This window comes from Rhododendron vialii, chromosome 3a (assembly GCF_030253575.1).
Source record: "Rhododendron vialii isolate Sample 1 chromosome 3a, ASM3025357v1".
NCBI lineage: Eukaryota > Viridiplantae > Streptophyta > Magnoliopsida > Ericales > Ericaceae > Rhododendron > Rhododendron vialii.
Window position 1 is genome coordinate 24361413 of NC_080559.1, and position 71593 is coordinate 24433005.

At 38.4% G+C, this 71593-nt stretch overlaps 6 protein-coding genes across 8 annotated transcripts; 4 read left to right on the plus strand and 2 right to left on the minus strand.

Moving 5' to 3' along the window:
* Nucleotides 1–7405: 7405 nt before the first annotated feature.
* LOC131318919 (amino acid transporter AVT6C-like) lies at nucleotides 7406–12724 on the plus strand. Its single transcript, XM_058348965.1, has 5 exons — nucleotides 7406–7899; nucleotides 10563–10721; nucleotides 10860–11063; nucleotides 11389–11854; nucleotides 12434–12724. The coding sequence occupies exons 1-5, from the start codon at nucleotides 7512–7514 to the stop codon at nucleotides 12558–12560; spliced, it is 1344 nt and encodes a 447-aa protein (XP_058204948.1). The 5' UTR covers nucleotides 7406–7511; the 3' UTR covers nucleotides 12561–12724.
* A 367-nt stretch (nucleotides 12725–13091) lies between these two features.
* On the minus strand, nucleotides 13092–14576 carry LOC131319414 (putative CCR4-associated factor 1 homolog 8). The gene has a single exon (XM_058349644.1). It carries the CDS (start codon nucleotides 14344–14346, stop codon nucleotides 13378–13380), a length of 969 nt encoding a protein of 322 aa, XP_058205627.1. The 5' UTR covers nucleotides 14347–14576; the 3' UTR covers nucleotides 13092–13377.
* A 1544-nt stretch (nucleotides 14577–16120) lies between these two features.
* Nucleotides 16121–24935, minus strand: LOC131320375 (uncharacterized). 2 transcript variants are annotated; one of them, XR_009198207.1, is made up of 3 exons: nucleotides 24595–24935; nucleotides 16837–18270; nucleotides 16121–16461 (listed from the first exon to the last, which is right to left on the minus strand). XR_009198207.1 is itself a non-coding variant. In XM_058351071.1 (2 exons), exons 1-2 carry the CDS (start codon nucleotides 24822–24824, stop codon nucleotides 17340–17342), a joined length of 1161 nt encoding a protein of 386 aa, XP_058207054.1. In that variant the 5' UTR covers nucleotides 24825–24935; the 3' UTR covers nucleotides 16741–17339. The 2 variants fall into 2 exon arrangements, 1 of the variants encoding a protein (XP_058207054.1); XM_058351071.1 differs by lacking the exon at nucleotides 16121–16461 and having other exon boundaries at nucleotides 16741–18270.
* LOC131320376 (uncharacterized) lies at nucleotides 18450–21340 on the plus strand. The gene is made up of 2 exons (XM_058351072.1): nucleotides 18450–20202; nucleotides 20312–21340. Exon 1 carries the CDS (start codon nucleotides 19223–19225, stop codon nucleotides 20024–20026), a length of 804 nt encoding a protein of 267 aa, XP_058207055.1. The 5' UTR covers nucleotides 18450–19222; the 3' UTR covers nucleotides 20027–20202; nucleotides 20312–21340.
* Nucleotides 24936–44125: 19190 nt separating the features above from the next.
* LOC131319049 (transcription factor SCREAM2-like) lies at nucleotides 44126–46581 on the plus strand. Of its 2 annotated transcripts, none has more exons than XM_058349151.1 (4): nucleotides 44126–44429; nucleotides 45460–45519; nucleotides 45900–46070; nucleotides 46369–46581. In XM_058349151.1, exons 1-4 carry the CDS (start codon nucleotides 44349–44351, stop codon nucleotides 46456–46458), a joined length of 402 nt encoding a protein of 133 aa, XP_058205134.1. In that variant the 5' UTR covers nucleotides 44126–44348; the 3' UTR covers nucleotides 46459–46581. The 2 variants fall into 2 exon arrangements, with proteins under 2 accessions (XP_058205134.1, XP_058205133.1); XM_058349150.1 differs by having other exon boundaries at nucleotides 44139–44429; nucleotides 45460–45585.
* Nucleotides 46582–63204: 16623 nt separating this feature from the next.
* Nucleotides 63205–65160, plus strand: LOC131319048 (uncharacterized). The gene has a single exon (XM_058349149.1). It carries the CDS (start codon nucleotides 63266–63268, stop codon nucleotides 64622–64624), a length of 1359 nt encoding a protein of 452 aa, XP_058205132.1. The 5' UTR covers nucleotides 63205–63265; the 3' UTR covers nucleotides 64625–65160.
* Nucleotides 65161–71593: the final 6433 nt, after the last annotated feature.

Consider the following 71593-nt stretch of genomic DNA (forward strand, 5'->3'; position numbering starts at 1 on the left):
GACGGTCACGGCGAGAGCCCAGTACCAAAAGGTGTTGAGACGGTTGTTCTCGGCGAACCACCGTGGCATGTCTATTGTGAGTACCGCACAAAACAAGACGAGGCCGAAGAGTTGCAACCATAGGGTTTGGATTGATATGGCTATTTCGGCTCGCTCGATTTCTCGGAATATGGCGTCTTCCGGAAATCCTCGTCGTCGGGTTGCCATGGCTCGGCTCGGCTCGGCTCGGTAGGATAGGATGGAGGAGTTAAAATGGTGAGAGGGATGAAAAATGGAAGTGGAGGTGGGGTATATATAGGGGCCGAAAAAGGTGGGTGGAGGAGGGAAAATGTTTGAAGTTTGAAATTTGAACTTTTGGAGGTTAAAATTTAAAATTTGAAGTTTAGGGGGGAGTGTGGTTTGCCGGCCTAATGGGGCTATGCCCGGCACCAACTTGGTGCAAGGCTCCCACTCTCGTCCCTTAAAATATTTATTCAAGAACGGCTCCTCCACGAACTATTAAATAAAATTTGCTCAATTAGCAACGTTTTTAGGCAAAGGTTTAATTACCAAAATATATATATATATATATATATATATATATATATTTTTTTTTTTTTTTTGAATTTCTAAATTCCACATTCGATCCTTGATTTAAGTCATCATCCAATTGTTCGGGAATTCCCAGCTCAGCGGTACTGCCAATTTCCGCGCCTTGCTTCAATCCGAAGATTGTTTTTGACAGAATTCCACCCAATTTGGGACGGTAAACTTAAACTCAATTCACGTTTGTGCAACGGTCAAACTATCTCATGGTTCTACCCATTCTACCCATGGCCGAGGTTTTGAACCTAAAGCTTTGATACCAAGTTGTAACGCCCCGAATTTTGGGTACGTTAAAAAGACATTTTATTCATAAAAATCAAATGAAGTCTGGCGTTAAATAAGTAATTTTATTGAAAATAAACTGAGTCAAGCTCTTTATTACAACAGAAACTTAAAAGGAGTACTTTTATTACAAACGGAAGGGAACTAAGGTTCCTAACTACAGCTCCGCCTGCTCCTCCATCTGAGCCAGCTCTTCAGCTCCAAATGCCTCCAAGGTGTAACGTTCACCCTGTTCATCTACAAAGTCTGACACATTATACCAGCGTCGCCACCGATATAATATGTCAGGGTCACCGAAAAGGCAACACCGTGAGCTACGAAAGCTCAATAGAAAAATCCTATACCCGCTAACCCATAACTAACAAACAACAGGTTATAACGTCACATCGATTTCCACATGATATGTGTATACACAGCTACAAAAGATAACATTAATAACACATCTGCAATTGCTATATCACTATCGTTGGTGTCCAAGATTCTCTGAGTTTCTCCTACGCAACTCATCGTAGACCGTGTCAACATTTTCACATACCAATTCATCTTTTCAAAAACCATTTGTTTAACTCACACAATTTGCATTGGCTCCGTACCGCGGATAACCAAGCTACACACCCAACCTCGGTTCCGCCGCGCCGGTCTCCCGAGTATCCTCACAATGGTTCCGCCGCGCCGGGTTCCCATTGGCACACAAAACTTGCATTGGCTCCTCTCCGCGGATAACCAAGCCATATTACCAATGAGGCTACCACGTCCGGCCGCATTGGCAATCTTCACAATGGGCTACCAAGTCCGGCCACATTGTGGTTTTCACAATCCACGCAATGGGCTACCAAGTCCGGCCATATTACGAGTTTTCATACACACAACGGGCTACCAAGTCCGGCCACGTTGCGGTTTTCACAATCCACACGATGGGCTACCACGTCCGGCCGCATCGTGGGTTTCCATACACACAATGGGCTACCAAGTCCGGCCACATTGCGGTTTCAAAACACAACTCATCATTATCCACACCCTAGGTGTCATGTTTCTACTTTCTTGATTTTCGTGTCTCGTTTCTCATGCATAGACTCCGCGGTGAGACTTTTCACAAACGATATCATTCATTATACTATTCAATCTAACAAGATCATCCATTTTAAAACTACTTGACATGCTTGAATCACTTAATAACAAACATCATGCATTTCATATACTTTCAACAAAAGATGACATTATCTACTTTAAATGGCATGATTAAAGTTTCTTCCTAACGAACTTATAATTGGGTACAAGACTATATTTGGGAAAATAGGTAAAGATAACTACTTGGGATGGAAGATAAGGATATCCTACCTTGCTTCTTGGCGGTAGTAGTTGGTTATAAAGATTCGGTCTACGGTTTTGGATTTCGACGGCGTAACGGCGTCGGTTTTGCTTCGAAAGGAAAAGAGTTGTACTTTCTTTTCCTCGAAACAACTTCCTAACTTAACTAAGCTACTTTAAAAGATCTAAAGGTGGTTTTGAAAGTGGTTTGGTGGTTTCTCTCAAGAACACTCAAGAACATAAGAAAACTAGAACTTTGAAAGCAAGAACTCTTGAAATTTCTAGAGAGAAGTGAGAGCAATGGTTGAAGATGTGAGTTTAAGCTTGGAGTGAGCTTCTATTTATAGGCCAAGGCTCCTCCTCTCCCTCTCTCAACCGAATCTCTCTCTCTCTCTCTACATCTTTGATTTCCTTCACATGTCAAGCTTGATTGAAAGCTTGATGGGTGAAGTTAAGGCTTGGTTGGAAGATCAATGGCTAAATGGTAGGCTTGCATGGCTACTTTGGTCATTGGATGGGATTCTTGGAAGATATGTTGCAATGGAAGAGACATGGGTACAAGATTCTTGGTTTAAGCAAATGAAATTGGTACAAAGGAGGACAATGGAGGAAGATATGGAAGATATACATCTTCAATCTTTGAAAAGATGAAGAATCACCAAGTACAAGTCCCATCTTCTTCTTCTTCCTTCTTCTTTCCTTCTCTCTCTCTCGGCCTCTCTCTCCTCTCTCCTCTCTCTCTCTCTCCCATGTACTAGCTATATATGTATATATATGTATGTACTAACATGTAAGAATATAATTAAACAATAGGTACTTTTGTACAAAAGGGCAATTTAGTCTTTAAGGGTCAAGATTTCCCCAATAAACAATTATAAAGTACGAGTACTTTAAATAATAAAATAATGTACTTTTGTACTCCCGGGAATCTTAACAAAATATTAGTTTAATGGGTTAAGTACTTTGGTTGAAAGATGAGCCTATTACCCAATGGTTAATAGAATCCCTAATGGTTATTATCCAAGGGATAATAAGGTACGGGTACTTTAAATACTAAAATAAGTTTTTGGAAAAGACTACATGTCCTTTTTGGAAATACACATGTGATATATATATGTGTACTTACCAATTAAAATAAGGAAAAGGCTTTTGTCCAATGGGTAAAGATTACCCTAATGGTTATTGTCCAATGGTCCATAGTTACTTGGGTACTTTTATTAGTAAAGTAATTGAAAAGTACTTTTCAAAAATAATTATAAATGTCAATCATAGTACTTTGTTTAAATCTTTCAAAAATCCTTTTAATATAAAGAAATGGGTTTATTTTATCCAATGGGTAATAATTCTCCTAACATTTATTGTCCAATGGATAAAGAATAAAACTAAAACAATAAAAGAAAACAATTAAACCATTTCTAGTCTAGGGTTCAAAAGGTTCAAAAGGTTCAAGATGGGCAAAATGGTCCATCTTCGGTTAGGGAAACGTAACTAGGTGACTTCCTAGTTTGGTTACTCCATCGAGCCGGTTAGAAGCTAACTAGGCTTGCTAAGTAGGGCATATAAGTCAAAAAACGATCCTTGAGGGGCTAAAGTGCAATTAGAGTTTCTAGTCGAGGAATACGGTGATACGGTGTTCAATTGCTTGAATACGAACTACTAGGAATCAAATAAGAAAATCATCGAGAAATTAAGAAATTTCGAATAACGACGAGATTTTTATTGAATGAAAAATTGGAGTTGTTACACTAAAAAGTCTAACTATGACGAAAGCAAGAAATCAAATAGCCACTCAAGAGAAAATGAGTAATTTAAATAAAATTCAAATATTTAACGAAAATTTTTATTGACCAAAATTGAGGGGCGTTACAGTTTAAACCCTCCATCATGAGGTAGCCAAGGGTCCTCTGCTGCTCGAATTCGGTTCCCACTGCCCACTCTCCATCGAATTCCCCCTTCAAGCACCCTCCTTCCCTCAAGAATGCTCTTCCATGTCCACGAAGCATTAGACTGAGCTGTAGCTTTCATAAAAGAGCAACGTGGAAAATACTTGACCTTCAGAATTCTCCGAAGCAAACTGTCCCCTCCATTCAAAAGCCTCCACCCCTATTTTGCCAACAACGCAAGATTGAAGCATCGTAAATCTTTGAACCCCAAGCCTCCATTGTTTTTCTTCTCTGAAAGTTTGTCCTAGGAAAGCCAATGAATCCTTCTATTGTCACCTTTAGAACCCCACCAGAACTTTGCCATCATGGAATTCAGCTCATTACAAAGTTTAATAGGTAGTTTCAAACAAGACATAGCATAATTAGGGAGAGTTAGAGCAACAGATTGTAACATCACCTCCTTTCCTGCTTGGTTTAGGAAAAACTTCACCCATCTCTCAGTCTTTCCGCGAAGCCTATCTTTGATATATGAGAAGGTTTTGTGTCTAGTTTGTCTGAGATCAGTCGGCAAACCCAAATAATTCCCCAGACTTGCATCTCGACGAATACCTAAAACCTGACTTAATCTGTCCCGCTCCTCCATCGATGTGTTACTGCTAAAAAAACAGCATGATTTCCCATAATTAATCAGTTGTCCAGATGCCCTTCCATACACCTCAAGAATTCTCTTGATATTCGCCAATGCTCGGTTAGAAGCTTCTCCAAAAAGAAGAGTATCGTCAGCAAAGAAAAGATGACTCACTGCAGGACTATTTTTGCAAATGCGTACACCTTTTATGCTACGATCCTCCTCCCCCTTTCGCAATAAAGCCGAGAGACCCTCACTACAAAGGAGAAACAAAAATGGCGAGAGAGGATCGCCTTGTCTCAACCCACGTGAAGGTTTAATGTATCCTATTACCTATCCATCCAATAAAAAAGAATACGAAACTGTTTCCAAGCATTCCATCATCCACCTCACCCAAGTCAGGTGAAAACCCATTCGAAGCATAATACGCTCAAGAAAAATCCATTCAACCCTATCATACGCCTTACTCATGTCAAGTTTGATTGCTGCACTTTGAACTCTACCAGACCTCCTATTCTTAAGAAAATGAAAAATCTCCTGCCCAATAAGGATGTTGTCCGTAATAACTCGCCCAGGCACAAACGCACACTGATTAGGAGATACCGCCACCAGGAGCACCCGAGTAAGACGATTAGCCAACACTTTGGCCAAGATTTTGTACGCCACATTACACGAACTTATAGGTCGCAACTGGGTCATATTAACAGGGCATTTCACTTTCGAAATTAGAACTAAATGCGTGTGATTCATACCTTTAAGTAATTTGCCCGAATGCATAAAACTGCGGATAGCCTCTGTAATATCCCTCCCCACTAACTCCCAGTATTTCTGGAAAAAACCCACGGTCATTCCATCCGGCCCGGGAGCCGTAGAAGGATCCATTTGAAACAGAGCCGACCTCACTTCCCCACTGCTCGCTAATCGAATAAGTCTTGAATTCATTGCCGAATCGATTTTAGGTTGCACCTCCTGAATAACTTCGTCAATTGAAGAAGGGTTGGAAGAAGAAAACATGTGTTGAAAGTAATTGCAAATGAGACTTGTTTTCCCATTACGTGGGCATAGTGGAATATAAATTAGGGTTTTAAACGAAACTGTTGAAACAGCTTTTTGGTTTTTTTAGCGGTACTCATTTTTGGTAGAATTGTGGATTTTAAATGGCCCGTTTTCTTTTCTGAATTGGTCTTTAAATGAAACATCTCATTGGTTTTTTTAGTAGAATTGGGGTTTTAAACAAAACAACTCAAGTTTATGTTGGCCTGTTTTAACAAGAATTGATTAAGCAGCTCATAGTTTCGTTTCAATGAACATTTAAAAAAAATGAAATTTCCTTTTAAAATTCCTTACCCCAAGACGAATTATTAATCCAAACAAGTTCACGGTGAATTTTAAAAGTTTGAAAAATTAAATAAACACTTGGCTTGAGTTAAAGCCAAGCCTACCGTAATGCCTAAACCAGCAAATCTTAGCTCCGTTTGTTTTGATGTAAAATGTTTTTCATTTAAAATATTTTTTCAGAAAATAAATTTTAAACTTTTATTTTTCGGTGTTTAGTTGGCACTTGAAAATATTTTTAGAAATCAACAAAATAGTGTAGAGAGAGAGATATTGGACTTAAATGGTGGAGAGATATAAAAATATTAAATTGAACGTGGATCAGGATTAACGGTCTAGGAAATTGAGCAATGAGAATTGCAGTAAAAGATAGCGGATTTATTTCGAAAAATAACTTACGGAAAATTTAAGAATAAATTATTTTCATTCAATTAATGAAAAATATTTTACATATAAAATATTTTTTTAATTTTTTACAAAACCAAACATCAAAAAATAGGTTACGCCCAAACACGGAGCCCTGCGGATTTTCAACATTTATATCATTCGCAGAGACAAAATTGAAGAGCCGCTGCCCCATAAAAGAATAACAGCCGTGAATATGATTCCATCCATGAATGCCGCATTAGCGTCTACATTCATTTTCTATTTCTTTCAGTATCACACTGCTGACAATGCACAATGTCCAACCTGTTCCTGTCCTGTCCAATAAAAAACTGAAGAATCTTTTCACCCCAATACCAAAATTACCCTCCCCCCGTTCCACCACCTAATCCAACTTATCCACAATTCATAAAGACTACGGAGTACTATTTTGGTAATTCAAACCAAGCCCAAATATTAAAGGGGAATTTGACGGGACTTCCACGTAATCCGTGTTGTCACATGGAATCCTGTATCTATCTAGTACGAAAATTAACAAGTGCTCTTAGCACACCGTGACAGGAATTCCGCCATTACCCATTCATGCGGATTTTGTAACTAAGTATACAAAAATGCTAGATTTATAACAAAATTTTAAAATATACCTACAACGTCTTTGCATGTCAAATTTGTCAGAGTGAAATGGTGGGCCCTAGTGTTGACGTGTAAGAATTTTGTATGTATATTGTAAAATTTTGTTGTAAGCCTAACATCTTTCCTAAGTATATGAACTCCATGTGATAATGACCCTTTGAAGCACTATGACCTCGTTCGTTTTGAAATTTTGAATTTAGATTTGTAAGTAATTAGTGTAGAGAAAAATAAAGTAATGATTAAAAATAAAGGTAATGACTGAAAAAAGATAAAGAGAAAAATAAAAGTAATAATTAGAGAAAAATAGAATAATAATTAGAATCTAAAATCCAAAACTCTTAAACGAATGGGGTGTCCGTCACGGTCTTTGAATAATCATCCATCTATATATACGGAGCCAATAATGCATGATTATGAACAAGGAGACAGAGTAGTAAAATCCTAATCGACCAAGAAAGCCAGCGCCCACCGGAATGAAGACTTCGGCGACCAATAAAACCGGTGTCGGTGCAGCGGCTCCGCTTCTCCCGAAGCTGAAACCGCTGCCTACAGAGGGGCGGGCGCCCTCGGTCACCGGCGCGGTGTTCAACGTGTCCACGTCGATTATGGGCGGCGGAATCATGTCGATCCCGGCCACTCTCAAGGTCCTCGGCGTGATTCCAGCTTTTGTGTCGATCGTAATGGTGGCGGTTTTGGCTGATGTTTCCTTTGAATTCATAATGAGGTTCACGAATTTCGGCGAGTCGAAGACGTACGCCGGCGTGATGTACGAGTCGTTTGGACGGGTAGGATCTGTTGCTGTTCAGATTTGTGTCATGGTCAGCAACTTTGGTTGCCTCATCATTTACCTGATTATCATCGGTAAGCATACAATTTTCAATGATACTTTATGAAAAAAGGCAATTTGATCGGATTTTGATTTTCGTGCTCCTCTTTTTACTGATGGTGCTCCACTGTATTCATGGAATTACTAGTAACTTCATATTAAAAGTGGAGCGCCATCAGTAAAAAGTGAAGCGCGAAAATCTGTTTTCTTTTGATTTTCAGAATTTCTACTTCGTGGAAGCTACGGTGTACCGTATCGATGTTATGTATATAGTAGTATTTTTTAGCTTGTGGTATTTTGGTATACTTGCAAATTACCGGTTCTAGTTTACCTTTTTTTTTCTAAAAGTTTTTTTTCCAATTTCCAAATTCAAATATAATGAAAATGAAAAATAATTTTTTTAATTTTTTGCACCGTATAAAAGATCTTAATAAGATCTATCAAATAAGATCCATATTGGTAGAAAAATTATGTAACTTCATGTTAAAAAGGGAGTGCCATCAGTAAAAAATGGAGTACGAATATCAATTTCCAAAATTATTTGCGTAAATATATGATTTTTAAACTTGAAATTACCTTCTTTTTCAAAAAATACTTTTTTGAGAATTTGGAACACCCCCTAAGAGTGCAAACGAGGCAAGACGAGTTTTAGGGTGTTTGAGCTTAACTTATTTAAAATTTAGCGAGCTCGATCTTGAATCGAGTTCGACTGTTCGAGTTTGATTTCAAAAGTAGTATTTGAGAACTCAAGCTCGGTTCGATATAAGTGAAGTGCAGTTGATGTCTCTCATATACTCCAATACATATGGGCATGATTCGATTTTCGTAAGCACCCATCTCTTTTCCAAAGTCTCCTAAGATAAAGTAAATTAGGTTTAATGAAAGGCAAAAGAAGAAAAAAGACTCGGTTCGATACTAAATGGGACTCTTTGGACAGTTGAGCCCACATATAGGAGCAAAACTTATTTACATGATAGCTCGAAACTCAACTTGTTTATGAATCAAGCCCAAAATTCAATTTGGGCTCGGTTCATTGACTAGAGGAATCGAGCTCGTTGACTAAAGGAATCAAGCCAAGCATTTAACATCGAGTCTCGAGCTGCTTGCGTACAACTCTATTCCTTTACAGCTATACTTAGGGGGTATTTCCACTAACAAAAAAAATACTAAAAACTTAACGCGTTTTACCATATCTTTTCCACTAAAAAAGTTTCCGTATTTTACTATCTCGTTTCCAATAACAAAAAAGTTATTAACAAAAACTTTTTTGCTATAGTAACTCTACTTACAAATCTATCAACAACTTATTCACTATCGGAAACACCTAACAAATTCTTAACCACAAATAAAAATTTACAAATTTTTCACTACCGGATGTACACCCCCTTCTAACATGTGTATATGGTAGAACAATAAAATGGTGCATATTTAACTTTAGGTTTCTGGTCTTATATATGTATGTGTTTTTATACTCCAGTTTCATCTGTTACTCGATCTTTTTGGTTTATTCATCACGAAATTTTGTGGTACTGTTTGTAACGTATTATTCTACTTTAGGTTTCAAGTCTTATATATGTATGTGCTTTTAGTTGCAAATTCACTACCCAGAGGGTTACAAAAATATGGACGAAAACAGTACCATAGGCTTCTTCTTCTTGTTCTTCTTCTTCTTTTTTTTTTTTTTTTTTCATTTTTTTCCCGGACCACGTAATCTTCTATGCGAAGCATAGGATGATATTTTCAGGAAAAAGTATCAAAACTTATTTTTATAAGCATTACATTAAATGAGCATGGAGAATTAATTAGGAGCATGGGTTAATTTTGCATTATATAATAAAACCATGATATTCATGTCAGTGGAGCATGGGTTGCATTATCCATGGGTTCTTTGCTTTGAAACGAGTAGTGAAATAAGAATATTAAAGTAGTATTGTTTATGGATGAATTTAAAATGAAAGCTTTTGTGTCCGTGTAGCATAACATTTGAAGTTATAACAGGACAAAAATAGTTTAAAAAATTCATAATTTATCGGAAAAACAAGAACTCGAAAAGAAGTTTTCAAATCAGAATTTTCATTCTACGAAACTGTGGAAAATTTTATCTTTGTTCTACTAATGGAGTGTTTGCTAGAAATGAAACAAACGGATAAGGTCACATCAGTTAACTTCTTATGCTTAATTCCAAGAGGTTGCAAATTCGAATGCTACAAAGATCAAACATTCTAAACCTTGGAGCCACAAGAGATTTGCTTGCTCACTAACTACAGGGCCCTAGAATTAATCGAAGTAAGTGTGAGGTGGTCTAGACATCCGTTATAAAAAAAAAAAAAAAAATCAACTTTTCATGTCATTTCCGTTATGTAAAAGCTTGTTTGATTGTCCAGATTGGACATGAGGTTGGATTACAAATCTCGAAAGCCACAATTCCGGTACATGAATCCATGCAACACATACTTGAAATGGTGCGGTGATCGTAGCACTTCTGGCAACACATAGTCAAGCGAATAACATTTTCCTTAAACAAGTAATGGCATATGGCATGTTTGGATGTGGTATTGTATTTCCCTTCTCAATAGTCCGGTGCATCACCCATGTTCATGCAATAATATGTACCCTTATTTGTACTACTAATTAAGCAGGCCTAAAATTATGCGAGCATAGGCTCCTAACTAACAATATGCTCCGTTATTTTTCATAGGAGACGTCTTGTCCGGAAGTCAGCTTGATGGCGATGGGGCGGCACACTTGGGCGTTTTGGAAGAATGGTTTGGGATTTACTGGTGGAACTCGCGCGCCTTTGCTCTACTCGTCGTCCTCGTTTTTGTTTTGCTTCCACTGGTGCTGTTTCGGAGAGTAGGTTGGTGTGATTTCCCCTGATTTTAATAATAATAAAAAAAACCTTTTCCTTTTCTTGTCTCTTCACTCTCTTGATATTCTGCCAATTGAAATGTTGATGTGGCCTCTGTCGTTTGTGTTGTGTTTTGGGTGGTTTCAGAATCGTTGAGATTCAGTTCAGCGGTTTCGGTTCTGCTTGCTGTGGTTTTTGTTGGCATATGCTTCGCGATGGCGATCTCTGCATTACTGGAAGGGAAAACAAGAAGGCCCAGATTGGTACCCCAATTGGATAATGGAGCCTCCTTCTTCAACCTCTTCACTGCCATCCCTGTTATAGTGACCGCTTTCACGTTTCATTTTAATGGTAAGAACTGTTTTTTCACAGATGTTTTCTAGCAGTACTACTTTCCTGAGAAAACAAGTACGTATGTATTAGGAGGATTTTTAAACAATAGTGGTACGCTGATGCATATCAGAATAATCAGATGTGATGTATTGCTTGTTTTAATGTTTTGCACATTTGTTTCCGGAATTTCCATCGTTTCCGTTTCCAAAATCCAGAAAATGAAACTACAAAACGAGAATACATGAAACCAAATGGATTCCAAACAACAGAACACTTGATAAATAAAGTGTCTGTATCAGAATATTCATTGTCTAAGAAAATGCCTATGATTGGATATGTACAGTTCATCCGATTGCAATGGAACTGGGAAAACCAGCTGACATGGCCGTAGCTGTCAAAATCTCCCTCCTACTTTGTGCAGCAATCTACTTTGCAGTGGGTATATTTGGTTACATTCTATTTGGAGATTCACTCATGGCCGACATGCTCGTGAATTTTGATCAAAATTCTTATTCAGCTATCGGTTCACTACTCAATGATGTTGTTCGGTTGAGCTATGCACTCCACCTTATGCTGGTGTTCCCTCTTTTAAACTTCTCTTTAAGGGCAAACATTGATGAATTCCTATTCCCCAAGAAGCCTCCTTTGGCAACAGATAAGAGGAGATTTGTGGCCCTCACTTTGATTCTACTAGTCTGCTCTTATCTTGCAGCAATAGCCATTCCAAATATTTGGTACTTCTTCCAGTTTATTGGATCAACTTCTATTGTTTGCCTTGCCTTCATCTTCCCATCTGCTATTGCTCTCAGGTAATCTCTCTCTCTCTCTCTCTCTCTCTCTCTCTCTCTCTCACACACACACACACACACACACACACAAATGATTTGGAGACAGTGAATCAGGATACATGAGACCCAACAAGGTCTGGTTTCATAAGGTTTTTCTTTTGTAGGTTTCCATGTGAGCATCATTCCTACCAAAAACACTTGTCAACTAGATAATCGCAAGAGTTAGTTCGAATAACATTTGTTTTGGTTTGAGACGAATGAGTCAGACTTCTACCGTTCATTTCCCTCATCACATCGGTTGAACGTGATTTTTAGCAAAAGATAATATACACAGCAAGACCTACATTCAGAACGACTTAAGTCATCAAGAAGGATCTTGACGGGTCCATTCTTGTAGTACACAAGGATTACACAAGGGGTGAATACATGAGAAAATCTATCAAGGGTAATGTCGGACTTAAATCTTTAAAACTACGAACATTTCCATAGCACATTACTCATATAGGAATCGGATTCTATTGCTTCCATATGGTGTGAATTTTGGAGTTGTACTTCTTCATAACCAAAATTGCTCCTCTTTTTTTTCCCCCTGTTTGACAGAGATGTTCATGTTATATGTACAAGAAAGGACAAGATCATGGCAGCTCTAATGGTAGTCCTTGCTGTAATAACAAGCGCAATTGCAATTTCTACCAATCTCTACAACTTTATCGGAGCCAAGTTGTAATTCTTCCATCTATCTATATTATCTTTATGATGATTTTGTGGTTGAGTTTGTTTTTGTGTCCAGTTACTGTATGCTACCTCACTTTATGTTGTTTGTATCTTAAGCTTATATGGATTCTAGTAGTCCAAAAGAAACTAGAAATGAAACATCTCATTATTTGAACCCTTTTTTTTTGTTTTCTTTTTTTGCCATTGTCAAAGGTGGGCTGGATGGAACAAGCATAGCAACGCTCCGATCAATTGGGGAACCCACCCGACCTAGAATATTTGGACTTAAGCCATAGCTGACCTGGTCGGGAGAAAATATTGCTCCGTCACCATGTCGCAGACTCTATCACCGCCTAGAGTTGAACCTAATCTGATACCAAAATGTCTAATTCTTGCCTAAGATTCTAAGGAGTAACCTACCAAACAGGATAGACACCCTCAATTAGGGATGTTTTTATCTTGGTCTCCCAATCAACAGATATCATTTTTGTTTTTTGTTTTTTTAAATAACGGTACAACTATGAATTATTTGACCCGGATTCTAAACAACTAAACAGAGAGCTTTATTCCAAAAACATGAAGTTCAAGAAACATAAGAACCCTGTCATCTACGTACACCGCGTCGGGCCAAAGGCCTCTTAGCGTACCCTTTTTTACAGAGTGGAAAGAACCCCTGACATCTAATATGTTAATATGCGTTTTTTGGATCAAACCATACCACGAAACGGGGCACATGATCAAAGAGAGAGAGAGGGAGAGAGAGAGCAGCACTGCATTGAAGAACAGCGGCTGAAACGTCCCAAGGCAAGGCAACTTGATGTGACGGGGAATCATATAACAACAGGCAGTACTGGTAAGAACAGTGGCCGTGGTAAGAACAGCGGCCGTGGCAACCTGATGCGACGGGGAATCATATAACAACTTGATGCTCCATGTCCCATAGGTACAGCTGCATAGTTGTGCGATTTGAAACACGGGTAATAGTAACTTGGCGAATTGAAAACAACGAGTACATTAACCTTATTCTCAATCTTGGGACCGATCCCAAACAGAAACCCTTCGAACGCTTGCCTTACCAACCCATAAACCTTAACCATCTTCAAAAAAACACCAGCAGTCAATAAACTATCTGAACCAGCCTGGTGAGCCGTTCCCACCCGCTCCACCATCAAGATTTTCGACAATTTTTCCAGCCCGAGTAGACCGTCCATTAACCCGTTGCAGTATTTGGCCATGAACTTGACGTCGTAGACACTACCCAAAACCTCACCCGCTTTCTTAGCAAACTCCACTACAGAATCCGGCGTGTAAGTCTGAGTCAACATCTTCATGAAGTATCCCAAATCGTACAAACCGTGGAAGGTAACCCACTTGATTACTCCGTGGTTAGCCAAGATCTCCTTCAACCGAGCTGCAAAGACACGGCTATCAACCCCTTCGAGTCTGTTTTTTTCGAGATTAATTCCGTTACTTCTCAGTAACCGAATCGAAGCTCCTACTTGCAAGTCCTTGGTGACATCGAAATCGTTGAAATTGAACTGCCATGATCCGCCAATCCTACCGTCGTTATTGAACACGGTGAGACCAAACTGGATCGGTTTCAGCCTGTCGACATTAAACTTCAAATCTCCGTATCGGGCTTCTTCGGATGCTTCCCGTGGGGTATTGCGCAGGAAACCAGGAAACTCGACATCGAAAGCTATCATGTTGTACGTTCCCAACCTACTGTCAACCCTAGCCATCTCATTCCTGAAATTACTCAGCCATACGTCCCGGATCTGAACTTCCGAGTGTTCCATCGTCAAAGTTCTTGACTTGTCGTACAACTCCAACCAAACAGAATCTTAAAACAAACAAACTAGAGACGCAAAAAAACAGAAGACATCGGCATACTCTGTTAAATCTATGAAATTTAACAAAGCACTTCATTGTTTTATAGGGACGATAACAAGTTTCCAAATCCTTGTAGGCTTGTACACCTTGGAGTGCAAGGAAAAGGAAAGTCTCTAACTGATTTTGGTCGGTTTATTGTGCCCCTTAGATTGGCCGCCTCTCATTCTATTGTGCCCCCAACCCGTCTATGGCCACTGACGTTCGCTACACCGATCGGGAACCGACTGCCGTGCGGGGCTCACTCCGGGTCTCGCACGGATGATCCGAATCGTTCAATAATTTAAAAAACCAAAACAGAGTGCACCTCGTGAAAAAATCAACTCAATTCGATATATTTTTATGCGCTTGATCCAATCTTTTCATTTTTCATTCAAATTACCGGATCCTGAAATATGAATGAAAAAATGGTAGAATAAATCGAGCACTAACACATATTGAAGTAAGCTGATTTTTCACTAGTGCCACGCGATTTCTTAAAAAAAATTATTAAACGACTTGTATCATTAGTGCGGAACCCGAAATTGCTCCGCGTGGCGGTCAGTTCCCAGTCGGTGCAGCCAACGTTGGTTGCTTTAGCATCTTGGTTGTGCCCTTTACTTTTTTTTACACGTCATCCTTTTGACACACAGGCACGTACACGTGGTTGAGGGCAATGTAGGGGAGATCGAGTACGAGTACCGATGGCCCATGTACGGATATAGTATACATATGATCTGGAGGACTCATCTCGGAATTCTATGTAAATGATTTGAGTTAATTAATAATTTTAAAATAATTTTTCAAGTCACCTTGAAAAAAATTAGCTCTATTTATTGAATCACTGTAAGTACTTGATCCAAATCTTCCAATTTTATATAACTTTCGAGTTCGAAAAGAAAATTGGTTGAAACTTTAGATTAATGAATTGAGTACTTATAATTATTCGATTGAACTAATTTTTTGAAGAATCACTCACAAAATTTATTTAAAACTATTAAACTGCTCGAATATTTTGTGTAGAGCTCCGAAGTGAACCCACGCAGCCGTTTGTACACAAACGGTACAGCGGCAATCGGTCCCTGCAAAATAATTCAATATTGTAGGAAGGAAGTTCTTTGACAAAGTCAATCTCTCTCTTTCTCTCTTTAATAATTTGTGAAGGGTGGCATTAGTTGATGTTAATATTGCATAACCCGAAGGGAGTGACTTAGTGGCTAAAGAGACTCTAAAAACTTAGGGGCCGTTCGGCTAAATAAGCTACTTGGTTTATTTTTTATCTTTATTCAAATTTTTTTCATATTTGTTAGTTTTTCGTCAATTTTTTTGGGAGATTATTGCTTCGTCATGACGAAAGAAATTTAAAAAGTAAAAAATTACGATCGAAACTTACTTTTTTTTAAATAAAGACAAAAATAAGCCAATAACAAATTTCTGAGTCTAAATAGATCGGCTGTATATATAACCAAACACTTTTACCGTAAAAGAGGAAGAGGGGTTCCATAGATGCTTAATTACCAAGATCTATATTTTGATGATGCACCAAGAAAAAAGTTGGTCAATGCGAAATTCATCAGCTACTTTTTTTTTTGATAAGTAATTCATCAGCTACTTTGGCTCCAGAAATACCAAAATTGAGCTGGTGCTCATCCGTCCAGAACTGGATATACAATCTTTTAAATCATTATCGCAAGCTATTAAAATTAACTCATTCTCCTCATCTTTGTACTTGATGCGATAAGTTCCAGCCTTTTTTTTCACTTGTTGCTCTAGCTCTACCATTTTCCATGGCAAGGACAACTGAAACTTGATTGTTATACCGTTTCCGTATCTTGCCTTTATAGTCGCAATATTCATTTGAACAGCAGCCGAGACCTGATTAGAAGGCAGAAACGTATCAATATTCACTAGTGGGATTCGCTCTTGATCAACAACTGCGGGAGATTCGTTGGAGCCAGATTGATTGATAGGATTGTTTTCGATGCGAGCTGGCCATCTGTGGATACCGTACTCCCGCTAGACACGCGTCAATGTAGATGGGCTGACTGCAAAAAGACGAACCAAAAAAGCTCAGCATTTTCGACGTGAGCAGCTCAAGTCCATATCTCCATTATGAAGATTTAGTATTTCAACATATATTTAAGTTCTGCAATTAGAGCATATTACCATTCACATATTCAATTCACAATTCTTCATTCATTTTATTTTCTAATCTCAGAAATTGATTTTCGGACTTCACTTTTATACACAGACGCTCCACTTTATACATGAAGTTATTAGTAACTTCACGTTAAAAGTGGAGCGCCAAAATCAGCATCCATGTATAATCCCTCGAGGACATGTTTCATAAAACCCCTTGTAGAAGCAACCTGATCAAGTATCAACTTTTGATTTCTTGTAGTACAGTATTATTTACGTACCGTTGAGGCTCGTCGCAGCATCCCTTAGCCTCATTTCCTTACATTGTAAGATATCCTCAAAAGGAATTTCAATTTTAATTCCTGGGTTCTTTATTATGCCTTCACCCTTTTCGCGTGTACTTAGGAAGAGTTTCGGGAAATTGAGCCGAGTCTTCTCTCCCTTCAACTTGATTACATCTAGACCACCGTTGCCGTGCCGACTTCGCCGTAGACGAATTTTGACCACACATTCACCGCCGTGTCCCTGAGAGTTCATTATGGATCGCAACCCGTTCAGCGTCATTAGTAAACCTTTTACGCCGAAATTCAACGCATAGCTCCAGTACTGAAGTAGCTCAAATATCCCTATTGCCTCAAAATCAAACGCATTGTTCCTCCATTCCTGAAGTAGCTGCTGAGTCAACTCCGAGTCCCCATCGGACAAGCGTGGGTCCGCTATTTTCAGAAAGAGTTTGGGGAAATTGAGCCGAGCCTTCTCTCCCTTCATCCTGAATTTCTCTCCATCACGCGATGCGACCTCCTCGGCGGTGTTGAAGGTGCCGCCGATGCATGGCCGCTTCACCTTCTTCCGCTTCTTCAGTCGCTTCGGCCGTACACGGGTTTTGGCCACCCATTCGCCGCGGGGTCCTCGGCTTCCCTGCTCCCACCAGTTTATCATGGTAGTCGTACCTTTGTCGACAAAATCCAACAATCCAGTACTGAAGTTGCTGCAGTTGCGGTATCCCTCCTGCTGCGGCACAGTTGAACACATCGCTCCATTCCTCAAGTAGCTGCTGTTGCAGCTGCATCGATCTCTCTCTGTTGGCAAAACTCAATGCGTTGCTCCAAGGCCGAAAACCGGACCAGGGAAGGAAAACTGGAGGCGACTGAGGGGGAGTTGTTGACTGCCACCCAGTGAGAAATTGGGGCGACGAGGGATCGAAACCCCACAACAAGCAGGGTGACTCAGGAGAAGTTGTTGACCATGATCGAATGGGATATTGGGGTGATGGGGGATCGAAAACCCACAAATAGGGTGACTGAAGGGAAGTTGTCGACCGAGAACCAATGGGATATCGGGGCGACGGGGGATCGAAAGCCCACAAGCAGGGCGAGTTAGGAGAAGTTGTGGACCATGACCTAATGGAATATTGGGGCAACGGAGGATCGAAAATCCACAAGTAGGGTGACTGAGGGGAAGTTGTCGACCGAGACCCAATGGGATATTGGGGCGACGGGGGATCAAAACCGCACAAGCCGGGCGACTGAGGGGGAGTTGTCGACCATGACCCGATGGGATATTGGGGAGAGGGAGGATCGAAACTCCACATGAAGGGCGACAGAGGGGGAGTCGTCAACCATGACCCAATGAGATATTGGGCAGACGGATGATCGGAACCCCACAAGCAGGAGGTCATCTCCTCGGCTTCTTCAATAGCCTCTTCCGAGTTTCCACTGTACCAAGGGGCAGCCATCGACAAACAGGGTGTTGAAATATAATTATGTTTGTAAGTTTCAAAATTGATCATATGAATTTACTATTTTCAGGTAAGAAAATGATTGCAATGGAATTGATAGCACAAGATTTTCTAACTCCTTGTTTGAGGAATTAAAACTGTCAAATTCCCTCTTAACTCTGTGACACAACGGCTTCCTAGAGAAACAGATTAATTTGGTTAACAAATTTAAGGCAAACAAATGATTCTATATGGCTTTAATACCCATAATTATAATAATGGTTTTGCCCGTTGGGGTATTCTCCAAAATCTTATATAAGCACCATTTTGTCTCCACATCCAATACATCCAAGAAACTCATCACAGACAACTCTTTCTTACTCTCAGCTTACATCTTTTCCAACCTTTCTTTTCAAAAACTCTCTACTACAAAATACTACTTTTATACTTGTTATATTTGGGCAACTCCGGTTCGTGGCTTTGTTCATATCCTTCTAGTGGACGTGACCATTGGAAGAGAAAGTTTGAGAGCATTTCGGGTTGAATCTTGGAGTCACTATAATCCATCAACACCTTCACGTAGGAGAGGATTAGTGGCTTTAAGACAATGCATCGTGCCTCCCGATTGTATCTTAGGCCAGCTTTCCTTTTACTCTTTTCCTCAATATTTAGCTGTTAGTTTATGCTCTCAATTTTAAATTGCTCTGCCGATTACTCTATACGCATGCTTTGTTTTATTCATGCTACATGTTATTTGATTTAATAATTATAAAATCTCAGTTAATGTGCAAGTGCTCTAACAGTTAAAGCCACTATCTCTTTATAATACAAAACAGTATTCGAAAGTAAGCTTCCTGTTTTGTTTCTAAATTAGATTGAGTTCCAATCATATATAATACCAGTTTTGTGTGCAACAGATTACTTGTAGGACATAAGGGATCAAAACTGAAATGGCGAAAATAGATGAAGCCAACGCTGTTAAGCTCGAGAAATTTAGCGGTGAACATTTTAAGAGATGGCAAACTCAAGTGCGTTATTGGCTTACCGTGTTGGGGTTATATTCTGCAATAGATGACAGTGAGTCTTCCCAAGGTTCATGGATGACTAAGGAACAAATAGAGTACCACTGCTACCATAGAATTCTTAGTGTCCTTTCGGACCATCTTTATGATGTCTATTTAACTACCACTGAAAAAGCAAAAGAACTTTGGGATCTACTTGAGGCTGAATATGGGTTAGATGATGCCGGAGTTATTAGGTTCGCCGCGTCTTCGTTTAACAACTACAAAATGATAGATGGAAAATCCATAGGTGATCAAATCCATGAGTTTAAAGAACTTTTGAAGGGTGCTAAAAAGAGTGGAACCACGTTTAGCGAAGACTTCAAAGTGTCGTGTCTAATTGATAAACTACCACCTTCCTGGTCGGATTTTGCTCTGTCCCTTAGACACAAACAAGGAGAACTTACTATGACACAAACCATAAACACCCTTAGAGTGGAAGAAAAGCATAGGGCTGTTTTGGTTGCTAAACCAGAAGAGAGAACACCCCGAGTCAATATTGTTGACACCCATAATAGGAATAATAATCACTCCTATCATAATAGAAATAACCACCACCACAGGTCCCATAATTCTCACCGAAGAAACAATCTCAGGCCTAAGGGAGGAAATTTCAAACCAAATAGGTTCAACCAAAATAGGGACCAACACCAAAGCCAAAACCAAAACCAAAACCAAAACCAAAACCATTAACCTAGAGATAAACCCAAGAATAAAAGGGAAGGAGGCAATGCTTGTTTCGTGTGTGGAAGGACCAACCATTTTGCTAGAGACTGCTACTACAAAAAGACTGAGCCAATGCAAAAATCAAGGAATCCAAGAGATCAAGTGAATGTGCTAGAAGAGAATAAAGCCGAACCATTTTTTAGGTATACTTCTTCCTTTGTGAATTTTACTTACCAAAATGAGGATGGGTGGTTAGATTCGGGTGTTAATGTGCATGTTTGTTTTGATCGCCGATTTTTTAAAACCTATCAGGAATCAAGTGGAGGATGTGTGACTCTAGGAAATAATTCAACCGCACGAGTTCATGGGATTGGAGATGTGGAATTGAACATGACATCAGGGAAAACTTTGGTTCTTAGAGAAGTGTGGCATGTTCCGGAAGTTAGAAGGAATCTAGTTAGTGGGTCTAGTTTAGTTCAACAAGGTTATAAAGTTGTTTTGGAGTCTAGTCAAGTTGTTATAACAATGAATGATGTCTTCATTGGAAAAGGTTATGTTACTGATGGTTTATTCAAATTGAATGTTATTTTTGAAGTCAATAAAATCTCTCCTCACGTTTGAATATTGAATCTTGTGATGTGTGGCATGGACGGTTAGGACATGTAAGCTTAAAAAAAATGAAAAGGATGATGGATTTGAATCTTGTTCCCAGGTCAAGATTGGGTTTTAAGCAAAAGTGCGAGATATGTGTGCAAGCCAAACAAACAAGAAAACCACATAAGAGTGTAGAGAGAAATACTCAACTTCTAGAGTTAGTCCATAGCGATGTGTGTGACTCAGCTAAGCCACCTGCAAGAGCCGGAAATAAATATTTTGTAACTTTTATTGATGGTTGTTCGAGGTATTGTTTTGTGTATCTTATTCAAACCAAAGATGAGTTCTTTAGCAAGTTCAAAGTTTACAAGGCAGAGGTAGAAAATCAGATAGAAAGAAAAATAAAGGTTCTTAGGTCTGATAGAGGAGGAGAATATACTCTAGGAGAACTTACTACTTTTTGTGAAGAGTGTGGAATAGTACATGAAGTGACACTGTCTTACTCACCCCAGTCTAATGGAGTAGCCGAAAGGAAAAATAGAACCCTTATGGATATGGTAAATGCAATGTTGTTAAGTTCTGGATTACCTAAGAGTTTTTGGGGGGAAGCTATACTTCATGCATGTTTTATTTTAAATAGGATAATCGTGAAGGATAATGACAAAACCCCTAATGAAATTTGGAAGAAAAGAACTCCCAATCTTAGTTTCTTGAGAGTGTGGCGGTGTTTAGCTAAAGTGTGCATTCCTAATCCTAAAAGGAAAAAGATAGGCCCTAAGACTGTAGATTCTATTTTCTTAGGATATGCTCATAATAGTAGTGCCTACGGATTTCTAGTAACCAACTCCGAGGTTAGTGAAATTTCTAATAATTCAATAATTGAGTCTAGAGATGCCACATTTTTTGAACATATCTTTCCATATAAGACTAGAATTCCGAAGCCAGTAAGTGAAATTCCATCAACTAGTGATAACTCATTTTCTAGTTCTAGTATAGTTCAAGGTAGTCAGATAGAATCTCAAATGGAACTTAGGAGGAGCAAAAGACCTAGAAAAGAAAAGAATTTTGGAGATGGGTTCAATACGTTTCTCTTAGAAGGTGAGCCGACAACATTTAAGGAAGCCATGTCTTCTATAGATGCACCATTTTGGAAAGAGGCCGTCAATAGTGAGGTTGAATCAATTATGCAGAATCATACTTGGGAAATAGTTGAATTGCCGCCTGGAAACAAAGCCATATGATGTAAGTGGATTTTTAAGAAAAAGCTAAAACCCGATGGAAGTATTGACAAGTATAAGGCTAGACTAGTAGCTAAAGGATTTACTCAAAAGAAAGGGATTGATTATTTTGCTACATACTCTCTTGTATCTAGCATTACCACTATTAGAACTCTAGTAGCCTTAGCATCTATTCATAACCTAGTGATACACCAAATGGATGTCAAGACTGCTTTTTTGAATGGAGATTTAAATGAGGAGATTTATATGGAGCAACCCAAGGGTTTTACTGTCAAGGGTCAAGAACAAAAGGTTTGTAAATTGGTAAAGTCTTTATATGGTCTAAAACAAGCTCCTAAGCAATGGCATGAGAAATTTGATAAGGTAATTTTAGATCATAGTTTTAGGTTTAATGAGCGTGATAAATGTTTATACTGCAAAGAGACAGAAATGGGTATTGTGATTCTTTGCTTATATGCGGACGATATACTGATTTTTGGGACAAATTTGGAAATAGTAGAAGATACTAAGTCTTATTTGTCTATGAAGTTTGATATGAAGGATTTGGGAGAGGCTTATGTGATATTAGGAATGAAACTAGAAAGAACGTCCCAAGGTATCACACTTAGTCAATCCAATACTATAGAAAAGATGTTGGAAAAATTTAATTACTACGATTGCAATCCGGTGTCTACACCTTATGATCCTAGTGTACAGTTGAAGAAAAATAATGGTGAACCTGTTTCTCAATTGAAGTATTCTCAACTCATAGGGTCCCTACTTTACATTACTAATAAGTCTAGGCCAGATATAGCTTATGCTGTGGGAAGACTTAGTAGATATACTCACAATCCTAGTGTAGAACATTGGATTGCTTTAGAAAGAGTCTTTAAGTATCTTAGAGGGACTTTGGATTACTCCTTGACCTATAGAGGGTTTCCAGCTGTAGTAGAAGGCTATAGTGACGCAAATTGGATCACCGACAACCAAGATATTAAGTCTACTACAGGTTATGTTTTCTTACTAGGAGGGGCTGCCATATCTTGGGCATCTAAAAAGCAAACTATCATATCTAGAAGTACTATGGAAGTTGAATTGATAGCATTAGACACAACAAGTATTGAGGCTGAATGGATTAAGAATCTCTTGACTGATATTCCTTTAGTAAATAAACCCATTACTGCATTTTCTATACATTGTGATAGCAAGGCTGTAATTGAATCTGTGCGACAGTCTCATTTGAATAAGAAAATGAATAGACATATGCATGTTAGATTTAAATCTGTGAGAAGCTTGCTTAACAAAAATATTATCTCATTACAATATGTGAAATCTGAGCTCAATGTTGCTGATCAGCTGACCAAAGGTAACCCAATCTCTGTGACTGGAGATCCCATGAAGGAGATTCAATGGGTAAAAACAATCCATATTGCGTGACTTGGATCCAGCACTTTCTAAAAGAAAGGAGACAATATCAAATTCTCCTGCTCATTCCTATGGCAGTTGTGCTGTGATATGTGACTGGTTAGGAAGGGTTATCCCTGAATGAGTCCGAGGCGGGAAATCTCCTGCAAGGTACATTCCGTCACTGTACCCTTGGAGGATTCACCTAAGTGGGAGTTGTCGTGAGGCCGTGACTATGAGGCTTGGGCTAGCCTATAGAAATTCCCATGAGAATCAAGATCTAGTGCATGACCATCAATAGCACTAACCCGTGAACGAAAGTCCAATACCGGTACTGTGTGTGTGATATGTTGAACTCTGATTCAAAGGGTCTAGTTCAAAACCTAGTTCACTATGATCCTTCAGAGGAAAACTATTAACACTAAATGAGGTTCAAGTCCGGAAGACACCTACATCTATTACACAGTATAATGTTGCCCAAAATATTTTATTTTTCTTCCAATCAAAGTTTTGAAACTTGTGGGGAAATGTTGAAATATAATTATGTTTGTAAGTTTCAAAACTGATCATATGAATTTACTATTTTCAGGTAAGAAAATGATTGCAATGGAATTGATAGCACAAGATTTTGTAACTCCTTGTTTGAGGAATTAAAGCTGTTAAATTCCCTCTTAACTCTGTGACACAACGGCTTCCTAGAGAAGCAGATTAATTTGGTCAACAAATTTAAGGCAAACAAATCATTCTATATGGCTTTAATACCCATAATTATAATAATGGTTTTGCCCGTTGGGGTATTCTCCAAAATCTTATATAAGCACCATTTTGTCTCGACATCCAATACATCCAAGAAACTCATCACAGACCACTCTCTCTTACTCTCAGCTTACATCTTTCCAACCTTTCTTTTCAAAAACTCTCTACTACAAAATATTACTTTTATACTTATTATATTTGGGCAACTCCGGTTCGTGGCTTTGTTCATATCCTCCTAGTGGACGTGACCATTGGAAGAGGAAGTTTGAGAGCATTTCGAGTTGAATCTTGGAGTCACTATAATCCGTTAACACCTTCACATAGGGGAGGACTAGTGGCTTTAAGACAGTGCATCACGCCTCCCGATTGTATCTCAGGCCAGCTTTTCTTTTACTCTTTTCCTCAATATTTAGCTATTAGTTTATGCTCTCAATTTTAAATTGCTCTGCCGATTACTCTATACGCATGCTTTGTTTAATTCATGCTACATGTTATTTGATTTAATAATTATAAAATCTCAGTTAATGTGCAAGTGCTCTAACACAGGGGATTGAGAAAAATAACAGCAATCAAAAGAAGAAACAAGATTTTAGATCTAAAAATAATTGGTTGGGAAATTCCTACCGTAGCTGAATCGATCTCTCTATGTTGGCGAAACTCAACATGTCTTCCCAATTCTTCAATGAGATATTGGTCCCAGGATGGAAAACCGGCGGTGCCTGAGGGGGCGTTGTCAACCATGACCCAATGAGATATTGAGGCGACAGAGGGCTGAAACCCCTGAAGTAGGAGGTTATTCCGTCGGATTCTTCAATAGCCTCTTCTGAATTTCCAGTGTGCCTAGGGGCAGCCATTGACGAACAGGGGATTGAGAAAAATAACCTCAATCAAAAGAAGAACAAATAGGTTAGAATTGAAAATTGGTTGCAAAATCTCCCATTGGAAAAAAGCGGGAAAATTCGAAAACCCAGCCAAATCATTATTTGGTGCGAAAAGTCAAAAGAAAAACAGAAACAAAAAACAAGAACAAATTAGTATTATTTTTTCTCATGTCAGGAACTCATAGTAATTGGTATTAATTAAAGATATATATATTTTTATCTTTGGTGTTAATTAAAGCTTAACATGCGTAAAATGCTTTATCGAACAACCTACCTGAATACTAGGTGTCAAGATTCGCTAAAATTGGAGATATCACCTGAACTTCAGGAAAAAGTTGAGAACATTGCCAGCTCTCTCGAGTTTAAATTAATTGGTAAAGTAACATATTTGTGTATAAGATTACATCGACCGAAGATTGAAGATCGATAACTACAACTTAGAACACACTTTGTTTTGGAAAAATAAAAATTGAACAGTCAATTCAATTGGGTTAATTAATTACTATCTCCCTCTGATAAGTATATATATATATTTTTAAGATCTGTATCCTTATGTTTTCGCGTGTGTGTACATTTTTCTTCCAAGTTAAGACTACTCGATCAATGGAAAAAAACTTCAGACAAGTCTATATATTAACATAACCGGAACCAATCACGCTGTTAACCAAGGATATAAGAAACCGGCACCTGAGAATATCTATTTGGATGTCCTATTCTGGGATCACGTCTATGAAAAGGATTAGTACTTAGAAACCTTCTAAAACGTATGACTCATGACCATTCGGCATGCATTCGCCCTCTTGATTATCTTAATCTTCGAGATTAAGACCTATCCAGCAAACTTTAAATGATGTCTTGAGTAATTACTTTTTTCATGGGGTGTAATACGTTCCTAATTTTGTCCCTCGTACCAGAATGAAACGCCGTGGTAAGAAGAGTCGACAAAGTGCATGTGGTGCATGTGATACGTCGCGATAGTAAGGGTCAAATTAAGTACATGCACGGCACGTGTGATTTCCAGACTAATTGCGGGAAGGTTTAGGGTAAGATGGGATCAGGCCCGGCCCTAACAATTTCGAGGCCCTAGGTGGGATTAGAAAATGGGGCCCCTCATTTTTTGCTATATGTATTATCTGTTCAATTTGAGAAACAAAATTGCCCCATGGCTCAGTGGCTTAGCCGTTGGAAGATGTTTCTCCACCTTTAGGACTTGAGTTCAAGTCTTGATAGCAGCAGTTTTAAGGCAGTTTTTTTGTTCAACTTTCACCAAAAAATCAAAAGCGCTTAGCCGTTGGTAGATGTTTCTCCACCTTTAGGACTTGAGTTCAAGTCTTGATAGCAGCAGTTTTAAGGCAGTTTTTTTGTTCAACTTTCACCAAAAAATCAAAAGCGCTGGAATTGAACTCATGACCTTGTGATTAAAGAGCAAGAAACTTACAACCGTGCTACCTTTGCCCATTTGTAAAATATCTCACATACAAAATATATAATATATTCCAAGTTTTCGGGGCCCTATAATTGAGCCAAAACGGGGAGGCCCAAGGTGACCGCCTGGTGGGCCTCCCCCAGGGCCGGCCCTGGATGGGATTAAGGTTGAGGGTAGAGGAGACATTGTGTGATCCATATGATAACAGATTGGATTATGTATACCATTATAAAGTTGTACTTTGTTTGGTTAGGATGGGATAATGTAAGATAATAAATTTTATCCACCGCCGGTGTAAAATTCTATTTTTCCACCACTGCCTATTATTGGTTCCACCGAGTGTTTATTGTTGTGATGTGAACCGTTCATATTTTATGACCCGTAATATAGTATTGCCATGCAAAAAATCAGATTGATCAGAAGTCGATAGATATATCAAAATTTGAATTTTGGTTTATAAAATGGACAATTTGATTTCTATCAATAATAATATAGATAAACTATCTATTTTACAAAGCAAAATTCAATTTTTGATACTCTTGTCGATGTCCGATCAAGTTTATTTTTTGCATGGATACACTACTATGTGGGGTCTACAAAATAATCGGTTCAGATCAACAATAAACACACGGTAGGACCGAAAAATGTGGTGATGGAAAAGTGAAATTTTCCACCGCCGGTGGAAAGAATTTAATCTCATAACGTAATTATGAATTATTATTGACCGTTGAATGATGAGGGAATCTAATTCGACAGGGACGGACCTGTGCGGTATTAGTTAGTTCCCATTTGGAGCACTATTTCATAAAATTAATAGTCCGAAGTTATCCAATCCCTTCTCTTATATCGTGAGTGACTAACACGAGACTACAAACAAAGAGGAACGTGCCGGTCCCCATGTTCCATTAACCTTAATCCTCCCCTTCTCGTCCGGGTTAGCAAACGTGCCCGCATTGACTCTTTACTACCGCGACATATCATTCCAGTATAAGGAACATGTTTCTATTCCCCTGATTCAACAACAAAAAAAGGTTTAGCAAAGATGCAGAAAAATGGTGGATTGAAAACAGAGATAGGCTGTTTAAAAAGTACAACCCTCTGGTGGCAAATAGTGGGAGCCCCAGCTAGATCATCCCACAGTTCAAACGGCTTCTAATGGCAAAATATACCAGCTCTTATAAACATTGGTCAACACAAGGATCACCCTCATAGGATCGTCTCACGGTACGTATATGGGGAATGAGTGAAATGTCTCTATTTGGGGATGAAATATTTTTTTTGTCACAAATGGTTATCTTTGGCGACGGAAAATAATTTGGTCTCCTTATTTACGCTTTCGGTGACGAAAAATTTACTTCGTTACCAAATGGTACCTTTGGTGACGAAAATATATTTTCCATCGCGGAAGTTGTTAAAACAGTGACGAATTTATTTTTTCGTTGCCGATCATTTAGTGACGAAATAAAATTTCATCACTATTTTTTTCGTTACCGAATATATTTTTTCTTGTAGTGCTCCTGACCCACATCTTCACCACCACGACACTATCCCCACTCGCTACCGTTATCACCATCACCACCCTCACCACTTCTTTATATTATCAACCCTTTGCTTTAAAATTCAATAAAATTCAACTTATAATATTTTATCAAACAACTTCTCGATTTAAAAATTTTAGCATTCAGTTTTCAGTACTTAATTTTTCAGCTTTTAACTTTAGTTTTCACTTTTATCAAACACCACCTTAATATTAGACTTCGAGTCTTCGACAATATAGGTTAAGGTTGGTGGGTACTTACTGTCCTATATTACGATTTTCAAAATGATGAAACTTATTTTTTATAATCAGTGTTTTGAGGCGGATAAAATTTCAAGCCCCGTTCCGCTAAGAGAAATAAGTTTTTATTTTTTAAATGAAAGGTAATGTATTATAAAAAAATGATATCTCGTAAAACGAAAAATAAGTACTTACAAAATTAGCGGAACAGAGCCACTAGTGCCCCAATTAAACTAGTTAGATGCATCTCTTGGCGCTATCAGATTTTCGAATACGTACACCTAGCTATGACGAAGTAGTTGTTGTGACTTTCGATAACTTCGCATCCCAAATTAAATAATTACTATGGTTCAGCCAAACCATTAGTAAAACTCTGTAAAATTGACACTGCAAATTGGAGTACTAGTGCTTGTCAGAGGTGTCAAACGTGCCTGTCGTGCCGTGCCGTGCCATTTTTTTTCGTGTCAACCGTGCTTCGTGTCGTGCAGTACTGTGCCCGTTTACTTCATCGTGCCATGGCGTGCCGTGTCGTACCGTGCCCGTGTCGTGCCGTGGTGGGCCATTTTGCTTTGTTGGGCCGTGTCGGGCCGTGCCTTTATAAAATCGTGTCGTGCCGTGCCCGATTAATTAATCGTGCCGCGTCGTGCCGTGCCTTTTTTTGTCGGGTCGTGTCGTGCCGTACCTTTTTTGTCGGGTTGTGTCGTGTTGTGCCTTTTTTTGTCGTGTCGTGCCGTGCCCTTTTTTTTCGGGTTGTGTCGTGCCGTGCTTTTTTGTTGTCGGGTCGGGTCGGGCCGTGCTTTTTTGTCGGTTCGTGTCGTGCCGTGCCGGCCCTTAATCATGTGTCGTGTCATACCGGCCCTTAATCTTGTGTCGTGCCGTGTCATGTTGTGCCATCAATTTTCGTATACACATCACCAACCGGTAACCGATTTTTGTCTAAAAAAAATCTTCCCAAAAGACATATTCCGGTGCCCGGTGCGTCGGTGCCTCTAATGTTCTTAAGTTTGTATATCGTAGTATTCAATATTTCAATCATAATAAGTAATGATTATCCAATGTCCTACGTGCAAGGTGCATCCCCCTAGAAAACACATGCTCTCACAAATGTTATATTCAAAATTAACATTAGTAACTAACGTTGTTGGCAATGGACCGTAGCCCAGTTGGTATCTCCTCGTCCTCCTCGTGTGGGAGAAATATGCATGCCAAGAAAACTCACTTCTAAGGTCGTAAATATAGTAACAAGCAACAATCTATACAGTATACATAGAAGAACCATTTATTTTTTGAAAAACAAAAAGAAAACTATTTATCGATAGCTTATTTACACCAGATTCTAGACACGACTCTATTTGAAGTTGACATTACAACTAAACAAGATACAGTAGCATAGAACAGAGCTATCTATTCATAAAACTATAATCTAGGAGGAGCTCACTGGGGAGGGCTTATGTTGTCAAGAATCCAACACCAATTTAATCCCTTTCTTGCTAGATATTCAGGCATCTCCCAACTTCATTTGTAGAATTCATAGTTGTTTAAATGGACAACAAAAAGATTCTCATCAAGGCACGCCAGTATTGCAGTCCACGACAAGTGAATATATCAGCAATTTCAATTTTCAGTTGCCTCCCAGTCCAAGGACATGTTTCTTATAGTGCAAAAAATTAACGCACATGCAATGCAATCAAATAAACAGCTAATAGACTGGAAGGGCTAGGCCGCCACCTCAATCGAGAGTGATTAAAACACCAAGAACAACAAAATGAACGGTATGGATCGTCATAGTTGTGTCGCAATCGTGTAGCTAGCGTACATTAGACTATAATGGAATACATTAGTTTATAACCAGTTAAGTTCGATGTATAGATTTGAAAGGTAACTACAGACTCATTTTTTCGAATGTTCGATCTAAACTGTTACGATTTAAGATCTTATCAAATTTATCATTCTCCCCTAAATAGGTGATAATCGAATGTCGGAAACTACGTGATCGGAACACATTCGGTGCTTCTAAATGCATTAAAGTCCTATAATACATCATTCGAGGGCCGCCCCAACTATTTTTTGAAAATCGGAACCGTCTACCTTTTATGTGGGAGTGATTATATCATTCGTGCAAAAAATAAAGTAAATTGGTTATCGTTATATTCTTGATCGCATATAACAAAAACTTTCTAGTAATGAATCTACGTCCCGATGAAAGGGCTTCCAAAACCCGATAGACCCAAAAATTTGCGAGAGTGATTAAAACACCAAGAACAACATCATGAACAGTATGGATCGTCATACTTGTGTCGTAATCGTATGGCTAGCGTACAAGAAGCCCGTTTTTATAAAATAAAAATTATATAATATATATTACTTGTTCTAATTATAAGCATAAAAAGATTGTTGGCTTAGTGGCTTGAAATGTGTGGCAAGTCCGCAAAGACTTGGGTTTGAATCCCATAGAGATTATTTTTTTAAAATCAATTTTTTTTTAAAATTAGTTTTTTTTTCTTATTTATTTTCTATGTATTTTTTGAAAAAAATCTTTATTAGATAAAACGCAATGTATATCAGTATATGTGTAGTAATTGCTATATTATCATGTTTGAATTTTGAGCAAAACTTTCTTAATCATATAAAATATTTTAAAAACTTATTTACTTTAATAAAATGAAAAGATTAATAAATTATTGGATTATCAAAAAATACACAAAAATAAAGTAAATTATAATCTGAAATCCCTTGTTTATTTAATAACATTTTTTTTTTTTGGTTTTTCCATGCCTCGTGTCTTGCCCGTGCCGTGCCTGGCTAGAATCGTGTCATGCCGTGTCGTGACTCGTGCCCCATCCCACTTCCGTGTCGTGCCTGTGCCGTGCCCGTCTAAGGCTGTGTCGTGCCGTGCCAGGCCAACTTCCGTGCCATGCCCGTGTCATTCTCCCTCACTTGTGTGCCCATACCGTGCCGCGTGCCGCGTGCCCGTGCCGTGCCGTGCCTGGCTAGAACCGTGTCGTGCCGTGTCGTGACTCGTGCCCCATCCCACTTCCGTGTTGTGCCCATGCCGTGCCCATCTAAGACCGTGTCGTGTCGTGCCGTGCCGTGCCAGGCCAACTTCCGTGCCGTGCCCGTGTCGTTCCCGCTCAATTCCGTGCCGCGTGCCTACTAAGACTGTTCTGTTCCCGTGCCGTGCCAGGATTAATCCGTGCCCGTGCCGTGCCGTGCCTCCTTCAAACGTGTCGTGCTCGTGCCGACCCGGCCCGTTTGACACCTCTACTGCTTGTATACCACCAGATATTGGTAAAAGAACACAAAGAATCAGGTAGCCAATCAATATACTCTATCACATGCACTAGTACGTCATTCCAGTATGTGTGCCATTATTCTCGCGCATTAGACAAAACAAGAACGCAACTCTGCAGTACTAGGTCTTAGTGACGGAGCTAGCCCGTGAGCCGCAAGGTGGTGACGGATCAACATTTCCTTCTCAGGTCAGCTATGACTCCTAACTTCGAGAAGTACTCGGGTGGATCCCCAGTTGATTGGGGTCGCTACGCTAGTTCAATCCACCCCGCCCATTTTTATTTTCCCTTGACAAGCAGCCCGCCCTTTTTCAATTGCGAAAAAGGAAAAAACCTTGGAGATCGAGAATCGATTTTCGAAATGCAGAAACACTCCATTACCAACCCACAAAGCTTAAAGCATTTGATCTTCTGTTGCAGGATGATAGAACTTGCAACTCAAAGCAGGACATCCATCCAAATTTAACCAAACAATACATACATGCCTAACTACCTTTCATTTCGTAAACCAAGGAATAGACGTACGTTACGGTACGTATGGCCCGAAAACACATTCTAAAGCTATGTTGTTTTTATCTGTGGATTTGCATGTGAAGAACAAGGACAATCAGTGTCTTATATTATGGAATTCTCCAGAGACGACACAAACAACACATACTAGCTAGCTAGTATGTAATTTTCTCATATATTTGATTTGATTGATTTCATGATTTCGAATAGTGTTCAACCGTTGTAACCGACCCCGTGACCGACGGAAGCCCTCCATTTGTCACAATCAGTACCGGGCAGTAGCTAGGCACGCTAAAAAATTTCTGCCACTTCAATGGCACGCACGGTAGTGCCTGCACCAAAATGTTGCTATTTTGGAAGATTATTTGGATTTCCTGGTAAGCTATCATGCAATAACCACCACGAAATTTTTAGTAACGGCCATGGACAGATTGGAGTAAAAAATTTGGACTGAATTTTTTTGTATGCCGATATAAAATTTAGATTGTTCTGAGTCTTGAAGGGACAACCACAGAACCAACAATGAGAGAAAAAAATAAGGGCAAATTCCATTTTGACCCCATGTGGTTTGGGTCATGTGTGGATACACCCCCCATGGTTCAAAAGTGTGCAATAACACCTCTGTGATTTAATTTGTGAAGTGCGCACATAAAAACACGCAATTTCGTCTATTTTAACGGAGGTATATCTCACACGTCTCTCGAATCTAACCAAATCTAATCCAAGCCGTACATAATGTATCAATTATATGATAGAGCATGTCTATAAAAAATCAATTTGATCAGATATTAATAACTCAGTGATCTAATTCTTGTTAAGATGAATGAAAAATTTAAATTTGAAAATTTTCTTCATGAAAAATTCGATTCATCCATGAGGTTTTCAATTTTTGATCGACTTGATTTTTGGTATGGATATTGTACTTGTCAAACTCTACATTATCATTGGTTCATATCTAATTTTTAGTACATGAGATGGATTGGTTAGATTCAAAGAAGAAGAAGAATCAAGAAAAAATATGAGGGTAAGCGTCCGTCACACTTGACGTTATTATGGACGAAATTGAGTGTTATGTGCACACTTCACAAACCACAGGGGTGTTATTGCACATTTTTGAACCATAGGGATTGTATCTGCAAATGACCCAAACTACAAGGGATCAAAATGAATTTTGCCCAAAAAATAAGTACAGTAAAATTGTACACCCTTTGCGTAAACATCTATACCATATACTAAGCAAATATAGTTTCTAAAAGTAAAATCAATGTCTCTCCTTAATTCTCTATCCTATGTGACATTTTCCTAATAAAATCTATATTCTTCCTTTTTCCCCTACACTATGCAAATTCCAAAGTTAAACATAAAAATTACTCCATCCGTCCCTAAATAAGCGTCCAGTGTGCAAAACTAGGCCTTCAAAAAAATACATTTGTTTTGTTAAAAAAATTAATTTTTTTTTCACAAATCAATAGATAGCAATGAGTTCTATTAGATTGTAAAAAAAAATTAATTTTTTGAATAAAAAATATGCATGTTTTGAAAAGCTTAGTTTTGCGCGCTGGACACTTATTTAGGGACGGAGGGAGTAAGAAAAAAGCTTTCAAACTCCTTTTCATGCTGAAACATTCTCTCTTTAAAACTTTTTCATTTGTGTTACACCATGAAAATGAGGGTTACAATAATATAATAAAATTTATTTCTTGCTTTTGTGCATAGTATGGGTATGACGCTAGCTTGTAAGGTAGAAAAAGTGACATTCCTGCTAGATTGACAGTGCGTATATATTAGAAACCATTATGCCCTGTTTGTTTTGAGTGGTTGTACCATGGTAGTAAGGAGATGCATAATCTCAAATGATGATCAATAATCTCACTAAACTAATAATGATCGAGGAGATTATCAATTGGACATCCCCTTTGTATTGCCTACCTCATATCTCACCGCATCGTATTGGAGATGGGCTTGAAAAAGGCCATTGTAGGGTTCATTGAAGAAACGGAACGGTCGCATTCCTAAGACCACTCTTCTGCTTAATTAAGCATCCTAGGCCAACTACTTCTGCTTAGCTCAGACTAATTCCTAAGACCACTCTTCCTATAGCTGTTTCACACATTTAATTACACACGGGGTGGTCTCAAGAGTTCTTAGCCATTAATTACTTCAACCTAAGAATTAGCTTTCAGAACTGTGCATGGTTTATATATACTTTTATGTGAAACACATAGTAACTGCTCAAAAAATCTTGATATATAATCAAAATCTCCGGCCATCAGAAAATAACAGGCCATATAGGACATTACTTGAATTTGGCAGAGGCATGATCCTCACCCAATTATATCAAGCTTCCATCCAAAATGATCAGGAATGAGAGTGTACTGATGACTGTGACACTAGATAGGGTCTACGATCCTTTGGATTACTGTTTGATTTCTAACAATGCTCTAGTGCTGCATGGAAATAATTTCGCTCAGAGAGAAAGACGACAAATGCATATAGCTGTCCAAGCTCCAAAGGGCATGGCTTCTTTGTACGCACAGAGTAGTTGGCCGGACTCTCTGCGACAGGGTTGCTCATCATGACATGAAAGGGTTTTTTGGAGGGTTTGTGTCTTGGAATTCTATATATATTTCTATGTATCACAACCAATGGAAAGAACTGGCGCCCGCGAGCGGGCCTTTCACCGTTGGCATGTAAAGGGGCCTAAGTGGTAATGGGAGAGTTTCAGGTTCAAGTACATCAAAGCTAGCTTCATTGGCCTACATGTATCTAATCACTAATTCATCTAAAAGCTCAAGCTAGTAGAGAGAAAGATAACTTTATTATTTATATTTTCAACATGTCTCCTCATGTGTAGCTAGACTCTTCTCTAGAAGCGGGTTAAACACATGTAAATTTTAATCATTAGATAGGCTGTGAGTTTTGAACCCAGAATTTACTGTATGCTCTAATACCATATTAGATTGTTAACTACAAACTCATCTAAAAACTTAAGCTATTAAAGAGAGGAGCAACTTTATTATTTATATACTCCAACAGTCTGCTATTGTAATCATAAAGTTACTAAGGTGCCGTTCCGTTTTCTTTTTAAACCTTCATTTTTATAAAGAAGGCAATTTCAAGCTTAAATGTAATGAAAATAAAAAATATTTTTTCAATTTTTTTGCACCATTTAAAAATTCTCAATGAAATCTATCAAATAAAATCTATATTTGTAGAAAAATTATTTGCGTAAATACATGATTTTTAAGCTTGAAATTGCTTTATTTTTTAAAAGTTTATTTTCTAAGAAATCGGAACAGAGCAACCCGTTGCTACTACATGCCTATGGCCATAGAAAAAATAATATATAGTAGAAGCCAATGGAGAGTGACCTCTTTCATTCAGAGAGAGATTAGGAGAATGTCTTCTTGTGTTGTGAGAGTGACATCTCTTCGAATCTCCTTTAGTTGAAAAACTTTTTGTCTTGAGCATTGATAATTACCTGCTTGTGTTGTATTTTTTCTCCTCTTTCCGGATTCATAATATAGTACAAGGATTTTATTAATCAGATGTAAAGAGGATTTTATTATTAATCAAATATAAGGATTAAATATATATACCAGCCCTTATCAAATCACAAATTAAAGCTGATTAACATAAATGACACTCAGCATGTGTCCAGCCTCCTATATTATCGTCTGAAGCATTTTTTGCATGATACCGCGACAAGATTATATTTTTACTCCGAATTGCACGTGGATGAAGTCGAAGTTTGATATTAAGGTATATACGGTGGAGGACTTTAATGGATATCTTGATGAAATTCGTAAGGTGAAATTGTAATCCATGTTTAGGTGTGTTTACATCCAACAGAATGTTTGTGTTACTCTCTTTTTAGATCGAGTAAGTTTCTGAGCTTAATTATCTTGTTTCCTCCTCGATATACCCCTTTCGAGTAAAAGTATAGTATTACTTGCGCACAAGAACGGTCTCTCTCTCTCTCTCTCTGTATATTTATGCGTGTGTGTTTTGATATTTTGATATAAAACAGAGGCACTTATCTACTTTATGCTTTAAATTATTTTGTTTCCATTTGACATAGTTGCATGTGAATGTACTTTCTCGAAGTGCAACTCACGTGAGTTGTGCTTGCAAAGTAACAGAGAATCCTATAAACATTACGCTGCAAAAAATGATACTTTACACTGAGATAGCTAATAGCTATAGACAAATTTAAAAAGCATGGACAAAATACTGCCATGTATTGGTAGATATGATGACCATTTGTGAGTAAAATGAACTATGTAAACCATTGAATTAAGTGCAACTCAATCGAGGTTATGCGTCACGACAAAAAAACCAAGGGTGAAATCAGGAATTAATTTTATTCTGGGCTAATTCAAAAACAATTTTGGTGCGCAATTTATTTTAATTGTATAAATATCATATCGGATACATATTGCGTATCTTAAAATATGTGCAAGATTTTTGAAAGAGGGAAAATACTAAAGACAAAGTAGGGAAAAAAGAGTATTTGTATTACATTTGAACTCTATTCTTTTTTATGGGCAAGCGAGTATTTGTATTATATTTGAACTCAATTCTTTTTTTTTGGGCTTGGAACAAAATGGCTAGAACGTATCCTATTTATATTACTTCATGGAAAACAGATAAACTTTGAGATAATTCTAAAATTACATATGTGACTAATTTTTACAAAAATTCTAGAGTTTCCAGAGCTAGATATTTTAGAGTTTATAAAAACTAGGGGTGCATGGAGCTATGTTGGGGCCCCGACCCAGAGTTTTAAATTATATTTTTTTATACATTTGATTTTGAATATTATTGATAATTATTTATGTATAGGTACTTATAATCTTAATAATTTTGGTTTGATTTTGTAAAAATCTGGTTATTTTACATTCTTATTTCTCAATTTTTTTCATAAATAAAAAATAAACACGTGACTATTGAAATAGCTTAAAGAAAAAAAGCAAAATGATTGGTATATTTTAACTACATTAGGCTAAAATTATTTCCATGTACAAATTTAATGTGTTAGAAAGCAAACACAAGTATACGTTCCAATAAAAAATATTTATATTAAGCCGGCCCCTTTCAGATCAAAATCCTGACTCCGATACTAGTAAAAACTAGGTATTTATGATTTTTTTGGGGGGTTTTCTAAAGTGGACCTGGGCTACAGCCCAACCAACAGTGGGTGTACTTCTGCCCTTGGAAATAACTCTTATCTCGTTAATGTTTTCAATGTATGCGCTGTTGAACACAAAGTTTATACGAAACTTTAGTAGAATGATGTGACTTTTCGTGAAAATGTCATCTTAGAACAAAAATCATGCACCATTTTGGCTTATAATTTGAAATAAGAATTCTAGTTATGGAGTTGCTTCTAGGGAAGGTCGAAAAGATTGAAAAAATCAATCATTCACAACCACTGATGAAGGATTCCCCGAAAAGTTAAGAATTAGTAATCCTTTTTAGAAATCAAATGGATTCGGTCTTATAGTTACGTGAGGAAGGTAATCAAATCAAAAGCGAAAGAAGATGAATTCTTCTTTCTTTTATTACTTAGGAACCGTGTGTGATGAAAGTCTCATGGGCGGCAACACTGTATATTGAGGGCCCTCGGGTCAAAAAATGCATTGAAATTTTGTATTTACTTACATATAATTTGGTACATCTGTAATATTGATGGCACTAAATTCTTCATACGTAGACAAACTAATTGAAATTTCACATAAATTTGTGATTAAATAGATAAAATAATTCAACAAAACAAAATGACATAGGGCCATAAATTTTTAACTAATATTATATAGATGTTTATTTTATATACAAAATCTTATTTACATTTTTGTTACCGCCCTGTTTGGAGGAAATGCGTATTCCATTACTTAGAAAAAGATAAGCAAGAAAGTGAACATGTGAACAAAGAATAAGTACCGTACCCAAGAAGAATCTTCTCAATCTCCAACATTTTCGCAACTAATAACATTGGAGAATAACAGCTTTCGGTGTTATTGTTGACATAACAAACGAGGACTTATCTAAATGGGGAAAAATCGTCTGTAAATTGATGTACCTTGTTGTCCTTTTCTTCCAAGTGCCCTGTATATATCTTCATTGATTATTCAGCCCTTCTTGGAGAAGTTTTTTTGGGTGTCAGGCGGTACCAACCACGTGGTAGCCCGTTGGCGACCATAGCCGTTAAATGTGTTTTGGATGGTCCGAATTTTAGAGATAAAAAAGAAAGGAGAGAGAGAGAGTGGTGGTGAGGGAAGAGAGAGAAATTAACTGGGCTGTCCAAAACACATTTGGACGGTTAGAATCGCCGACGAATACCGCCACGTGGAAAATTTTCCCCTTCTTATGGATTGAAAAACATGTTTGAGCGTACCTAGCTAATTAATGAACACTACTATTACTCTGAAATTAAAGATAAACTTCTAAACTTCATGAAATTACAAACTAGCTAGCTAGTAGTTTATTAAAAGGTATGGTGAATTTAATTATGCTTAAATAACCGTTCAACATATCATATGATGTTTGGTGCGAAGATGTAAACGAAATACTATTTCATTGACCACTTTAACTACAAGAAAGTCAGCAGCCAAAAGCATTGGTTAAGGTTACGAATCATAAGTGAATCCCACATCGATTCAATGAGTTGATTGGGCAAAAATACATTATTTCCATTTCGAAGGTGAAAATGGTTTTTTGAATCATCAGTACTACTACCAAATAACCATCACTACCATTCAACCACCACCCCGGCCACTACCACCCAACACTGCAACCACCCGTGACCATGGTATCGCTACCATAACCGTTAACACCATTGTTTTCAGGACGCAACCAAGCACAAGAAACCTTTTTTGTAACATCCTCAAAATGAGTAAATCCCACATCAATAGGCCATCTTTGCGTAGAGTACTAAAATCGTATATAGTGAAATACCATGAGCAATTATCAACCTGAATTTTGTTTCAAAAAAAATTAACATGAACTCAGGCTTTTCGGCTGTGTTGTGATCGAGGCGCGTTATGCAGGTCAGTAGCTGACCATTTAGTTAATAGTTTTTGCGGATATAAAGAGTTTTGCAAGTAGTAAAAGCTCAAATAACTTGGACCCTGTTGGAGGTGCCGATAATAAAATTGTATTTCTCTCTAACAGCTTAAGCTTTTAGATTAGTTAGTGGGTTAACCAGGTCCGGTCCTGAGATTTTCGAGGCCCTAGACAAGATTAGAAAATAGGGCCTCTCATTTTATGCTATATATATCAATTGTTCACTTTGAGAAACTAAATTGCCCGGTGGCTCAGTGGCATAGCCATGTGAAGGTGTTTCTCCACCCTTAGGACATGAGCTCAAGTCTTGATAGCAACAGAGTTAAGGCAGTTTTTTTGTACAACTTTCACCAAAAAATCAAAAGTGCAGGCATTGAACTCTTAGTTTTTGCTATATATATATATATATATATATCAGTTGTTCGCTTTGAGAAAAAAAATTGCCCTGTGGCTCAGTGGCATAGCCGTGTGAAGGTGTTTCTCCACCCTTAAGACGCGAGCTCAAGTCTTGATAGCAGCAGAGTTAAGACAGTTTTTTGTACAACGTTCACCAAAAAATCAAAAGTGCAGGGATCAAACTCATATTTTGCTATATATATATATATATATATATATCCGTTGTTTGCTTTGAGAAACAAAATTGCCCAGTGCCTCAGTGGCATAGCCGTGAAGGTTTTTCTCCACCATTAGGCTGTGAGCTCAAGTCTTGATAACAGTAGAGTTAAGGTAGTTTTTTGTACAACGTTCACCAAAAAATCAAAAGTGCAGGAATCAAACTCATGACCTTATGGTTAAAGAGCATAGCACTTGCCACCATGCATGCTACCTTTGCCCATTAGTAAAATGCTTCACATAAATAATATATATAATATATTCTAAGTTTTTGGGGCCCTATAATTAGGCTAAAAATGGGAGGCTTAAGGCGGTCGCCTGGTGGGCCTATACTCAGGGCCGGCCCCATGGTTAACAATCTAATATAGTAGCCTTTCAAAAAAAAAAATCTAATATGGTATAAGAGTAGGCAATAGATGTTGTGTTTGAACCTCACCACCTACCTAATGTCAAATATTTTTTGCCGATAAAAAAAAATGTTAAATTATTTACACGTGTTTAGCTCGCTCATGGAGGATAGCCTGACTATACGTGAAGGGACGTGTTAAAGATATAAATAATAAAATTGTTACTCTCTTTAATAGCTTAATTAAGCTTTCAATTGAGTTGGTTGTTAACAATCTAATAGACCTGAAGGAGCAAAATAAAAACCAATCTTTTTTTTTTTCAATCGATAGGAGGGGAAAGGGGAAAGAGTATTGCAATTTGCAGTGATAAGGCTTGAATCCAGGCATTTTACCTGGTAAGGGAGTGCCACAACCACTGAGCCAACCTCTTGGTCTCAGAAACCAATCACGTGGGAGGTTTTTTTGAATAATAAATGGAGAGAGATAAATAGAGAATTTATTGAAGACCATGAACAAGGATTTTGAAATCCCAAAACGAACGAGACCGTAGCTTCTAGTGTAGTAGATTAAGGAAGACCAATGCATGGGTGGCTTTCAGTCGTCGGACCAAGACAAATTGCTTGCTTATCGGTTGAATCTTGTGCTGTCTTTTCTCATTTTTCACGCAATAGCATCATTCCGGACTTCTGATGGACCATTTCTGGTCACCCTTACTTGACAGTCCCTTGTAGTCAAATTGTAAATCATCAAAATACATAGTAAAACAGAAGAAGAAACACGAGGCCCCTACATACATAGATTTCTCATTCATTTAATCAATATTGCGCCCTTCGTAATTCGTAAGATGCTGAATTTTCCATCTGACCCTCTCGATGTACCCGTTATCGAGTGATCAATAGTACTTCTTTTCTCTCTCAAGACAAAATTCCACATTCCAGCAATATATACACACGCACACAACATTATTTGCAAGTTTGTCCTCCAAAACCCAATTTATGAAACGCATCGAATAACGGAAGAAATTAGGGGTCAATACCATCAAAAATTTCAAACTGGATTTTAAAAGAGGAAAGAGAAATGTCGTGACTGTTGAGAACTTCTATAGATCACAAGACCATTTTCTTCACCTCCTAGTTATGTGGCTCTCTGTGTTGCATGGTACGTAGGTTCCAGTACTATCTGCATGTGGGAAACAGTGAGCTTTTTCATGTTCACATGTTGATGGCATGGTCAGTGAAGTAAAACCTAAATAAATCCCGTGATACATATTGAAGTAATTCACCTAAATAAGTCCCTTAAATAAATTAGTATTGTATTAACAAACCAAAAAAAAAACCCAAGAACGAGCAAAAATTTGAAGGGGAAGGGAAGAGACAAGGCTGGAGCTAGCAGGGCATGTGTATGGAGGGTATTGTTTTGTAGTAATGATTAATGGGCACACATGTGAATAGGGGAGGGTACGTTATTTGTCCTGGTGGAATGGAGACAATATTGTTGGAAGCAATTAGCAAATCCAAGTTATATGTATATATATGCATGGACTGTTCTATATATATGTTGATGTGTAACATCTCGTGATATTCATTATATAGTAGTCATTGGTTACATGGAGGAGTTTAATTTCTGATCATTAATTGGTTGGGGTTTCTATAATCCCCAGATGGAAGTTGTCCGTTTATGAAGGTTTCTTCGTTTGCCTGTTTGGGTTTGAGGTCACGAGCGAGGTTCTTGGCTCTGGTTTTTCGGTTGGCGTCTTGCCTTCCTTTTAAGTCTTGGGTGGCTTTTTGCCGGTGTGCCCTTGATTCTTTTAATATTTTTAATTCTTTATAAAGATTAATAAATTCTTTTGCTTAGAAAAAAAAAGTGGAATTATCGCCTTTCACCAACGATGCATCGTTCTCGCTTGTATATAGCAATATCGTCATTAATCCCAGAAGGCTGGTTACAAATATTTACCCAGTTCGCCAGTACGCGATTAACTAAGTAACATAATGCGCAAATATAAGGGTAAGCGAAAGCAAGAGTTAGTGAGAGCGTGAAAACTCCCTTCGAAAACATTCCAATTACTTAATTAAACATGCATGTGAGAGCGAAGATTGAGAAGTGCTAGTGACATACAAACATACAACATACTGTCACAAAAAGTACTCACATGAGTAGAGAACTCACACGCATGTGAGAAAATAAAACACGGTTGTAGTGTAGAGATCCATACGATTAGGTTTAGCCATTTAGAGTTCAATGGACTATTGAAATTGTGGGACTACATAAATCTTCTAAGGGGTGCTGGGAACAAATAGGGTTAGTACTAGAGAATCACTCCACACTTTTTTAGTTCTCTGCGCATAAGTTAGTCCGGACACATAAGTTATAAAAAAAACATGTTATATAATTTTTCGGAAGTGGATATATATATATATATATATATATATATATATATATATAATAGATGGAGTAAGGCCGGTATAAATGCACGTGTAGAGAGAGGGAAGAGAGTGGACAAAGAGTGACGGCTGGTAGAGAGAGAGAGAGAGGGTAGTGTGGATATAGGAATTAGGAGAGGGGTGGAAAATAGTACGTAGAGTAGAGTAGAGTAGAATAGAGTAGTGGAGAGAGTGATGAAAAATTCCCCCCGTGGCCCGTGAGAAGTGTTTGGAGGGATATATAAGATGAGGACGCTTTTACTTCGTTCTTTTCGATACCAACTTATTATTCATCAATTTGTAGCTGTGTTGGGATACATGTAATAGACACATCACAGACGAGCTAGATGTGCTATACAATTTTCACCCTCAGGCCTCCTCCCAATCCATGATCCTGTGATCCTGTTCACGAGACCCCTCTCTCTCTCTCTCTCTCTCTCTCTCTCTCTCTCTCTCTCTCACAGAGGTCCCTGACAAATTACTTAATTAATTAACTGCTACTACCAGTACTACATATGAACTTCCCACTGTCATTTGTCAATATTATTCGTCCTAAATTACATAGCTTTTGTCCTGGATCTGATTGGGATTCTAGTTAGTTTGTAGACGGTAGAATTAGACTTCCAGAATTAATCGACATGCGCGTACACTTGATCAATTATAAAAAAAATACTCGTCCTAGATTACCCTTTTGGCCTCCCTTTTGATTGTTTCGTTAATACGGTAGCAATGGTTGAACGAGATTAAACTACAAACTAATTGATCAATAAGCACTTGAAGAAACTGCTATGGCATTTTCAATTTCGTGTGTGTTAGGATTAAATCAATTTTCGTAAACACAGTCGGTACTATTGATGTTTTGTGATCTCTTTTTTAACTCTGCATAAAAAATATTGGGATAAGTAATTCGTCTTGACTAGAGAAATTGATCGAAAAAGTATGGAATTTGAGATAAAGTCAAAAAAATCTAAATAAGACGAATACGAAGGCTGTAACTGTCTTTTTCTTAAAACTTATTTCGGCTTTAGTGAAGTTTCATACTTTTATACTTTCCTAATCAAGTCTCCAATTGACGCTAATGATTAATCCAAATAATTTGATGTGAATATGATGAAAATTCAGAAAAATTAAAAGATCAACAGTCTATAATATTACCAAAAAGGTAGTCCAAACGCATCTTAAATTTCCCATTTTCAATTGACAAACAGTATATTTTGGGATGTTCCAAAATGTAGATCCCTTTCCAAAAGTGAAAATGTAAATTTGATGATTTTTCTTAAGTGTCTCTCATGAGTGAATAGAAAAGTTGTAAAGAAGGTATAATATAAGGATAATGGAGGAAATAATGCCATTAAATTTGAATTTAGGTGTAAACATTGCATGTCTACTTGCCTATCAAAAAAAAACCATTGCATGTCTACTTTAAAAGTTGGAATCCTCGAGAGGAATTCCCAGGAAGGACCAACAATTAAAAATGGAGGGAGTACAAATCATACCCTATTTGGGCGTACATATACGTCCAGAACTTCCTTGAATACGTAATATCTTGAATAACGATGTTGAATTCATAACTTTGTAAACTTGCATAACATTTGGACGTAAATCGATAATATAAACTTTGAATTCAAAACATCGTATGTTATGAGTTTTTGTCTTCGTGTTATGTGAGTTGTTGAGTAACTGTTAGTATGAATTTTATGTAGAATTTACAAGTTGTCATAAAAAAAATATAATACATTTTCAGAAAGGAAAAAAAATTATTGATCCAAGGGGAGTTTGTAAATACTCCGTACCATATAAACTTATAATTAAACTCTCTCTCCCAATTTTTCAGACTGAGAATTCTTTAAAGGGAAACTGGCACGGGTAATTTCGCCAAGAAAATACTGGTATTGGTCTGATATTTCGTTTTCAGAAAAACTGAGGGCAGTAATATGTGGGTTGCAAACAAGTGATGATACAGATTGGAGAGCTCATCCCCTCCCCTCTTTAAATACCCAGAGAGAGAGAGAGAGAGAGAGAGAGAGAGAGAGAGAGAGAGGAATCAATGGTTTCTAGGGAGCACAAGAAAGCAGCAGCACTTCATGAGAAGCTGCAACTACTCCGTTCCATTACAAACTCTCATGCAGTAATTAATTTCATTGGCTGTCTAATAGTGTTATTCTGATTGATTTTATAAAGTCTCAAGTGTTTGTATCTGATTCATATAGCCATCTTTATTTTTCTTTTTGCTATCGGAATTCTTGTTTATTGCCATTTAGCTCCTTCCGATTACCTTTCTTATTACCAGACCTCTTAATCTCTTGCTAGACTTACTTCCCTTCTCCCTTTAATAAAATCGTGTTTTTCAAAATCAAATTTGCAGAACACTTTAACTTCTATTCGGAATCGCTCTATTTGTTTCGTTTTGTTTTCCGTTTTTTACAAACCAGCAAGTTTGGTAGCGGTCCTGATTAATTTCAAACATCGGATAAACGTATTCTATGCTTTTCGATGTTTCAAGAAAAAGTGAATGACTCTGATGAAACGTCATGAAAACAGTTTTCAAAAATAGTTCGCCAAACAAGTTTTCTTTCAGCATTAGAAGAGTCTTTAATTATACTCTTCTCCCTCTATGCTTTTCATTTTTTCATTGTAGCGATCTTAATGGTAGTTAAATTTTCTTTTGCTGATAAAAAAACATCAAGTTTACTTGTGTTTCTCCAGACATAAGAAATCAAAAGAAACGAAACTTGTTTGGTTTGTGAGTTTTCATAGTGCAGAATTTCTTTAGAACCATTCAAAGTACATAAATTATTTTCATTAACATTGTATAAACTAAAGAAACAATGAATATTTTCGCTACCAAAGATAGTTTTGTAATCTCCTTTGTTGTACAAAACGGCTTGAAATAACTTCTTCTTTTTTGTGTGTGCTAATATTATATATATCAGTAGGGGTTAGCAGAGAGTTAGTAGGTTAGTTCATAATAGCTTTCAGAGGCTATCATAAGTCTGAATCCCAAACGCCAACGACAAGACTCGAACTTTGGTGGGGGAGGAAACATAAAGAGAATAACATAAGAAACTTGTACAGGTTTTAAACAAGATAAGAAACTAGCCAAAATATATGCCGGAGCAAAATTTGGTTCTAACAGTGAGTTTATTTTGTTTTGGCAGGTGAACAAAACGTCGATCATAATTGATGCATCAAAATACATTGCGGATTTGAAACAAAAGGTAGAAGTATTGAATCGAGATATTGCAACTGCACAAAATTCAAGTTACCAAGATCCCCGGCCTGTGGTATAAATTTCGACCCGTATGCAGTTTTATTTTTGGTGATCATTTAGCCATGTGTCCAGGCATTCAGATTCATCGATCATTTCTACCTAGCTCCAATATCGATATTGGTATGATATTGGTATATATCTGTCAATAGGACAATATCACCAATACGAATACGTAAGCTGATATATATATATATATATATATATATATATATATATATATATATATATATATATCTCGTTACTGAGATGCTACTTCGTTGTGTTTATAACCTTGCTTTCTCATGACAAACAATATATTGTAACTCTTTCTGATACGCACTTATGCAGGAGGTTACCGTAAAAACCCTAGAAAAGGGCTTTCAAATCAATGTGATATCAGAAAAGAATTGCCCTGGTCTGCTTGTCACCGTACTGGAAGCTTTTGAAGAGCTGGGGCTTAATGTGGTGGAAGCTAGGGTCTCTTGTACGGGCAGCTTTCATTTGGAAGCAGTTGGAGAGGTAAGATATACCTATATCATAAAAACTCCCAAAAGCCCTAAAGTAGTTTTACATATCAGTCCTTCCACACATCTCATGTGACAAGTTTTCCATTCTCTCTTGCATATATAATAGCCTATTTAGTATTAATATTGAATGAATAGTCATGTGCATTATTTTCATTGGGGAATGCTATATATAAAACAAATTTGTTGGGATACACTTCCTGTATTTCTCTGCATTAGTAGTTAGCATTAAGTGACAATTTTCTTTTTCTTTTTCTTTTTCGGTTTTGTTTTGGTTTTTTTTTTCCTAGCAGAATGATGGAGAAAATGTTGAGGCGCACACGGTGAAGCAAGCAGTGTCTCAAGCTATCAACAACTGGAGCGAAAGCAATGAGCAAGATTAGAAAAATACCGATCGCTCTTTTGTGATATCGCCTTTATATTTTATGTTCGTATTAATTGCTGTTTATGGAAGAAATGAGTTCCATTAAATAAGTCATGATCGAAGATCATAATTCCAAAATGAAGTTAATTTGAGTCGAATAGTGAGCATTGGAGAGGGAAAAACAACCCTAGCTAGATCAGCTGCTGACAATCCTTTGTCTTAAGAGGCAAAGCAAGACATTCACTCTGGTAAAGAGTCTAAGGGTTCATAGTTTGAAAACGTTAGAGCATCAATCTTAACACTATAGAATTACGTTAGAGCATCAAAATCAGGCTCAGTAAATTTAAGATCAAATTAAACCTCAAATTAAAGTCACTTTCTTATTTTAGTTAATGAGCTTTAGCTCAAAATAAGGATCAATCGTTTGTCTTGATGAACAAAATCAAGAAGTATAAAATTATGATCAAAAGTTTATTAAAGACGAAAAAGACAAATTTTCATTGTCTTTATATATATAGTGTCGTTAGGGTCGTCTTATGTGAAACTTTTCAGCGTCGATCCATATTTTCATTCATACTCTTTTTATTCTTCTCATAAAAAAGAATTACTGATCCAAAAGCATTTGACAATATGCATGCTAGAAAAAAATCACCAAACATCACTATTTTAAGAGAAATCAATTTCGTCCAAGCACACCTAACATTGGCATAATGAGTCTCGCATATACATCTGTAATATTGAAGGGTTGTAGAGCGTCTCTTTAATAATAAGATGATAAAAATTTAAATGATACGAACAAGTAGCATTTTGGGAATTGATTTTCACACATCTCTTTTTTATATCCACATTTCCTTTTGTGCCTTTCAATCAAAAAAATATATACACTTTCAACACTTGAAAACAAAAGGAGTATGGATATATAAAAAAAAAAAAAAAAAAAGGAGTGTGGAAATCAATTCCAAATTTTTTCAACGTTTTATTATTTTATATGGTGTAGTTATGCACGTGAACTGTTTAAGGCTCCGTTTATTTCGACCTAAAATATTTTACAATGTAAAATGTTTTCTTGTAAAATGATTTTGGAACAAATAACTTTCGTGTAAAATATTTTCCAGTGTTTGGTTCACAAATAAATATACTATAACGAAACATAACATAACAAGAGAGATCTGATAAGAAAGGATAAGGGAGGAAGGGAAAAAGAAAAACGACTTATGAAAAATTTGAGAGGAAAATATTTTCAGCCATGTAAGGTAAAACGTTTTACTTTGAAAAATATTTTATACTGTTTTTCTCAACCAAACAACGAAAAATGAGGAAAATATTTTACTGGAAAACATTTTATATTGAAACAAACGGAGCCTAAATGGGCTACATTAAGTCACACAAACCCAACTCTTTGAGCTTCTAATATTTAAGATTGTGCCAAGAGTGGATTAAGGCTCCGTTCCGGAACAAAATAAATTTTTTTATTTTTTAAGAAGGCAATTTTAAACTAAAAAATTATGAGCTTATTGAAATACAAAAATATGCAATATGGATCTTGTTTGGAAGATCTCAATGAGATCTTTTATACAATGAAAAAAATATTTGAAAAAATATTTTTTATTTATTTTATTTTTGAGTTTGAAAATGTGAAATAAGCTGCTTATTTTTAAAAAAAGTTTCTGGAACGAAGCCTAATCCCAGGAAACAGGGATTATATTAAAGAAATCTTGTACTAGCAATTACTAGTGATATTTGTCCGGTCAAATTAATTAACCAAAAGATGGGTAATTAGTTAAAAGTTGACAAGATGTAACGAATAAGGGGGGCCATGTGTGATTTTGTTGTCGGGGCCGGGAATAGTTTAAACGAATTTTGTGCCCTCTAAGCGGGCCTCCTGTCGAGTCTGAAGATAGAATCCTATCCGTTCACTTCATAGATTTCAACGCATAAAATGGTTGTGCAGAAAAGTAAGTTGATGGAACATTCATAACTTTAGTGGCCAGAAAACAATTTTTTGAATTATAAAAGCGAACGGTAATTTGTGCGATTTGAAAATAGACCGACGACATAATTTAGTTCGATCACTAAATTATCGACACTCGACCAAGTTGATTAGGAGACCTATTCGACCTATCACGATTTATCAAGATTACAAAGTGAATCGTTGGAATCCAGTGTTCCAAATGTGGACGAGGAAATTATTAGGTGGTGCTGAGATTCCGTCACGTGATGTCCCAATACTCACTAACTACATATTTCCATAGAACCTCCAAATAAGTGAACTGACCCCACAAAAATGTCCGATGTCAATAGGTGTAGGGACACGACGTGACAGTACTTCAAGACCACCGAACAATCTCTCTGGATGAGGCATATTTGGTAGGCTCAGCACGGCTCCCAATTCCTTGGCGTAACTGGAGTCTGCTGGACTGCGTCACAGGACGCAAATTTAATAGATATATACTCTCTCTCTCTCTCTCTCTTCTTTTTTCCTAATACATCTATCGAAAATTCTAGGACCACACCCAAGTACATACCCACACACACAAGTGTGTGTGGGTGTGCATTTGGGTGTGGAGGTAGCACAACTCTACATCTATTCTCATAGAAATATTCCACGACAACTCGGCATGGTTCCCACTTTTGTCTGGCACACACGATTCTCTCTGCAATTTTTTATTTTTTTTTGTTCTTTTGCTTAAATTTTTTAATAGCAAATATGGACCATGGTTGTACACGAGTTTAACCAAATCGAGCTATGGAGAGTTTTTCGAGCCTAGCTTGGTGAAGGTTAGGTGAATTAATAAGCTTGACTTGAGCTTGAGTCGTCAAGGTTATTCATTTGCCAAGTCTATATTTAATTTACATGATATAAGAAAAGAAGATTATGTTTTAATCTTCTATATATACATTAGTTGGACAGAGCAGTCACTTGAAAGCGGGTCAAGGTTTTTTTATTGGAAATATGAAATTGGATCAAGTTTCTGTTTGGGAGACTATAAATGGGTTAAGCCCTCGAGGGTTTGTGGTTTTTTCAAAGGATGTTGTGATGGTCAAAATGGTTGTGATAGTTGTGGGATTGGAGTGAATTTTTGATAGACGCAGCGGTGGTAATGGAAGGAGGAGGCGTTTGCGTTAACCGTGGAGACGGTTTATCAGTGTGGTGGGCAATGATGATAGCAGGAAGTTTGTGGTGGTCGAGGTAGGCCTGTTAATGGACCGGATCCGATCCGAATCCGACAGATCCGGATTCGGATCCGATAAGACTCAAATCCGATAGTGGTAATCCGGATTCGAAAATCCGAATCCGAATCCGATCCGGAAACTTTTTTTACTTCAAAAATTTTAGCAAAAAAATATATATTTTTCAAAAAAATACAATTTTTTTTTTCAAAAAAAAATATTTTCTGAAAAAAATTTAAAAATTTAAAAAATAAAAATAAAAATAAAAATACAACTTCTTAAACATTTTTTTTTTCAAAAAAAAAAAATACTATTTTTTAAAAAAAATTTTAAAAATTTTAAAAAATAAAGTTCGGATTCGGATTGATAACGGATTTAATCCGATCCGATCCGGATCCGTATTGAATTACCGGATTCGGATTATCGGATCGACTTTATCGGATCCGAATCCGGATCGAATTTTTCGGATCGGATCCGAATTAGATCCGGTCCATTGACAGACCTAGGTCGAGGTGATGCCCAACAATGACAGCGGGAGGGTTGTCAGTGCCGGTGAAGGGCGCATAGGTGATGTTAGTCGGAGAATACCCTACACAAGGGTTTTATCCATACTCTACACCAATTTTTTCATTTAAACCATTAGGCCCCGCTCAGATGTCTAGGAAGGATGAGAAAATTAAAGTCGTGGCAAGGTTTTCTCCTCCTGCTATTCTCAATGTTTTTGCGCCATCATTCCCCGCCCAACCCTCTCTCCTTTGCTTTCCTTATTTTGTACAAATCTCTATTTTTTTCTCTGTTTTATGCTATAAATATAGGCAGCGTAGTCAATATGTTGGTTTTTTGTAAATATGTAACGCCCCGAATTTTAGAACATTAATAAAAACATTTAAAAGACAATTTTTCCATTAAAATTCATAGATTTAATACATCACTGTTTCAAAAGCAGATGTCATCATATTACAATCATATCGAATTAAGTTTAAGTAGTCGGATTTGACCAAATATTACAATTCCCCAAATAAACTTTGAAGCTCCCAAAATAAAGTTGACTTAAATTAATCAAAGCGACTACGCATATGGAAACCAAGGTTCTTCAGCTCCCTCCTCAGTAGCATTGACTTCAGTCGGATTGTACGACACTTCTGTTCTGTCTTAGGTACCTGGCGTTCGAGTTACCACCATGAGCGATGACGCTCAGTAGCCAAAAACCATCCGAAACCCATAACTTACAAACAATGGCACGTACAATATTGTTAAAGTAAGAACAATTAAAGTAGCAAGCGATCAATTTCAATTACTAGCTTTTAACTTAGTGAAATCTAGAATCTCAACCCTTGAGAAACATCCTCCCATGCTAACCTCTAGGACTATGGCCATTCATGATACCGCTCCCCCTTGCTTGCCCTAACCGGAAGCCCCGATGAAACGGCCTAAGTTATTTACTTAGTTGGAGTCATCGACTGCCTCACAAGGATGAATTCCCCAGGGAACTAACCGTAACCACTGGACCCACAAGGAACTAACCGTAACCTTGGGAGTATATAGACCATAATCTGGTACTATAATACATATCACCATTTTATCTCCTATTCAAAAAGAGCGATCACGCAATGTCATATCCTAAGGTTTTGAATCAACAATCAGCTGCCATACCCTGGCTTCATTTCTCTTCTCCCAAACTAGACTCTGTGGATAGCCTCCAACAGATCTGGATTCACTGGATAACTTCCAAGAATCTCATTTAAACACCATTCCTCAGGCTAACCGTCAATCACATCATCTCCTATCTTCTGATTTCCTTTAACTTAAAAATCGTCTATGTAATATTCTACATACGTACACCAATCCCCAATAAACCTAATGTCCGTTCTAAGTTCTCGTGAAACAACCAAGTAACATGTCATACATTACTGGAAAAAAAATGCAGGGAGAGAAAGATGCGAGAGAGAAGGAATGCAGGTGGGCATTCTGGAGGACAGGAGGGGGGCTTGATTCCTGTGCTCAGAAACCACAGGGTGCAGTCAAGGAAACAGACAGGGAGCAAGGAGACATTCACCCTGTTTGTGGATAATATTCCTGAGAATAAGGATCACCATTGGCTGCAGAGGACATTCAATAAGTTTGGGGTGGTTAGGGACGCATTTATTCCGCGTAAACGGAATAAGCATACAGGTAACCAATTTGGGTTTGTTAGATACGGTTGTCGGGTGGCGGCAAATACGGCTGTCTCCCGAATGAATGGGGTGTGGGTGGAAAATGTGAGGCTCTTTGTCAAAAATGCTTACTTTGGGATCAATGACGAGAATCTTAGGAGGAAGCCAACCAGATTTCAATCAGGTTCAAAAAGAGAGTTGTTACATAAGCAGGGGACAAATCCGGGTCAGATGTCTGGCAAACAGGGGATGGTGGAAACCGAAAGGGGTGAAGCTCATGGAAGGTCTTTTGTCCAGGTGTTGAAAGGAGAATTTTCGAAAATGGGGAATGTTCAAAAGACCATTCTACGGGTTAAACCCAGTGGTAATGGTTGGCTTTACAGGAGTGCGGTGGCCGTGATGCACAGACTGGTGTCCATGAAGACATTAAATGTGAGTTTTAGCATGGAAACAGATAGGGTGGCTCAATTTCGTCCTTTGGGAGGAAGGTATGTTTTGATCACTTTCCAAAATCAAGAAGTTAGAGATACTATCATTGCGGGGCAGTGGATAAAGCTATGGTTCGAGAAGGTGAATCCATGGAGGGGTGAACCGGCGAGCCTCGAGAGATTCGTCTAGCTAAGCTGTAAAGGAGTTCCCTTAAATGCGTGGAATGCTCATACGTTTAGGTTGATTGCTGAGATGTGGGGATGTTGTATTAAGGAAGCCGAGCAAACTATCAAGGATTTTTCATTTGATGATGGGAGAGTCTTGATAGCAACAAAGGAGCTTAGTCCAATAGATACGTGGATTAAAATTGAGATAGCAGGGTTATTTTATGATGTCAAGGTCTCTGAGACATCTTCTTTTAGCAACCCCGATGACGTGGAAGCTTTTGTTCCTATGATAAAGGTGAAAAAAATGGGTGAATAAAGCTTCGGTAGAAGCTGCTATGGAGTCTGAACCCAGGGGGGAAAGGGAAGAAGATGGTGACGTGGAGAGGACCCTAGAAAGAGAAGCCAATCGGAAGAAAGTGGTAGATGAGGGATGGGACATTTCGACAGGAAAAGAAATGATAGGGGCAGGGGGCTCAAAGCATGAAAATGCAGCTATGCATTTAATGCTTGTCAATACAAGCTCTCCTATGGGGTCAGAGAAATTTGAATCTCGTGTTGAAGACTTGATGGAGCAAGGGGAGGGGTCTGGGAATTCTTTGGGCCTTTCGGCCCACAACAGATTTTTAGACCAAAATGAGTCTTTAGCCCAGGAGGGTTCCAAAGATTTAGAAACGGGGAATGGGCCAAATGAACCTTGTATTGTTAAGAGGGCTCCTGGCCATTTATTTTATGGGCTGAATTCTCCTAGTCAATATATTTTGGGTGGGGGATGGTTTGGGAGGTTAAACCTATTCTCAAAGGGAGGTGGATGTCCTAGTAGAGAGAGTTGGGCGCGAAGCTGACCTAGATAGTCCAGGGGTTTCTGTGAGGTGCTCTCAACTTCCAAGCATCTGTTTGGTGGTGGACCTCAAAGATGCTGGATGTAGAAGAAGGAGACGAAGACAACTATCCAACTTGGCAACCATTAATGAGGCAGCTACTCGGAATCCAGACATGGTGGCAAATAGTCATTCAACCGAGCTGGAGGAGGTGCTTCAGACCAATCCAGATGTTGCTAGAGAAGTTCTTGCAACCATGGCCGTGGGAGGTGAGTTGGGAATTACATTTCGCCCTAATGATGATTTGATCCTTCGCAAAATGATTGAAATTGAGTCTCGGGAATACTCTCATGATCATGAGAGAATATCTGGTGGATAGTTCTCTGTCCATCTAGTTTGTGGAGTATGTTGTTTGGGTTTTCGTTTTTATGCAGGTTTTATCTTGGAATATTAGAGGATTGGGGAGTTCGGTTAAGAAAAGATTTTTGTCTAAGCTAATAAAAAAGAGGAAGCCTGATATGGTGTTGATACAGGAAACAAAATTCGAAACTATAGATGTTATTTCGGTTCAAAGAATGTGGGGAAGTGGTGATTTTGCTTTTGCTTGCTCTAGTGCTTTAGGGGCTTCAGGGGGTCTATTGGCGATTTAGAAAAAAGTGTTTTTCAAACCTGATAACATTATTTGCCACAGATCTTTTATTTTATTGCAAGGGGTGATTTTTGATGAGTTCCCGTGCACTGTGGTGGATATTTATGCTCCAAATGATGTGGTAAATAGGAGAGAAGTTTGGGAGGAATTAGGAGTTTTGAAAGCAGTTTCTCCAGTACCGTGGTGTATTAGGGGAGATTTTAACGAGATTAAAGCAATCAGTGAAAGGGTAGGCTGTTAGAGAATGGAGAGGGGAATGAAGGATTTTCTAGAAGTCAGCAATAATATGAAACTTCTTGACCTTCCGATGTTGGGTAGGAGGTTTACGTGGACTAACTTTCAAGATCATGTGATCCATAGTCGATTGGACAGATTTTTAATCGCTCAACAGTGGATTGAAAAATTCAAGGTGGTCCAATGGGGGATACATAAGCCAATTTCTGATCATTGCCCAGTCGTGCTTATTGATGATGAAAGGGATTGGGTCCTAGACCGTTTAGGTTCATGGATATTTGGTTATCAAACCCGAGATGTATGGCAATTGCAAAAGAGACATGAGAGAACAAATTGGTGACTGGATGGGCTAGCTTCCGAATCCTCAAAAAATTGAGGGTCATTAAAGATAAGCTAAAGGAGTGGAACAAAGAGGAGTTTGGGGATGTAAACTTAACTTTGTTAGCAATGGAAACTGAACTTCATCAATTTGATCTGTTAGCTGAGGAAAGACAACTCAGTATAGAGGAAAAATCATCGTAAAGCCAAAGTAGAGTTTTGGCAACTTTATCGCTTAACGAAATCTCTATGGCGTCAGAAATCTAGGCTATATTGGATGAAATTGGGGGACAAAAACACCAGATACTTTCAGGCTATAGCCAATAATAGGTTTTCAAGGAATTTGGTGGGTTCAATTAAGGCAAATGGAAGATTGTTAGAAGATTCGAAGGATATTAAAGAAGCAGTAGTTATACATTTCAGCAACAATTTCAAAGAGATCAGAGCGATTAGGCCAGTTCTCGGGAGAGTATTTCCTAGGAGGCTACCACTTGAAATTTCAGTCCAGATTGGTAAAGTTTTTGAAAAGGGGGAGATCCTAGCTGCTCAAAAGGAGTGTAGTAGTCTCAAGGCTCCGGGCCCGAATGGTTTTCATTTTTCTTTTGTGAAACATGGGTGGGGATTTATGAAGGGCTTGATTATGCAATTCTTTTCTGAATTTCATTCCAATGGCAAACTTACTAAAGGTATTAACTCGACTTTTGTTGCTTTAATTCCTAAGGTGGATTGTCCTTTGACGTTTAAAGAATATAGGTGTGGGCTCCCCGACCGGCGTGCGCCCGAGAGAGTCGCCACCCAGATTTTTGAGATGGATGATCCGAGAAACCGATGACTTGTTTGGAAAAGGCTTTTGGTCTAGCGAAAAACGTCGAGACTTTGGGTCCGGGAGTCACGTTACAAATAGGGAAGATTTTGTCAAAAAACACCCCATTCTCCAGGTGAAACCGGTCTCCACTAAACATTTTCAAAAGAGAAAATTTTCATGAATCTTTTGAAAAATAAAGCTCTTTAATAAGCAAGTAAGAGGGAAAGGGACATGGAAAATATGTCGCGTTGACGTGTGCGTGGTGCTATCTGTACAGAGGTGATAAAGATGATGCAGTGCATAAAAGAAAAGGGAAGCTTCTAGACAAACTGTCTGGACCACTGCGATCTCCTTCACGGCATATTGTAATGCCGCGCACGGCTTTACAATATGCCGTGCGGGGTATCTGTTCTGTTATTTGATTGTCATCAGCTCTCAGAATATTACTTTCAACGTTTTTGAAAGGTATCCGAAGATGCTCAGTCGTTGGATCACTTTAGGACAATACCATTTCATCAAGCCATGGACGTAAAACAACTTTTAGTTCATTTAATCGCTTGAGATAGTCAAGAAAACCTTGTTTATAAAACGGAACATGGCTTGTAGCTATGGTCTTATTCTGAAAACACTGATAACTGATATCTCTACAATAGAAACAAACCTTATGAAAGATAACTTTGATGCAGACAATTTAATCAAGAAAACAGTAGCTGATGAAAGGCCATGCGCTTGAACACACTATGCTGCGCGACGCATCGAAACGCCGCGCGGCGTGGTGCCTTTAAGACCATGGCTATTTTATTTTCTAAAAATAATTTTTAAGTCAAAACTTAACCGAATGGGGTTAAGCCTAACAGCAGAAAGAGTTTCTTCAAGGTCAGGACTAAGCCTAACCCAAGGAAACTTGGTTTTTACCTTCAATCTTGAGCTTAGATGAGAACGGATGATGGTGGATGAGCGTTGGTAAGATCGGTTGAGAAAAGAGAGGCGGGGATGTGTGTAATAGATGGGTATATTGGGTAGTTGGGATTTTAAAGTGAGTAAAATGACTTTCTTTTAATAGCGAGGAGAAAAATGGAGGACTTTGAGAAAGGAGAAGCCTAGAGAATGTTGTTGGAGCAAACTTTCTCAAGACTTGGGAGTAAGGAGTGAGTGTGAAAGTATGATGAGAGAGAAAAAGAGTTCAAGGCCCCTTTCCCTTAAGTGGAGGGGTGTATTTATAGGCAAAAGCTAAGGATTTTGAATTCAAATGGTGGAGGTATTTTCTGGGCGGGCCAGAAGTGCCTTTTCAGCTTAACCAACTTGTAGTTGTGGCTCAATTAAGCGTGGCCGACAGCTAGCTGAGCCAATCAGAACTTTATCCAAAATGACGTGCGGTTTACATCATGACCTCGTGCGGCATAATGAATTCTATTATGCCGTGTGGTGTAGAAGTGTTTTGCGCGGTATTCTAGGTCCAGTCTAGGGCTTTTGGGCTTTTGGTTTGGGCTAAAGAGGTCTCTTATCCAAGCTCTCAAAGTTATTGTTTCTTTTATTTCATCATCAGGATCTTCAAAGACCCTCCGAGGTTCGGATTAGGGTGTCTACAATAGGCCCATTAGCATGGTTGGATGGGTGTATAACGTGCTTTCCAAAGTGCTATCCAACAGATTTAAAGTTCATCTGCCATTGGTTATTGGAGAAGCTCAGGCTGCATTTATAGAGGGGAAAACAATTTTTGGATGGAGTCCTTATAGCAAACGAGGTTATACATAGCTGGAAAAATAGCTCTCATGGGGGTTTACTTCTTAAAATTGACTTTGAAATGGCGTATGACTGCGTAAATTGGGTATTTTTGCTAGATCTTCTCGCTAAAATGGGCTTTGGTGAAAAATGGTGTGGGTGGGTAAAGGAGTGCATATCCTCGGTATCAATAACAGTGTTGGTTAATGGTTCGGCCTCAAAGGAATTCAAAACTCAGAAAGGCATCAGACAAGGCGACCCGTTATCCCCATTTCTATTTAATGTTGTGGTTGAAGCTCTTAACATTTTATTAGAAAGAGCTCGTGATCGGAATATCATTAAAGGAGTAAGAATAGGGGCAAATGGGGTTGTGGGGTCCCACCTTCAATTTGCGGATGATACGCTTCTTTTTTGTAACAATGAGATGGAGGAGTTGATTAGTATCAAAAGAATCCTTAGATGCTTTCAACTCATGTCAGGTCTGAAGATCAACTTCTCCAAAAGTTCCATATGTGGGGTTAAAGTCCCGGATCAGGATGTGCAGTCTTTGGCGAAAGCTATAGGGTGTAAAGTGGATTAGCTGCCTATTAAGTATTTGGGATTGCCGTTGGGTGCTAACCCCAATATGGTTAAAACTTGGGATCCCGTAGTGGAGAAGATGGAAAGGAGATTAAATGTGTGGCGTGGAAGATACAACTCTACTGGAGGTAAGCTTACTCTAATCAACTTTTCTCTTGCTAATCAACCAACTTATTTTCTGTCTATCTTTAAAATGCCTTCGACTGTAGCAAAGGTGATAGAGAAAATTCAACGGAAATTTTTTTGCGGAGACACTATTGATAAGAGAAAAAAAATCCATTTAGTCAAATGGGAGGTGATATGTAGGAAGGAGGAGTACGGAAGTTTAGGCGTGAAGAATTTGATGATCCAAAATTTGGCCCTTTTGGCCAAACGGTGGTGGCGGTTTCATAAAGACTGTGACTTTCTTTGGGTGTAGGTTATTCGAGGAAAATACAACTTGGAGCACAGATGCTGGTTCCCTCGTATGCCGGCCTCCGGAAGGGCTACAAAAATCTGGAAGGATATCTGTACAATTGGGGATGTATTTTCTTGCATTGGTAATATCATTCAAGAGGGTTTTCGATTACAGGTCCATTCAGGCATGGAGATTTCGTTTTGGAATCATGTATGGCTAGGGGATACAACTCTTATAGAGGAGTACCCACACTTATACTTAATTTCAACTCAAAAAGAAGAGGTGGTCAATGCATTGAGGGGTGGGGCTAATGAGGAAAGTTGGAAGCTGACATTTAGTAGGAATTTACGGGATTGGAAAAATTTGCAAGTGGAGGAATTAAAACAGAGGTTGCATTTCGTAACTCTAGATTCGGCCAGGCGGGATTCAGTTCGTTGGAAATGGTCTTCGGACAATCAAATCTCGGTAAAATCAGTGTATAATCAGTGGGAGTTTGATGGGTTCTCAAGAAGTCCGGTGTTGGAAAATCTCTGGAAAAACCTTTGTCCCCCAAAGGTGGAAATTTTCGCTTGGATAGCTATCCAATCCGAGGTGGCCACTAGAGCTGAGCTATTGGGCAGAAATCTAATTCCAGAGGGACAAACTGTTCTCTGCCCGTTTTTCTCGTTGCACTTGGAAACATCTCAGCACCTATTCCTTCATTGTCAATTTTCTTGGGAGGTTTGGTCGCGTATTATGGATTGGTGGCATGTCAAATGGGTGTGCCCTGTCTCTTTGGAAGACCTTTTTATTTGGTGGGGTGACAACAGTTTCAAGAAATGGGAGAAACATGTGTGGGAAGTTTCGTTCTTCGCAACCTTATGGTCTTTGTGGTTGGTAAGAAATGCTTACGTGTTCAACAATGCAACTACAAGTACTGGGGAAATAGGTGATTTGATTAAAACTAGAGTCGCAATGTGGCTAAAGGCTAAATTCAACATAAAGGTGTATTCGGCAGAGAACTTTAGGATCTTTCTGGATGGAGTCAGATTGTTGAAACTGTAATTTGATTGGGTGGTGAGATGGTTGCCTTCCAACTTTCTGTTGGAGGGTTTTGTTTTAGTTGTTCTTTTTTTGTGTTCGAACTAGTAAGTGTGTAACCTTATTGTGTTCGAGGATGCTCAATGTACCCTTTCGAGTGATATAAAAGTTTCGTTTGCCGAGAAAAAAAACAATATCCAAAACATATATGAAAAACTCGAGCAAATAACAACGCAACATGAGAAATATCAGAGCATTCGTGTAGACTACCATTTCAAAGTACTCTTATCATTTCATACATTACTCCGCATGTTCTCGAACCTAATTACCAATTAGTGTACCTTACCGGCCAGTAGCAACTATTTTCGTGCACTTATAAAAACTGGTATCAAGACTTAGACAAAAGAAAAGGATAGCTTAATTATTGAATAAATAAAGCTTTGTCAAATCAATAGACAACTAAATGGGTGGATATATACTTAGATCTTCATTCTTTAATCCGAAAATGAATTCTTTATTCAACAGTTGATTATTGTCATGGAAAAAAAAATTGTATTCTCTTCTTTTCTTTTTCTTTTCTACTTGAGCTCAATCAATCATATACCGTTCACACTGTTTATTTCGTTAAACGCTTCCACGAGTATTCAAACTTTACATCATCAATTATACACTCGTAAAATAAATATACTTAGGGAGATAGAATTTAACTACCTCTTGTCCGGTGAACTGGGTTTTGGAGAGATTTTGGCAGCGGTTCGGAGCGGCGGCGGAGCTCGGTCGGATGGTGACCCAGCTGTGTCAAGAGGTGGTGGTGTTCTCGGTGGTGAGGGTGGCTCCGGTTGGTGGCCGCTCCGGTTGGTGGGGATGGCCGACTGTCACTTCTCTCTCTCGCTGCACTCTCTCTCTCTCTCTCTCTCTCTCTCTCTCTCTTCTGAATTTTCCGGAAGAAAATAAAATGGGAAGGGGGATTTATTTGGGTTTAATTTTTGGAGAGTACGAGGGAGGGCAAGAACCAATGGATAAGAATTTGTAGTAGGCTAGCCTTAGGGTGAGTTGTCGAATTTTTGTGGGCGGTGAAAGGTGGTGGCAGCCGAAAATATGGAGGAAAGTGGGGATGTGATGGGTTTGTTTTCCCTTGGCCTAGAAAGAGTAGATAGAGAAAACAAAATAAGGAATAAGAAAACTGTAAAGGAGGTCTGGTTTCTGTCGTGAAAATGTGGGAGGGAATTGAGGTTTGGGTAAAATGATTCAGTGTACATATATGCACACAATAAGAAATTTACTTGTTGGACACGCGCGTATACAACTGATTACAGAATAAAATTTATTGTGACGACATAAATAATTTTTCGAACAAAAATTATATTTTTGATTTGATAATTGTTATTATTTACTAAAAAAAAATACCTGGTCTTTACAAAATACTCTCTCTGTCTCATTATTTATATTCTTTTTTGATATTCGTGTTAATTTTCAATCGCTTATATCTTCCAACATGAATTTCAAAAAATATGCAATATAAATCTTGTTTGATAGTTTTTTATTACTTTTATAATACAAGATTTTCAAAATTAGGAAAAATATTATAAATTGGTACATATAAGCGTTTAAAGAACGACACGAATTACGAAAATGGACAAACAAAATAGGACAAATGGAGAATTTTATTTTATTTTATCTTGTTACCAGTTTTTTGTTTTGTTTGTACCAAATAATTAATCACCGTTGGTCCATTAATGTTGATTTGAGACACGGTTACAGATTGAATCTAGAGGAGTTTTTTCCCATTTAGAATTTGGTCTAGTTACATGCATGTTCTTAAAGAACTGATGCCCATTGGCTTGTGAATATTCTAGAGGATTTTTTTTAATTTCCAATCTGAATTTGGTCAAGTTTCATGAAGACCCTTCCATCAGCACAACTTTATCGGTAATGAAAATATGAAATCATCGAATAATGGTAAGTTTGTAGAGTAATTGCTTTATGCACTGTTTACGAGTTCGAAAACCTAATAACCAGCACCTATCGACGTCTTGCGAAATTTTGACTCCCGGCAAGGTCGGTCTGCGCAGGGGTGCACAACACTGTGTTGTGTACATCTGGATCGTTGATCTCGGCAGTCAACGGACCGGATTGCTGAACAATTGGACAATTTAGATTATGCACAGCACCATGCAAGTTTTGAAAAAAAGGAATAGTAATGCTGTACATCCTCCATCGTAGTTGGCCAGCTATGTGCCTAAATTGGAATTATTCACATTTATCCACACAAAAAAAAAAAAAAAAAGTTGGAATTATGCTCCTCAATCCTTTGTACTAAATGAAAATCTTGAGGCGGGTAGGATGGCAATATAACCCAAACATGGGGGTGTTTTGCTGGAAGTGGTAATGTTGGGGTTTTCATAAAATTCATAAACATTTTTTACGGTACACTAAACAAAGAAATAGTAGGTACAAGAAGTTCGTGAATAGCCAACCATCGCACCGTAAAAATTGGATAGATTCTATCTATGGTCATTTGGACCTCCTAAAACGATCTAGTAAATTCATCGAGTTTTTCCAAAGGATCAAAAAGCCAGTTATTAATAGAGTTTCTTGTTGACGCTCAGTTTGGCTGAGGCCCGAGGACTTCCAAACACATCGTACGCTAAGCCTCGATGAATAACCAACCCGCAATTCCACAAAGGAAGTGAGACCTTGTTTGCACAAGTAGAAAATAGAAAACACGAAACTAGTAGTGTTACTAAACATAGGTTATGATTGCCTAAATGTTAGTAACAGTTTGGCCCTCCAAACTGTATGTATTAATCATTTATCTTTGTTACTTAATATTAATTTTTTTCCTTTTGTGTTTATAGATTCTTCAAGCTCATTGTCTAATATTTTTGATAAAAGGAGGAGTTAGAGCCCAAGGGTTGAAGTGCACGCTTCTAGAAGTTTAGGGACCAGCTCGTAGCATGTTCTAAGGTTTAAGGACTAGGAGTGTGATAACCCCACTATTAGAGCATCAGCATTTGACCATTTAGGAGACCTTTGACATTTTATCTGACTTCAGATAACAGGAAAAAAAAGTTTTTGCACTCCATAGCACTTTAGTGTGTGCATTAGATAGAGAGATAAATTATATAAATCGGCTGTGTGAATATTTGTTTCTTTCAAATTAATTATATTGCCCCATGTAGGTCTGTCAATAGGCCGGATCCGACAGATCCGAATCCGATAAGACTCAAATCCGATTCGGATCCGATAAGACTCGAATCCAATAGTGGTAATCCGGATCAAAAAAATTCGGATCCGATCCGAAAGCATTTTTATTTCAAAAAAATTTAGCAAAAAAAATTCAAAAAAATACAATTCTTTTTCAAAAAAATAAAATTTTCCTAAAAAAATTTAAAAAAATTAAAAATAAAAATACAACTTCTTAAACATTTTTTTTAAAATAAAAAATTTACTGTTTTTTAAAAAATTAAAAAAAATAAAGTTCGGATTCGGATTGATAACGGATTTAATCCGATCCAATCTGTATTTGGATTACCAGATTCGGATTATCGGATCGGATTTTTCGGATCGGATTCGGTCTATTGACAAATATTAAATAATTTAATATTTAGAGAAAACAAATATTTACACTGGCGGTGTTAATAATTTAATCTCTTAGATTAATACATTTTGGGGAGCACATTACCTGTGGCTTTGCATTTAGGAAAAATTATTCAATGCCTTTTTTTTTTTGAAAGGCAAAAAATTTATTAACTTTTAAAAACAAATTACAATGGTTAAAAAGAACCAAATCACAAAGCATCAAGCCGGAGAAGAGCAAATCCACAAAGAGGCAAACATCAAACTCCAACAATTATATGCCACAAGAACTCGAAAGGAGAGAATAACATACCAATGTTGACAAAAAAACCAACAAATGACGAAACAACACCCCAAACAACTCTCCAAGAGACACACCAATCTTGATCCCACATTGATGTGAGAGTCTCCCCTCACACACCCAGTAACCCACACCCCCATCTTCTAATGACAAGAATCTTCATTGTAGGCTTGTAGCATCCAAGAAATTTCTAAAAATTAGGACATTTGTATTGTATTCAGCTCCCTCTCCCTCTCAAGTCTCGACAACTACGTCATAGTTTCGACGAAATTTCAAAAAAGCTGGAAAAAACACCTTTGAAAACTTCACCGAAAAAGACTGTCACTATCTGTTCTGTTGTAGCTTGGTCGAAATTTCCAAGAAGCTGGTTTCACCTTTGAACCTATAAGAAAAATCGTCTACTTAAGAAGCATCTGTCTGATCCAATCCCAGCACAGAATAGAGTTCGAGAAAACAGAAAGAAGATATCAAAAGAAAAGAAGGTATGGAGAATCATAGAGCCCATCAAGTCATTAGCATAGAGGATGAACCAAAGGGCGGCATAGAATCCTCGATTCGTACAATACAGGAAACGATCAACAAGTCGGCATTCATTATCATTCAAAGGCGGTTGAATGAAATGAGGAGATTAGAAGAAATTGAGAGTCAAGCGAATCGAAGTTATAGGTTTAGGTACTCTGTATGCATATATAGATTCCCTCAAAGTCTCAAAGAAATGAGTTGCAACACCGCTGAGCCAGAGCTCGTGTCGATAGGTCCTTACCACCGAGGCAAACCTGCTGTCCTGGAATTCGAAAACTCTACCAAATGGAAGTTAGTTGGTTCCCTACTTCGCCGAACTGGGGAGGAAACGGGGGTGGTCTTACAGCGCTTAGTTGATGCCATGAAAGAATTGGAGACGAAGGCAAGAGATTGCTACTCTGAGCCCATTGAAATGTCAGATGACGATTTCGTTCAGATGATAGTGATTGATGGTTGCTTTGTTGTTGAGCTCTTGCAACATGTTTGTGGGGATGAGAATGGTGAATACTATCGTCTCAGATACAGCAGCCCAATTCTCACGAAGCCAAGTCTAATTCCAGTTCTCACGCGAGACCTCCTTAAGCTGGAAAACCAACTTCCCTTCTTTGTTCTTGAGAGGATATTCGATATCTGCATCGACAAAAGCGACCCCTTGAGACTGATGGCCTTAAAACTATTCAGTCATTCCCTGCCAAGATCTCATCCTGAATCACTCAAGAGAGCAGTAGACCCGAATTGCAAGGTAGAACATCTACTTCAATTGTTTCACTCCAGCTATATCACCCCGATATTGATTCCGCAAAACTATGATCAACGGCGACGACCCATGACAGATCACTCAAACGCGTCTGATCAAATTCAACATGTGTCACGGATTGTGATTATCCTACAGATAATCATTGCTGTGATCCTGTCTATACTCTTGCCCTTTTGGAACTTCTTTCGTTGGATTTTTGGTAAATTCAGGAATCTTCTCAATCTGTTTCGGAGGGTCAACACCCCCCCGAGAACAAATACACAACATGGGTATCACCCATTGTCTGATCAGTCAATGCAATGTGTGACACGACTCCGGCCTGCTGGGATCAAGTTTAGGCCACGAAGAAGAACCGATAGCTTATTGGAAATAAAATTCCATAAAGGACTGCTAGAAATCCCGCCAATAACTATCAACAATGTCACCATTGCCGCCTTGATCAATTGTGTTGCCTGGGAACAACGGGGAAGAATGCTGCACACATACCTCCAGATGCTTCTCTGCGTATGTTGCCTTCATGAATTGCCTCATCAACTCGGACAGAGACGTTACATTCCTTTGTGACGATGGAATAATCACAAGTTACTCCCACGATGATCAACAAATTGCTCAAACTTTCAAGGAATTGGGAGACAAAGTTGTGTATAACATTAGGGACTGTTACCTCTCAAAGCAATTCAAAGAAATGGAGGCATACTATGGCAGCAACTGGGCAACTTTGAGACGCACATATTTCAGGAGTCCTTGGTCGTTCATCTCAGTTGCCACGGCTGCTCTTCTGCTCGGATTCACGGCAATACAGACTATTATGGCCATTTTGAGCTACGTGGACCATTCATAGAGACTTGGTTAGGATTAGGTTTTGGGATTTTCTTGAGTTGGACTTGGCCCAATTTTTTTTATTTTGTATTTGTATTGTTGTGCTGTTTAGGTGTTTTGGGCTTGGCAGCCTTGGCCCCAAGGTGGTTTTTGGGCTTTATCCCATTGAGCGTTTTTTTTTTTTTTTTTTCAGCCAACCTTTTGGTTGGATCCCTCTCCCCCTGACTTGATGTACTATTTGTCAAGTTTTCCTCAATAAATTGTTACCGATAAAAAAAAAACCCAGTAAGACATACAAATCCGTGTCGTGTATTAGGCCGGCCATGTAGGCTGTCTATGTTCTTGTGTTGATTTATGCTGTCTAAAGATAGATTGAACTTATTTGTTTATTACCTAAAACATGTATGTTGGTTCCTCCTATTTTGTGTTTATTATCTTCTTCTTCCATCTATTCAATTCTTCTTCTGCTCCTGCTGTTCTGGTGAACAAGAAAACATCGCGAAAGGGAAATAGAAAACTCCCTCAAAAGCGCTTTGTACTTATCTCAACTGAATCATTTCTATTGATGGAGAACACAGCACTAACCCATGTTATATCGACTTTTCAGTTTAGGGAGCCATCCATGTGTTGACGCGACACTGGCACTAACACTGACACGGGTTCCGTTTTGGATAGGGCAATTTCCGGTCAGACACGACTAAGCTTCGGCAATTGGGTTGATGTTCTAACACCCGGGGGGGGGGGGGGGGGGGGGGGGGGGGGGGGGTGTGTCTTGGGGAGGATGGGTTGCGGCCTCTACGGGGGTTAGGCCCATTTTGTAAGTGACGTATTTTTCTTGTTTTCAAAAATTAATACAATTGAAAGTCAGTCAAAAGTATAATAGAATTTTTTACAAAATCTAACCACAACTAGGCAAAGAACAAAAACAAACTACTCATGTGAAGGAGTGGCATTGATTGCATAGTGAAATGATAAAAGAAGATCCATGTAACACTAAGTAAACTTTCTAACTACATCATTGGAATCCAAAATACACGGGTTGACATAGTTTTTGAAAAAGTTGGTTCTCTAGTAACTTTGGCGAAATCCCGACCAGCCACATATTTTATGTAGCTAGTTCGGTGATTGATCGCCCTAAAGTTGTTGAGGTAGTGGGTAACACTTCATGGATTTGATATCTTATTGATGGAAAATAAGTGCAATGATAGTCATTTTGAGAATTCTTATTTGTCAAGAAGAAGTATCTAAATTAAACAGAAATATGAAACGAGGCAACAAGAAACAGTGGATGTCAAATCTCATATTATGTTGAACACAAGCAAAACTGAAATGCCCTTGCCCTTTTCTTAAGCCCGATATATTGATTTCAATTGGCCCAATCCAAGAATTGGAATCACCACCGATAGTGCCAAATCTTGGGATTCGTCAACGGCTAAACGCAAAATAACACAATAACACAACTTACTAAAAGTTATCATTCACCGATTAAAGCGAACGGTCATACCATTGAGGAGCCAAAGAATGAAAACTGTCATCACGAGTTAGTGAAAAGGAGGAGAAAATTTGTTCTGGTAGAAAGTTTGTGCAAACTTTAGGGATACTCTAGCATTTTATCCCCAAAACACTACTTTCAAGCTTAACTAAAATAATTGGTTCAAATCTCGAGGTCCAAATAATAACCATTGTAATGTTGGATATCTTCACGTTTCCCACAAGGGGAGGATTTGATCAAGGAAAATCTTCAGAGGAGGTTGAGGTTGCTTACTGTGAAAAAGGTGAATTATGTTTGACAAAGGGTGCTTCGAAGATAAAGGATTCATAAATGAGCTAGGAAGAAATCATGTGGGAATTCTCTTCCCTGGCATAGCTTTAGACGTGGGACTTTGTCCCTTTAGATAATTAGATATCCATGTATTTTAATTGATATTGTAAAGTATCACAGATATCTGAGAGTTTGTGAGTTTTGGTGGGCATACACTGGGATTGGGTGAGAGATTGTAAATCCTCCAAATATAAATCTGTTGCCCGTGGGGTAGGCGATTTGCCGAACCACGTAAAATCTGTTGTCTATGTGTTCAACTGTGTGTGTGTGTAGCCGATCAAAAAAAAAAAAATTTGTGTGTGTGTTTCGGTTTGATTCTTAGGGCACAACAAATGGTATCAGAGCGCTAATGTAACGCCCCCAAATTTTGGAAACGTTAAATAGACAATTTTATTGAAAAACTAAATAGAGTCTGGCTCAATATTACAACATAATTCTCCCAAGAGTACTTTATTAAACAAAAGGAGGGTAGACTAGGGTTCCTATCTACTACTCCGCCTCTTCTTCCATTCTGGCCAGCTCCTCGGCTCCGAAAGCTTCCAAGGTATAATGTTCACCCTGTTCGTCTATGAGGTCTGACACATTATACCGGCGTCGCCACCAATATAATATGTCAGGGTCACCAAAGGTAACACCGTGAGCTTACAAAAGCTCAATAGAGTAAACCCTACCCACTAACTCATAAATTACAAACAGTAAATCATATACGACGAATAGTAACAATCACACATCCACATTCACTATTCAAGTATCGTTGGTGTCCATGTTTCTCGGTGTTTCTCCTACGCAACTCATCGTAAACCGTGTCTCCATTTTCACTTTTTATCACCAAATCAACATTTTCAAAAATCCGTTTTTAACACACCCAACCTCGGTTCCGCCGTTCCGGGTTCCCGAGTATCCTCACAATGGTTCCGCCGTCCCGGGTTCCCATTGGCACACATTTGCATTGGCTCCTCTCCGCGGATAACCAAGCCACACACCCAACCTCGGTTCCGCCGTTCCGGGTTCCCGAGTATCCTCACAATGGTTCCGCCGTCCCGGGTTCCCATTGGCACACATCCACACACACATTTCACATAATGCCATCAAAATCGGTCATTATGTAGTTTCAAAAATATTTCCTCCTTCGAAAACACATTTTCTTGTTAACCACACCCTAGGTGTCATGTTTCTATTTCCTCGATTTCCGTGTCTCGTTTTCATGCATAGACTCCGCGGTAGGACTTTTCACATACGCAACCATAAATCATTCATTGTAATCTAACAAGATCATCCAATTCTATATTGCTAAGCATGCTCGAAAAGATCAAAATATGAATACTTCAAATCAAGCGTTAAAATCTTATCTTTCGAAAATCGTTATATCTTACTTTTTGAGAAATTCAATACAACATATGTTTATTTAAGACAAAGTCATTTATCCAACATGTTCATACCTCCATTAGTGAGATAAACTTATTGACAATCATGCATTTTAAACGATAAGCTTATTTACTTGAAACCAAACAATAGATAATCTTATCTACGATATTGATACTTTGAATCAAGAACATGCTACTCTCTAACGTAGATTTTATACTATACGTAGAGTTATTGGATTAGGGTTCTACGTATACTTAGGGAAGTGAGTAGAGAAAATCTACATGATCGTAATGTCATTTCAAGATTTTGTAAAACGAGCTTGCTATTTATTCCTAATACTTTAACTTGCCTTATCATAAGCAAAATAACTAAAGTTATACTAGGGAAAATGAGTAGAGATTAATCTACCTTGATCCGAAACTTAGTCGGGGACGATCAAGCTAGTTGGAAGATTTTCTACGGGCTGTGAAACTTGCAAATCTGGACCGAACTTCGGATGGCAGTAACTCGGTCAATATTTGGCCGAATACGATCGTTCTTGGGTCGAAGTTGAAGTTCTTGAAGTGCTCTACGACTTTCGTGAAGGAAGTTGATCCTAGAAACTACTTTAGGTAGGAGAAAAATGGTGAGAAAGGAGAAGACAGTATGCTGTCTGGAAATAGGAATCCGAGATTTTTACTGAACTTCGGATGCCGATATCTTTGTCATTTCTTCACCGATTTGGATGGTTCTTGGGTCTAACTTGAAGGTTTCGAAGTGTTCTACAACTTTTCCGAAGGGAGTTGGTTCCAAAAACTACTTTAAGCAGGAGAAAAAGGAAGATTTGTGGAGGGCAGTAAGCTGACTGGAACTGGAAATGGTGTTTGGAGAGGAATGTAAGCAAGGAAGTGAAGGGGTGAGTTGAGCTTGGAGTGAGCTTGCTATTTATAGGCACAAGTCTTGACTCCCTCCTCTCTCCATATGGCCGGCCCCCCCTCTCCTCTCTTTTCCCCATGGATTTGTTCCTTAGTCTTGTCATTTCAAGACCTTAGTCAAAGTCCTAGCCTTTCCTCACATGTCAATCCAATAATAGGCCAAATCCTAGGTTATAATGAAGGTTCCATGGCTTGTCAAATCCTAGAATGGGTTGGCTTGTAAGAAAGAATAACATCATTGGCTAGGATCCTACTTAAAGTGGTCTAGTCATGGGTTGTCAAGTGGTAGCTTGTGTAAGTGTCCAAAATTTGCACACACACACACTTCTCCCTCTCTCTCCCCATCCGGCCTTCCCCCTCTCTCTCTCATTCGGATTCTCTCTCTCTCTCTCCCTCTCTCTCTTTGGTACATATATATATATGTATGTCTTTAGGAAGAAAGTCTAGGATTAATAGGTTTTTAAGGCTAAAATCCTAGGGTTGCATGCATGCATGGCTAGGTTAACTAGTTTTGGAAGTAAAAAGATGATATTACATGGCCCATGATTTTGTATGGTCAAATCAAAGCCTTATTGGCAACTTGATAATCAATGACCAATGGTCAAAATTTTCCCTAGCATATATGGACCAAAGGGTAAGGAAATATTAGGGTTTGAAATGACTTGTCATGGGGTATAATGATTACCCCTAAAGGTCTAAGGGTTCAATTAGGGTTCGGGGAGTGTAACTAGGAGAAATGATAGTTCGGTCTGTTCAACTAGTCGGTTGGAAATTAACTCTACTAGTCAAGTAAGGCTTTCAATCAAAAGAAAGAATTTTAAAAGGACTAAAACTTAATTATGACGAATTAACGGAATTAAAAGAAATACTTAAAGTAATGTCAATTAATAAAAGGAAATAACAACATTTAAATGAAATTTTTATTTAATAAAAATTAGAGTCGTTACAAACTATCCCCCTTAAACAATTTTGTCCTCGAAATTAGGTGCACGCTCGGATTCGAACAGGTGAGGGTAGTTCATCTTCATGGTTTCTTCTCTCTCCCAGGTGGTCTCTTCGGAACCGCGATGCTTCCACAAAACTCGTACCAACTTTACGGTCTTGTTTCGGATTGTCTTCTCGCTTCGATCCTGGATTTCTATTGGTTCTTCTTCGTACGTCGCATCTTCTTCGATGGAGAGGTCTTCCCAATTGAGGACATGCGTGGGCAACGCGAGATACTTGCGGAGCATGGAAACGTGAAACACGTTATGTACTCTATCTAGCTGTGGTGGCAGCGCTAGACGATACGCAACCTTCCCAATTTTCTCCACGATGTCGAAAGGTCCAATATAGCGTGGCGACAACTTTCCCTTTTTTCCAAATCTGATGACTCCTTTCTTTGGTCTGATTTTTAGGAATACATGATCTCCAACTGTGAAGGCCAATGGTCGGTTCCTTTTATCTGCATAACTCTTCTGTCGGCTCTGAGCGGTTTGGATTCTTTGCCTGATGGTTTTGATCTTTTCTGTGGTATCCCGTACTAAGTCGGGTCCAATTAATCCCGTTTCCCCAGCATCTGTCCAACAGACCGGGGATCGACAGGGTCGACCGTATAGAGCTTCGTACGGTGCCATCTCGATACTTGTTTGGTAGCTGTTGTTGTAGGCAAATTCCACCAATGGTAAGTGCTGCTCCCAATTTTCGGAAAAATCCAAGGCGCAGGCTCTCAGCATATCTTCCAACGTCTGAATAGTCCTCTCCGTTTGTCCATCTGTTTGTGGATGGAAGGCAGTGCTAAGCCTCACATCCGTTCCCAATGCCTTCTGCAATCCTTTCCAAAAGTGTGACACAAAACGTGGGTCCCTGTCGGATACAATCGAGATAGGTACCCCATGTAGACGTACAATCTCTCGAATGTATAGCAGGCTCAACTGTTCCACGTTCTCTGTCATCTTAACGGGTAGAAAATGCGCAGATTTGGTGAGTCGATCCACGATCACCCAAATGGCTGTGTTGGACTTGGCGGATCTTGGTAATCCAGTTACGAAGTCCATCGAAATGTGCTCCCACTTCCAAGTCGGTATTGGTAGGGGTTGGAGGTCTCCTCCCGGTTTCTGATGTTCCGCCTTAACTTGCTGACACACTAGGCAGGTTGATACAAATTGAGCTACGTCCTTTTTCATTCCTTCCCACCAGTACGTTCTTCGCAGATCATGATACATCTTTGTACCGCCGGGGTGAACTGCGAAGTTCGAATGGTGAGTTTCTCGGAGTACAGCTTCTCGGAGGGTCCCAATGTTAGGCACGAACACCTTTCCCTTGAATCTCAGACTGTTATCTTTTTCGATGGTCCATCCTGGTAGCGCCTTTCCTTCTCGGATTCGATACCTGATGAACTCACAATCCTGTTCAAAGGTTTGGGCTAGGAGAATTTCTCGGTGAAGTGCTGGTTCCGCGATGAGAGCATACAGACGTGCGTTCCCATTTTCGGATGATGGTCGCAGATTGAATTCGTTAAGGGTGTCCACCATCTCCCATTCCTTTATGGCTGTCTTGACCTTCTGTGCCCTATCCTTTCGGCTTAGAGCGTCAGCTACCACATTGGCCTTGCCGGGGTGATACTGGAGTGTA

Excerpts from the sequence above, each read along its gene's own strand:
- LOC131319049 (XM_058349150.1), top strand. The coding sequence starts at position 44,349 with ATGGTTTCTAGGGAGCACAAGAAAGCAGCAGCACTTCATGAGAAGCTG. Across the intron at positions 45,586-45,899 it reads ACCAAGATCCCCGGCCTGTG|GAGGTTACCGTAAAAACCCT; the intron begins GTATAAATTTCG and ends GCACTTATGCAG. Across the intron at positions 46,071-46,368 it reads ATTTGGAAGCAGTTGGAGAG|AATGATGGAGAAAATGTTGA; the intron begins GTAAGATATACC and ends TTTTCCTAGCAG.
- LOC131320375 (XM_058351071.1), bottom strand. The coding sequence starts at position 24,824 with ATGGCTGCCCCTAGGCACACTGGAAATTCAGAAGAGGCTATTGAAGAA. Across the intron at positions 18,271-24,594 it reads GAGAGATCGATTCAGCTACG|TGGAAACTCGGAAGAGGCTA; the intron begins GTAGGAATTTCC and ends CCCTTGGTACAG.
- LOC131319048 (XM_058349149.1), top strand. The coding sequence starts at position 63,266 with ATGGAGAATCATAGAGCCCATCAAGTCATTAGCATAGAGGATGAACCA.
- LOC131318919 (XM_058348965.1), top strand. The coding sequence starts at position 7,512 with ATGAAGACTTCGGCGACCAATAAAACCGGTGTCGGTGCAGCGGCTCCG. Across the intron at positions 10,722-10,859 it reads GGTGCTGTTTCGGAGAGTAG|AATCGTTGAGATTCAGTTCA; the intron begins GTTGGTGTGATT and ends GGGTGGTTTCAG. Across the intron at positions 11,064-11,388 it reads TTTCACGTTTCATTTTAATG|TTCATCCGATTGCAATGGAA; the intron begins GTAAGAACTGTT and ends GGATATGTACAG.
- LOC131320376 (XM_058351072.1), top strand. The coding sequence starts at position 19,223 with ATGGCGAAAATAGATGAAGCCAACGCTGTTAAGCTCGAGAAATTTAGC.
- LOC131319414 (XM_058349644.1), bottom strand. The coding sequence starts at position 14,346 with ATGGAACACTCGGAAGTTCAGATCCGGGACGTATGGCTGAGTAATTTC.